The sequence below is a fragment of the Rhinolophus sinicus genome, linkage group LG03, assembly GCF_036562045.2.
Source record: "Rhinolophus sinicus isolate RSC01 linkage group LG03, ASM3656204v1, whole genome shotgun sequence".
Taxonomy (NCBI): Eukaryota; Metazoa; Chordata; class Mammalia; order Chiroptera; family Rhinolophidae; genus Rhinolophus; species Rhinolophus sinicus.
Window position 1 is genome coordinate 65,779,144 of NC_133753.1, and position 72,089 is coordinate 65,851,232.

The window sequence follows — 72,089 nt, forward strand, 5'->3', positions numbered from 1 at the left end:
GATGCATTACAATACAGGGAATGAGGAAATCATTCAAACTTATTTTTATCATTAAAATTTATTGGGGTGACAATGGTTAGTAAAATTACATAGGTTTCAAGTGTATAATTCTGTAATACATCATGTATATATCCCATTGTGTGTTCACCATCCAGGGTCAGTTCTCCTTCCATCACCATATATTTGATCCCTTTACCCTCTTCTACTATCCCCGCCCTTCTTACCTTCTGGTAACCACTGAACTATTGTCTGTGTCTATGAGTTTTTGTTTGTTTGTTTGTCATTTAAACTTTTTGAAGTGACTTTCCTAGTTCTTCCCCTGGAATAATTCTTTCAAATTGGTGCAAGTTTTTACTCCCATCTACCTGGGGAAGAAAGTCATATACAGGAAAATAATTAAGAGGAGCTATTTTTAATAGCTCTGTATAGTCTGCGCTTTTATGTGATATTTTTCACTTAAAATCTATTTTAAACCCGTTGGCCAACTTTCTGGTACATGCTGTTATATAAATACAGTAGAGTCTGATGGCTAAAACCCTGGCCTTAGGAGTCCATTAGTCCTGCGTTCAACTGGCTGTATCCCCTATTATTAAAGGGCTAAAATCACAATGTCCTCATATGTAAAATTGGCATAATAATAATGTCTGCCTCTAAGGTTGTTATAGGGATTATATCATAATGCACATAAAACAGTTAGCACCCCACCTAGCACATCATGCATGCTCAATCTATTTTATCTATAATATTGTTATTGTTGTTGTTACGTTTTTTATTATTATGACATGTGGCTTGACCAAGATAATGTGGTGGCAACCTGGTAGTTTGTATATATCTGGGATTCTTTGGAAGTTTCTCTATCCACCTTTTCCATACAGTGTATATTATGAGAGTAGTTATGATTCTGTATCATGATGCTCTTTGATCTGTTTGAAGAGGCTCTTCATGGAGGTCCTTGAGGTTGTTACAAGATATGTATTAAACACTTAGCAGTGTACACACCACAGAAAGCTTAGCATTTCCCACTCAAAATACCTAAGACATGTCTATTCAGCTTTTGAAACCAAGGAAATAGCATTATGTTGCCATCCAAAGACATACCAAGGAAATATCTTAAGCTGTAGGTATATTTTGTTTTCCCTCTATTGTAATCTTAATTTCTGGGGCTTCACAAGAAGTCATGGAATCTAATTAAGCCAACTGATGTTGCAAATGATAGCAGCTAATTTCTCTTTTTCTTCCTGCACAGTCAGCATATAGTTTCTTTCATCATTGCTTTACTACTTGAGACAGTTGGAAGAGTAATTAATGTGTTATTTTCTGTAATAGCATTTCTAGTCTGCAGAAATACCTCACCTACCTCCTTAAAGATATCCATGCCTTGTTTCCATCAAAGCACTGTCTATCAATTCCTTGTGTTTGTTGCATGATGGTGATTAGGAAATATGGGATTCATTAATAACTAAATTTCAAGGGCAAAAATAGAGTGGATTAAAGCAAGATACTAAATAATCAAAAGATATTCCAAGCTATAACCAATCTCTGCTGGCACATATAGCAATCCTGTTGAAGTAACTATCATATTAGTTAAGAACAATAAATTTCCCCTAGTTTAAGAGATAGGTGGTTGGAGAAAAAAAAAAGGGAAAAAGTTGAGAAAAGAGAACTCACATAATTTTGAGAGGAGTTGGCCAAATTCTAAATTATGGACTAAAATCCACAACAACTGAACTATTAATAGATAAATTCCCTAAAACTTCAACCTATGTAGGTGAGATGTCACCATATAATTTGTGATCTCAAGGTTTACTGGTTCAGGATATCACCTTTTAACCAAGTCCTTCTAGAAGTCCAGATAGGCATGCTTCTGTCTTACTAATGGAACAGAATTCTCAAGGACTACTATCTGTGGCATGTATATTGTCATGTAGGAGCAATTCTAAGAAGTGTATGCATTTCATAGATTCATGTTCTAAAGGCATGGCTGTAAAAGAAGCAAGAGATTTTCTGATTCTCAGAATACGTCAAGGTCTCTGCCATGTTTGTAAAGTGACACCTTGGAGATCATGTCTTTTCATTATATTTATTTATTTTTAAGCTACTTTAATGAGATATAAGTGACCTACAAAAAGGTGTTCATATTTAATGCATACAACTTAATGGGTTTGGAGATAAGTATACCACCCATGAAACCATCACCACAATCTATGCTGTAAACATATCCATTTCCTCCCATTCTCTTAATTTATCATCAATATTTTTTGTGATAAGAATTCTTAACGGAAGGCCTATCCTCTAAGCAAATTTTGAAGTATGTAACACAGTATTATTAAACCATAAGCACTAAGCTGTACAGTAGATCTCTATGACTTACTCATATAGATCCCATCTTTTAAACACTGACTGCACTAATATATTTAGTCAACTTGTTTTGTTATTGTACTGTGTAAAACTTAATAACCTAGAGAATACAGAAGGAATCCTTTCCTTTGAATTCCAAATCCACCATAAATCTCATTCCTATTAACTTCCTTCCTCATTCCCATCGCTAATTTAACCATACTTTTAGTACGACATAAAGGTATTATTGAGTGCTGTATTGCCTCTCAGAGAAGAACTCTCCTGATTTTCTTCGGTCCCCGCCAAAGTCATTTTTATCTCCCCTGATTTGTTCCATTATTGTCAAAATACCTGTGGTCCACTGCCTCTTTTCCAATGTTTACCACTTCTGTTTACTAATGACTACCCTTTCTATCTCCTTCACTTTTCTTCCAATGCTATTCCTCGCCCCCACCCCACTTCACCACACTGCCCCTCCTGCTTTTGTGCTAGTACTGTCCTGGCTATTATAGCTAACACCCATTATTAGCAATTTTAGTAATCTTTTCTTTTTTCTTTGTGGGTAGTATAATGAGCAATAACACCATCTTATTTTGTTTCTAATATTTGGCTCATGAACTATTTTTGTCATAAGAACTGCTCAGTGGCTTTAAATTAAAAAAAAATTTTTTTTCTTTTTTTTAAAAAAACTCAGGATTTGGATTTGTTGATGTTAGCAGAAATCAGAATAAGGCATTTTATGTAGCCAAGAGAAATACTATCAAATTATGTATTAAAATTTCCATATTAATTTTAATACTATGGAAAATGTTACTTGGCTTCCATATAACAAAGAGTTTCTTTCCTTTTGGGTTTTTTAATACATAGTCTTAGGCATTCTTGAGGGATCATTAAGTGTTTTTTTTCTTTCCTCGTAGTACCTCATCACACACACACTCAAATGTGGAGACATATTTAAAGAAGGATAGAGTGGAGAGAACAAATAATGATCGGGAAAATACCTCTTATGAAGCAAAGGAAAGACTAAGCAGGTACATTACTCAATTATAAATTATTTCACACACACAAAAATATATTTCTTAGGAAGATCACACAATAGTTCATTTCTAAAACTCCTTACACACTTGTGTGTAACTGCAGGCTGCTATGTTGTTCTAAACTCACTATTTGCCTCCATCGCCTTTCCCATGAATTATTTTCACATGTCCAGTTGGTTTTTAATGGAGTCTTACTGTTTAGATCTCTATTTTCTTTGTTTTCATGATTCTCTGGAGATTTTCATTATAATGTTCAGTCTATAATTGTCTTCCAACAAACTAATAAGCTATGAGATATGTACATATATCTCTATGGACTGGGTATAATGGATTCTTTTAAATGTTTTATATCTATTTTCTCTTCAAAGCAGCTATAGCATAATCTTTTAGAAGGCTCTTTTTATTTATTTTTAATTTTTTTATAAACAAGATGATGATCATATTTATTTTACATTCTCTTATAAATGTTATTTATACAGCATTCAAAACTTTAAAGGCTCTAGAGTATATATTCTTATTAATATTTTATGAAAATAAAGATATAGGGCCAATATATCATCAAAGGAAAATGCTGAAATTGTCTCCACAGGGGTGCGGGGCCTGACTTGTATATATGTCCCACAAGGTAAATTCAGTCTCTAGATGGCTTTTTTTAATACTCAGACATCTAACTACTTTGAAAGGCCATTAGGAGCAAAGACATAGAGAAAGTTTATACTGTAAAATGATATGTAGATGCTTAGTAAAAACAAAACAAAACAAAACACTAATTGGTAGAGTGAGTGCCAGGTCGATCTCTGTCTATTCAGCACTGTCTCTGCTTTCATAAAACCATTATCCTTTATAGTAGATAGTCAGTCAAGACTCTGTACAAATAGCTTAAAATAAACATCTAGGCTCCTTTAGAAACACAGTTGCCTGAAGAAGAATATCAAGTCTAAAAGAAGAGATTTGTGTTCCTCTAAATTTTAAAATCTAACCCTATTGGTTATGTAACACCATTCTAGATGTAGCTGCAAGTGTGTCTCTATTTAAATGTTTGGTCTAATAAATTAGACTTCATTGCTGAATAAATTAGACATCATAGTTTGGAAAAAAACAGTAAAATAAATACTTCCAATGAACTTTTCCATGTATATTATTCACTTTCAGAACCTTTGTTGTATAATCAATGCTTTCCAATCATGGCATCGGTATCACCTAGGGAGATCTTAAAACTACAGTTTCCCGTGGTGTACCCTACCCTAATAACTCTGAACCTTCAGATGGGACCTGAAAATGTCTAATAACTTGTAGCCAGAGAGAATTCTATGGGGCCATTCAAAAACCAGTCCTAAGGGTTTAGGAATTAATGAGTGGGCACTGAAGAACAAGAGCTGAAATGCTAGAAAGGAAAATTAGAATGGCTACTCCATCCACATACTATTACCTCACACTCCCAACACACACACACACACCATACAGAATACATAGGTATGTGTGATGGTGGTGTGTGCTGAGGGAACAGGAACTGAACTAAACTGGAAAACTCATGTCTGATCAACTCCAATTCCAGAAATCGCTATGTAGAAATATCCTGTCCTAAAAGTGTTTGTCCCACAAAGGCCCGGTTTACTTTTCCAGTTAAAGTCCTCAGAGGACACTGTGCTTGGGTGAGTTTGCTTTGCTTTCAGAGTCCCTGGACTTTGGGCTATATTAGGGACCTTCTTTCCCCAGGACATTTCCAGGGCCTGACTCATCCAATAGCCTTTTCTTTTTCTCTGTTGCTAACCGCCAATATCCTTCTTGAAGACCATTCCAGAATCCTGGACTGAAGCACCCACTCCACTTAGACAGACAATACCTATTTGTAGACCTCCCTGGAAAGCAACCTCTATTAACACACCGGCATGGATGCCAGGAACAGTGGGAGGGAGGGAGTTTAGTCTTTTCTAACCAGCTGAGTTTCCTGGTTCGTTTTCCCAAAGAAGATTTAGAAAACAAATAGACTGCTGTTTCAATTTGACATTTGATTTGGTATCAACGAGAGAGAAAGGTGAACAGGAGAGCGATACGCTACAGTTAGCTTGGAGATTCTCCCCTCTTTGGTTTTCAATGGCAAAGCACATTTTTCAATTAGCTTTTATGGGCCATCCTGCCCAGTAATGAAGGCTATCACTCTGTGTTGCCCCCATTCAGATCCTAGTCCAAACCTCACTGAATTTTTGTCTCAGGTTCTTTGTTCACTCTACTAAGGAGGAGGGTTAGAACAAGCATCACTAATGGAAGCGTTTTGTTCAAAATCACATCTGCATTTGCTTCTATGCAAGTATTTTAACGGCAGCTCAATGTAACCCACATGTCTGAAAAAGGGATACTATGAAGGACAGGCAGAGAGATGTGTGCCTGGGCTGCTCTAGGGCAAGCAAGCTACTGTCTGCCGGCCAATGGACAGGCAGGACACAGACAGCAGCTGGCCTAGGGATCAGCCTGATGAACACAAGCCACCAGGGCAGGCTCACAGCTGCCCTGCAATAACTTGTTACTTGGAAGGGGACAGAACCTTTCCTCACCGGGCCTACCTGAAGGTAGGCCATTAGCTGGGACTGTCAACGCTGGCCAGATCACTTTGGACGAATCTGATCTCACCTCTGATTTCTCATTTTAGACATATGGGAACATTTTAAATTAGTCATGCAGTTAGTTGTAGGCCCCTTAACTACAAAAGTAACTTTCACATTCAATATTTATATATTCTGTACATAGACTTGAGCCCTAATTTATAGAAGTAACAGCTATTATGTTATAGTTTACCAGGGGGCTAGAGCTAAGACACTGCCTGTGGGTTCTACTCATATCCTCTCGTAACTATAAAGGGAGGGATCCTCTGTTCTCCATAGCTCAGCTAACATAACAACAAAATGTAGGTCTGTGGTACCTGATGATTTCTCTATAATCAAAAATTTTAAATGAGTTTCAGGTGTATCAAATAACATAGTGATTAGACATTTACACATTTCACAAAGTGATAACCCCAACAAGTCTAGTACCCATCTGACATTGTACATAGTTATTGCAATATTACTGACTATATTCCCTATGCTATTTTTTAAATTACAGTTGACATTCAATATTATTTTATATTAGTTTCAGGTGTACAGTGTAGTGGTTAGACATTTATATAATTAATGAAGTGATCACCCTGATAAATCTGATACCCTCGTACTATACATAGTTTTTACATCTCATACTATACATAGTTTTTACAATATTATTCCCTATATTCCACAAACTGTACTTTACATCCCTGTGACTCTTTTGTAACTACTAATTTGTAATTCTTAATCCCTTCATCTTTCTCACTGAGCCTCCCAACCCTCTCCCCAACTAGTAGCCATCAGTTTGTTCTCTTTTTCTATGTAATTTCCCAAATTACAAATCATCTGTTTCCCAAATCAAATTTTTTAAAGCTGTTTCTAAATGCTTTTAAACTTTGTGCTTAAAAGGAAATATTTCGTTGTACGTATGAGCTATTTGGTGGCATGTAAATGGAAAGGAACCCATGCCCTTGACATTCTAAATTTACTTTTTAAAAAAATTAATGATGTCAAAGTAGTATGTATGTGTAAATACCAATTAACTCGATTTCAAAGTACGTGTTCTATGAACATGAACATACACAATGAGTGTTTATCTCTCCTGTTTACCCATGCAAAGAATTACCTTATTTCTCAGTCTCCTGTTTGAATAATTTTGCCCTCCTTTCCATTGGGGTTTGTCAACAATCAATAGGTCAGATTCTATTCATGTCTCTAGTGACCTCATGTGAAAGCCCACACATCACCCTTTCTCTTTCTTTATCCTCATCCTGGAAGTGGTCCACACTCATTAACTACTGGCACATCCTCCCACAGCATTCATAATGCACTGGGCCCAGCCATGGACAAGCATTTAATTATAGACCAACCATCTGTTTAATATAAACTACATCTGCCAGCAGCCTCTTGGCAGTCTGAGGAATAATTTTTGTAAAGGAAAATGAGAATTGCTCATCGAATGGCAGAAGGGAAAAGACCTTCTTGAATATTTCCCACTTTGACACCCTCAGGTCTTAAAAGGCCAAATCCATGCTTGAAAAATAACATGTTACTTGACTTCACAATTTAGAGAGTTTAATGTTCCTCAGAAATTTAAATCAATCTGGTATGGATTATTCAGGCCACCCCTTTTTTTCCATACTCACTTAGGTTTCAAAGAAAGTAGGCTAAACAAATGACCTAAGGGAAAAGAACTGTCCAAATATGGGCATGATTTCCCATGTAGTAATCTGGCTATAATTTTATAGTCTGGAATGAGCATCATATTGGTAAGGTAGAAAAAATACTACAGAGCATAACAGTAGGGGTTGACCATTCTTCTTTCTTAATGACCCTGGCAAGTTGATTCTTACCTACTCCCAGAATCTTTCGGGAATGCTGCCATGTCGTAGCTTTCCTGGAGGCAGCAGCCCAGGCCACTGTGTTTAGTGCTATTCAGCCTCAGGATACAACCAAAACTGATTGGGCCAGCGGTGAGTGCCAATAATCTGGTTGGTGTAGACGATGAGCAGCCCTAATCATCTGCTTCTCAAATTACAAATCACTCTCTTATATTCTAAGGTGTACATCTCCCTTGTGGTGTTTTACATACCCGAAACCAGGATGTCGCACCTTCTATGCATGTGTTTAGTGTCATTGTATTTTCTTCTCCCCCTACTAGGTCTTGTTAAAATGACTGATTCCACATTATAGAATTCTATATTATAGAATCAATGACATGTTTGAACCACAATGATATAGTAACTGCGAGTGGGAACTGAAGCCTAAAAGACATGAGGAGTTCTTTGGGATAGTCAGGACCACAGTGGAGAATAAGCCAAAGAGATCAGCCAGCAGAGGTATGAGAAAACAGAGGAAGTGGCCAGTGTAAAAAAAAAAAAAGAATTAAATGAATAGGCAGAGGGACACTGGCCACATGAGCCCTAGAGGGAACAGAGGGAATAACATCAGGTCTCCAAGTCCTTACAAGGACTTCCTGGTCTTGAGGCACCTCAAGTGGATTTTTGACACAAATAACCCAACAAGAACGGGGAGAAGGGAAACCTAACGCAGTCCCTTGCTTCTTAGCAAGATTCTGTGACTCAGATTCTCAAAAGATTTTGGGATCTTTGAGAAAGATGGATTCCAATGCCCAGTCTAGCCTCTCATTATAAGAATTAATAGAAAGCTTGTGGTTCTCTTACTATTTTGATTGATAAAAGGAGCATAAAGTTGAAGTTCATACCTAGATTCAGTACCAGTGAAAAAATAAAAACTGAGCATTAAAAAGTGGCCCCCTTTGCTATGGTTTGCCAATGTTAGGTTGGAAGATGGACTTTCAGGTATGTTAACATGTGATGACAGAATCTTTTGGCCCTAATGAGCTCTGTGATTGATAGCTCACTTGCTACATGGAACTCTGTGGCTAAGTCAATGAGGTAATTCAAGTCGAATCACACATTGATGTCCATAAGTTTCTTTACATAATGGCCTGAATTGTGTTCCTCTAATTACTTACTTGCAGTACCATGTTAGTTGCCTTAAAACACTTACCACAGTTTGTTCTTCTTTGTCTACTTTGATACTGTCCCTCTCATTAAAATATCTGTCTTCTTGTTCACCACTATATTTACAGCAGTAAGTGGCACACTATAGGTGTTTAATATATGTTTGTTAGTTGTGGAAATGATAAGAAATGTAGGTGTAACTGGTTTATTGAACACTGGTAGAGAGCAAATAGAAAGAACTTTTAGGGATTAATATATGTACACCTTTTCAAACATAGGAACCACTGTAATGTTATAATAATAATAACTACTATCATTTCTTAGTATTGCTGATTCCAAGTGCTTTCTCAACTTATTCTTCCCACCCCAGATGACACCTCAAACAGGTTACTTAGCTTTTCTGGTAACTCCTGTTTTGACAGATGTCTAAGGGTGTCTCTCTCATTAGTGTATTTGTAGATTTTATGAAAACGTTGTCTCATCACAGAGACCCTAGAGCCACAGTTCCCTTGATTCAAGCAGTGCCTCCTATAGTGGTTATTTATAAGCTGCTCTCCATTCCTGGTTCCTGACCATTTCCTCTTCTGTTGGGGCCACTTCACCTTCCATGCAACTTTTTGGTGTGTCTCTCAATGTGATCCAATTTTGCTTTCCTTCTCAGAGTCCACATCTGGCACATGCAGAATATCAAACCAAAAGGGAAGGCTATTTCCATGGCAGCCACTTCTATTACTACCATTGAAGGATAGCAACAACCACAACCTCTCACTTTTAGATCTTTTCAAGTTAGAATTGGTTGCAGTTCCTGTTCTCAAACTCCAAGGGATACATGTCAAGCTCTACACATAGTTTTCTTCAAGCTCCTCTTCAGTTGACTTGAGATGAGGAGAACTCTTCTTTCCATCCCCATAGGAGGGAATGAACATCACAGTACACCATACATCTTCCCGTGACATTCTTCTCTATTGACCTATTTAGCCTCCGTCACGTAGCTAAGAGGTAGGTGATGGGCTAATGCTGGCAGAACTGATTTTATAATCTCTTAAATTGTTATTCATAGATGGTCTAGCACCTGGCTGTTGGACATGGAGAGAGGAGGTAACTAGCACTTCTTTTATCACTATTGGCCTTTGTATCATCTAAAAAGCTGGAAAACAAGAGTCCCGTTTTAACATCTTGTTGCAGAAACATAGATAAAAGGGGCAATTCCTATAAATTCTTATTACATAGCAATCTACGGTCAGACTGATCCTAACTAATAATGGATTATTAAAGCCTTATTTGGTAAATGATAAACTGTTCTTTATTCCAAGTCCAAAACCTAAGAAGGATCATGATTTAAGAGGACTGGAAAACTAAGGTACTGCAGAATTTGAGGATTTCTTTGCAACTGAGATTAGTAAACCTAATTTAAAGAATAAGATCTGTTCTCCTAGTTTGTAAACATTTGGCTGATGCAGACTTGAAAAATCTAATTTAACTATCCTACACAAAGGCTGCTATAATTTATTGATGGTGGGCATTCATATTGTATTATTCTTCATTCTTAGGCCTTTTGCCAATATGTCTTCTAAAAGCTTGACGACAGCATAACTTTATTGAGAGAAATAACAAGAAAGAGAATTCTAACTTGGTAATACTTTTTCCTTAAAAATTAATAAATTGAAAATGTGGCTTTTTATACTCAAGTGTCTCTGGATTTGATCAACACCAATCAAAGTTGAGTATAAGTTGACCCTGGCTTAGTCTAAAGAATATAGATAGTTTTGTAGGGATGTCTGACAGATTTGGAATTGCTGTGTCTGAACTGGGTTTTGGTTTACTTTGCCTGAAGTAACTATGAGAACATTTGTGCCAGATACTTGGGAGGTCAGTGAGAGAGAACAGTGGGTGAGATATATTCGGGTACCTCAAAGAATCCTGAGAATGGTTTTTGAGGATTCTCTAGCAAAGGCTGGAAAAACTCTTTCATTATAAGAGCTGAAAGGAATACAAGGTTTTTTGGTGCTTTGAGCGTCAGCCCCGGGGCTAGCCAGCATTCTTCTGTAGGTGTGCTGATGGGAGACAGAGAGACCACTCAGCAGACGCAGCAGTTGTCCAGGTGAGTTGGGAGAGCATGAGCAGAGGCCACTGGGGACAGCAGATGCGATGGCCTGTGTGATCATGTGTCAGGCTTCCATGGGTAAGCCCAGAAATACCATGGGGACTTTGTAAGGGACAAAGTTCTTCAGTTATATGGGTAAAGGCAACCAGCCTGCAGAATGTGAATCCTTTGTGCCCACTGACTAGTGGATAAAGGGCCGTCAGCTTGTATGGGGCTTTGGACCCAAAGCACTGAAGACCAGACCCTAACAAGGTGTCCGTCAACTGCTTGGTGTGCTGGAAGTAATCCATTGTCTTCACTCTGATCTTAGCAAAGTCAAGTTGGAAGGAAAATTGGATCATCTTTTTACACCTATTTTCCCTTCTCGAAAATCCTAGCTAACATTATTATCTGATCATTAATATTTGCACTTTACTAGAAGATTCAAAAGATTAAAAATGCCCTTGAAGAACGAAAGCTACAGCAGTGAAATATCAGCATCTCAGCACCTCTCCTGAGAGGCCAATGTACAAGAAATTCCCTATTAGGGGAGCCAAGAGGAAAGAGGGAGGCTGGGCAGGACTCCAGGTCTGTCTTGGGAATCGGTAAAATGGGCTTTAGTAAATTCCCAGCATCGAGGTGCTAAAAGCCACAAAACTGAGTCATGCTTTTATACATCATCAAAGATAAACTGTTACCAAATAAATCAAAATTCTTAAGGCCCTGAGGTAAAAGAGCAGTTTCTAAGCTGATACTCTGTCTAGGCAAGCTTTTGAGCTTTCTCTTGGATGGGTTCCACCCTAAGCCTGCTTTAGGTGGCAGACTACACAGCTGTCGGCAGAGAGTGGCACAGGAAGTGATACCCTGGAATGGGGCTATCTGCTAGGGGAGCAGATTCCTTCTTCCTGTTTGATTAGTATAAGTGGAAAATACTAAGCAACAGAGAAGCGTCTACTGCCTCCTTTCCTCTGACAGCCTATTTCCCAACAGGGCTTCAAGCCAGCATATGCCATGGATATTGGTTAATCATCAGTCTGCATCAGAGAGTTCTGCCCCAAAGATCTGTTAAACTCTTCTGTTGTCAGGCTTTCCAAAGATACTTTTTCAAAAATATACAACAGCTTTATTGAGATATAATTTACATACCATACAATTCATCCAGTTACAATTCAATGTTTTTGAGTATAGTCACAGAGTTGTGCAATCATTACCACAATCAATGTTAGGATATTTTATTATCACCCCAGAAAGAAACCCTATACCTGTTAGCAGTCACTTCCCATTTCTCCTGGAACCCCTCCAGCCTCTGGCAATGACTTAGCTACTTTCTGTCCTCATGGAGTTGCCTATTCTGGACATGTCATAAAACTGGAATCATACAATATGTGGTATCATACAATGTGTGGTACAATTTATGACTTCTTTCGATAGCATAATGTTTTCAAGTTTCATCCACGTACGGATCAGTACTTCATTCTTTCTTCATGATCAAATAATATTCCGCTGTGTAAATAGATGGCATTTTTGTTTACCCATTCATCAGTTGGTAGTCATTTGGGTTGTTTCCACTTTGGGGATATTCTGAATAATGCTGCTATGGGTATTTGTTTATAAGTTTTTATGTGGACATATGTTTTCATTTCTCTTCACTATTTTCCTTGGAGTGGAATTGCTAGGTCATATAGTAACTTGTGTTTAATCTTTTGAAGAACTGCCAGACTGTTTTCCAAAGCAGCTGCACCATTTTACATTTCTACAGGAGTATATGAGTTGTAATTTCTTTACATCATTGCTAACACTTGTTATTATCTGTCTGTTTGATTATCGTCATCCTCGTGGGTGTGAAGTGGTATCTCATTGTGGTTTTTATTTGCATTTCTCCGATGACTAATGATGTTAAGCCTTTTTTTCATACACTCATTGGCCATTTGTATTTCTTTGGAAAATGCTTTCTTCAGATCCCTTCAAAGATACTCTTAAGTCCATGAAAATGCTTGTGAGGGCTTTGGGTGCTGTGCTGACTATGGCAGTGCACTATCATAAAATTCATGCCAGGAGCAGGACCTAGGAATGACCCGGGCCCACAGCACAGCTGAAATGAGACAAACAGAAGAATGTGGTCATGAACGGACCCTCAGATCCTGAGGAGGAGCTTCTGGAACACTGTGACAGTCAGTTTTATGTCTATAGCTGGGCTCTGGTTCCCAGTTCTGCAAACACTTAAGTGAGGTGTTACTATAGAAGTATTTTGGAGCTGAGACTAACATTTACAATTGGTTCAAGGAAATGCGAAGGCTATTACCCTAGAGAATCTAGGTGGGCATAATTCAGTCATTTGAAGATCTTTAAGACAGAACTCAGATTTCCCTAAAGAAAAAAATTCCTCCTGAAGAATACAGCTTTGACTCCCGGTGAGCTCCAGCCTGCCCTTCCTGACAGCCTGTCCTGGGAACTTCATACTTGCCTAGCCAGCCCCCAAAATCATGTGATGTGTAAGTCGTAGTCATGTAACAATAAGCCATTTCCTTGCTTTATATCTTTTTTATAATCTGTATACATAATATCATACAGAGGGTGCCAAAAAAATGTGTACACATTTTAAGAAAGGAAAAAAACGGTATTAAAATCGTAATACTCAGTATATACTGATAACAAAAGATGAATACAAATCATGTGTATATATATTTTTGGCACCTGCTATATATATGCTATATATATGTTATATATTATATGCTATATATATATTATATGTGTAATATTATAATATGTAATACATATATAATATTATATATATATATATATATAAAACATAATATGTAATCTATCTCTATCTCTGTCTCTATCTCTATCTCATCTCCTAGTGGTTCTGGTTTTCTGATTAAATGGTAACTAACACAACAGCAAGGAGTTACTGAAATATCCCAAAGGGTTTCTTGATCTCTCTGGTACAGGAAGCTACAGGAAGTATGAGTGATGGAAAACACTCTCTGTAAGTAGGTCTAACCCTAGGACAAATTGTGAATTGGGTCACACCTCCCTTTGATGTCCTTCCCTCCCAGATCGCAGTTCTTCCTCTGCCATATTTCTACCCTCCCACTCCATAACTTCTAACCCTTTACAGCAGCAGTGATTTTCAACTGAGGACATTTTTGCCCACAGAGGACATTTGGCAACATCTGAAGGCACTTGTGGTTGTCATGACTGGGTGGGGGTGCTATTAGCATCTAGTGGTGAATGGCTAGGAATGCTGGTAAGCATCTTGCAGTTCGCAGGGCAGCCTTCACAACAAAATATCAATGCCAAAGTTCAGAAACCTCACTCTACAGACTTATTTAAATGCCTCCTGGTCCATAATAGGAACGGCCAAAGTAAACATCATCGTTGATGCTTCCAAGGGGTTCCTGTACTTTTAAAATGATTGCCGAGATCAGTGAATCTTCAAGACACAAATTAAAGCTATAAAATGGAATTTCATGTTTTCTCAGGGGAAGTGATTTATTTGGAACAGAATTCACTTACTGTTTGAAGGACTGGACCAATTAGAAGATCTGTGTAGTTAGAAACGGATCCCCTGACTCCACGAATGCTGTTATACAAAGACCCTAATAGTATCTAAATGCCTTCCTGAGGAGTGAAACACATGTTATTACCCATTAAAAGTGATCTGTTATATCCTCATTTATTTATTGTACAATCTCAGGCTAGGAAGGAATTTTAGAGGTTGTCAAATACAACGGCCAATTTATTTGTATACCATATTATATCATATCAGGTCATATCAAACATAAGGCCTCTTTTTTTACGTATTTCTCAACCTCAGTTTCAGAGCTGGAACTCTCACTATCTTGTAAAACAAATTATCTTCCATCCCCCTAAAAACAACTCTGTTTGCTAGAAATTCTTCCTAATATTGAGATGAAATCTTCAATTATGTTAAACCCATGGCTCCTAAATTAAAGTCAAAACTTCTGAATGTGTAGCTGACTGTATACATAGTATTGTGCGGAGATTCAAAAAGATTATGTGACTCCACAAAGTTTACAAGTTAAAATTTTGCTCATAATCACTCTCTTATTAGAGAGATATTTTAAAATAATTCTTTTTAAAATTGAGGCTTACTGATGAAAGTGGGGTGTGGTGGTGGATGTGGTTGAAACTTTACAATCTCGCTGAAAAGCAGTAGAGGATGACACAAAGCTGAGAGACTTCTGGCTGGTTCCTAATTAGGCACTCATTAATTCTTTGGTATCTTCAAAGTCTTGTTTCAGATAGCTTTGCTTTGGCAAAGTATGGTGTATTCTTAAATTTTCAGCCCACATGGTTTTCAAAGGAAACTCTTTTGGGGGCAGAGGGATGTTTCTGATCCCCTCACACTTACCTCATCAAAGTGTGTTTTCACTCTGCCTTTTTGATGTCTGAGAGGCCTCATTAGAAACTCATTTTATTAGCCCTGTTGGAAAGAGTTTCCTTCCTGTAGAGACAGGAAGTTATTTGCAGTATGGTCTCTCTAGAATCTAGACAAATTTGGAGTTCTAGTCTCCAAGGCTCCAAATCCAGACAAAACTCTCCCTTAAGTTGCTTCCTAATGGCCTTGGGAAATTAGTTCATACTTTGGGCCGGGCCTCTGGGCATGCGCACTTTATAGGCTCTGCTTTTCATGACATCAGGAGGGTAGATCCACTTGTGACAGGTATAAGCTGTGCTTTTGGTGACCTTGAATACTCTGTTACCTTTTAAAGGGCTCTAAAAAGAGATTGCAGTCTAATAGGTCATTGGACCAACTCAGTAACTCCCTGGCTTCTTGGCTTCTTCTTCAGAAAGAAGAAATGTTGGGAAACCAAAGTCATTGACGTATTCTTGCCTTTCCACTTATAAAATTGGGGAAAAAAGAACACTAGCCAACTTCTCAGGATCTAGGATCAAAGTGCTCAGCAATGCTGTGGATTCTTCTTTATTCTGATTTTTTAGATCTGGTTGTTAGGTCATTCACATTCTCTTAGGCACCTAAAAGAGTCAGGGTCACCTTAAGTACCCCACTGCATCTCTGTCCACTTCCTGGGACTTTCTCCAAGAACTTTCCTTTATGTAGAAAATAAGGAAATTTCAGAGTTTCCTTATTTTATACATAACCCCACTCTCGAGCACACCATAGTTCTTTGCTGAACTGTGTAAAAGGAATCTTTCCTTTCAGAAGGTGTGGGATCGGTAAACTTTCCCCCTTCATACTTGATAGAGATAGAAAACAATTCTAGGTTTCGTGGTTGAGTGTTCAAAGAGTGTCAGCAAATAGGAAATGTCCTACAACTGTAGAAACATGGCTAGTGGTGGACAATAGAGAAGCCAGGAGACTAAAGTGCTAATTTCTAGAGCACCTTTCCTTTCAAAGTCTTAAAGTCAGCTTCCAAAGGTTGTCCCTTATTTCTTTGAATCCTCACCGGGTTGTACATCTTTGATTATTGTTATAGGAAATTGTATTATTACAGGAGGCAGGCATGAAATGTTGGTATTGATTAGATCATTGTTTTTAAATCTCAGTGAAACCTTCGTGTTACAAGGAGAGGAAAATAAACTCTCATTAGAACAGCATTCCAACACTTGAAAGGAACAGAACTCAAGTTTATCCTTTTACCTTGACTCATCCTGTGTGCTACATATTTGCTTCATTTCCTGGCAGAGCATAAAAATGTCCTGTACTGGAATCTTTCTGAGTGGATTAGAATTCTCTCCCCAAACAAATTTCCCAAGTCTTATTCTGTGCCTTTATAATGTTTGATCTTTTATGAGCAAAGCAAGTAACACTTTTGTTATCTTCCACCAACAGAAATGGTTTTATCGACAGAAAAAGCAGAGAACCATATGATTTCACTGATATGTGGTATATAAACCAAAAACAACAAAAGAACAAGACAAACAAATGAGAAACAAAAACTCATAGACACAGACAATAGTTTAGTGGTTACCAGAGAGTAAGGGGTGTGGCGGGGTGGGAGATGAGGGTAAGGGGGATCAAATATATGGTGAGGGAAGGAGAACTGCCTCTGGGTGGTGAACACACAATGGGATTTATAGATGATGTAATACACAATTGTACACCTGAGATCTATGTAATTTTACTAACAATTGACACCCCAATAAATTTAAAAAAAGAAATTGTTTTATCTATATAAGGTGATAGATATAATCAATTCCAATATTGAAAGTCTTCCTCCAATTTTTCTCTCCCAAATTTGTCTCCCACTATTAAAAGTATCCAAAAGTAAAACTGTGGTATTATTTTCCTTTCTGAGATTTTGAGTTTATAGAAGCTTTATGTGTCCGTTTGTGTCTGGGGCTCGCTTTCACATCTTCGCTTTGCTATCCTTTGGGCAGAATCTTTACATACATCTTTACAAAGGGTCTAAAAACAGCAGGTCTTCAAAATGTATGTGATGAATGAATACATGCCCTCTTATGATGTTATAAAGTAACAAGGCGCTGACGTTGTAGGAGATACTTATAGTCTCAGGGTAATTGCTTGTATGAATCAGCTTAGCAAATATTTATTAAATGTCTCATGTTTTCAGAGAAGAAAAATAAACAGAAACTAAAGCTTTATATATTAGTAATGTTTTTATTTTTAGAACTAATTTTCTATGTTCCCTGAAGTCTAAGCCCCTGTTTCTTTGCACCGTGTTATGCGTCTGACTTTCTTTTGATGAAACAATAACAACAACCAAGTATTTGTAGTCTGATCAGTCATGATTGAGGCCTACACTGAGCCTCCCCCATGCACTCCCAGTGTTTGAAAGTAATCAGAACTCAAGGTATTGGCAATGGGACCTGGGCTTTGCTAGCAAGTGATTTTTTTCCCCCAGATGATCCAGTGGAAAAGGAATTTTCTGCATGAGAACACAAGACTCTAGTACAGTGGAAATGTCATCCTGTTTTGAGTTCTGCTTTGAGTTTGCTGATGTTATGGGCATTTAAACAATTTGATCATTTTCTAAAACTGAAGGGAAATGTCAAAGTCTCCTCCTCATTTAATAGTATGAATACTACAAGTCCTAGTATTTCTTTAGCCTTCTCTTTTCTGGCTTAAAGTAGAGAGATGTTTCAGATCAGTTTCTTTATTTGTAAAACGGGAATCATGATGGATGAAGTAGAACAACATAGGTGGTTAGAGAACTGTGCAGCCTAGATTTTATTAAATCTGTGAGGTATGGCTAATCGTTAGTACGGAATGATGAAAAGAATGCTGACACAATATTAGATGAAAGGTTTCAAGGAGTTGGTATCTGAGCGTCCATGAAGAGTGGTGAGATGTGACATTAACAAATTAGGGAGAAACATTCCCAAACCATAAAATAATAATTACTCATAAAAGTAGAAGTATTAAACTTAACTTACAGAAGAGTCTTTCACCAAAATTGTTGGTAAGAAACATTTTATATCTGCGTGGCTGAAATTAACTCTCTTCCCACTACTTATTGCCCTTGGAACATCTCATTATTTCTCCCAGAATTCCATCTGACCAAAGTCTGTTGGATGTTTCCTTTGAGAGCAACTGGATTGATTTGCAGTTGTGCTTATAGAAAATCAAGGATGAAGATGACTGACTAAGTTGGCTAATGGACCAGACTAAATTCTTGTAGATTCTAATATTTACAGTAAGAATGAGAATTATTGCCTTAATCCTTATATAGATAATCTGCATGTGGTCTTAGAAAAACAGACAAGCCAGCTGTTTTCCTGGCAGAAAAAGGGTTGAAAGTAAAATGAAACAAAATTCCTTTGTGCTTTATTCCTCAGCCTGGGTTCTTGTTGAAAGTTATGTCCAGCTGATCTTCCTTGGCTTAAGTGTATTCCTTGGGAAATTAACTTATTTCAATTTTACCAGCTTCTCTTATTAATTTAACATGGAGTCCTTTGAGTCTGTCTTATATAAAATGCAAATTGTATAATAACTACTTTTTTCCTTACCCTATAGCTTTATTCAGGCAAAAGGACTCCATATTAGGTAAAAATAAGTATGATTAAATCACATAGTTCCTTGTAAGGAGTTCAACAAAATTTTATATATTTAACAATGCCCATCTTTCAGGGCATGCAGCTTTTTTTTTTTTTTTTTTTTTTTTTTTTTACAGGAGAAGCAAGAGCAAACAACTGGATGTTCGGTCAGTTTTTTCAAAAGAAATTTAAATTTCTCTCCCTGTGAAACTTAATGTAGAAAGTAAAGTATGAAACTGGGTGCTCAAACATGCAGTACTGCTATTTTGGGGTCTGAGTTAAACCACAGAGGAAATTCCTGTCTTTTTCCAAACTGATACTAATTGGCTTTCATTTCCCATGGTTCATGGAGGAAGCAATGTAACATGCTAAAGAGTAACTTAAATGTCCTGTACACCTTTCTGTTTCATTGGAGACCATGAGCCAGGATTCTGACTCATCTGAACATTGTCTAGGTCACTCAGAAGAGAGTTTTCTTATTTTATTTTTTTCAGACATCTTCTGTAACCAGAAGTACTCCAGGGACAACAGTTCCATTCATGGACTAAGCAACTGTGTTAAGCCATGCCGGTCTGACACTTCAGTGGAACCAATCAAAGCCACTAGTGTCAGGGTAAAGAAACTGCCTGCCAAATTACCATTTAAATCCATCACCTTATTTAATCCTAATGCCAAATTTGTCCTTGCTTTTGATTTTGTCTAGAATATCACAGACTAATCATATAAGTGCTACTGTTGCTTCAAGGCCTTTTTCAAGTCTCATCTCTTACCCCTATTTGTTCCAATCGCAGCCATTTTGATGATAGCTGCTTCATTTAGACTCATTGTATTTTTAAAAAGCCATTGCTGCACATAGGCTATTGTATATTTGTTAAAACTTTTAGTGTATATGTTTTATTTCTCATTATTTCTAAAATGTGTATCAGCTATAAATTGAGCACTGTCCCTATCTCAGGGACCTTATTGTCTAGTGAGACTTCTAGGTGTAAATGATCAGTAGTGAGTGAGATAAGTGCTTCTGCAAGGGGCTGCGGTAACCTAAGCAAAGGGTAGTTAAAACATTGGAGACACAGAGAAGCTTTTTGGAAAACACCAAGAGTCTCCCAATGAGCCAAATAAATATGGGAAGGAGAAAGAGCATGTAAAGATAGAACAGAATGGGTAGAGGTATGGGAATGTTTGAAAGTACAGCATATATACAGAAAAGGGCAGGTTGTTCAGTATTCCTAAAGTCCAGATGGGGAGCTTGGGGAAATAATGGGACATGAAGATGGCTAAGCCATTCTAAGGTGTTTGGACGTTTTGGCCATTGAGAAAGAACCCTTGAAGGATTTTAAACAGGTGAGTGTGGCTGTCATAGTTGGATGTTAGAGGTATTGTGATAACTGCATTATCATGGGATAGTTTAGAGAGCAATGAGATTGATAGTTAGAAAAAAGTACCCCAAGCAGATAAGAATAAAAATTGATAAGGACCTGACGTAGAAAAATAGTTGATTCAGGGGAAATTATGTAATAGAACAAGCAGGGCTTCCTGAAACATTTGCTGTTAGGCCTAAAGACACAGGGGAGTTCTTGGATGATTCAAGGTGTCTGACTTTTGTCAATGGACCAAATATGGTGCATGAAACTAAATAGGGACTAGAGAATGAGGAGTAGAAGGAAAGATGAAAGAAGAGACGAAAAGAGGAGACGAGTGTTTAAAAAATGAAATCAGTTTTGAACATGTGCTTTTTGACATCAGTTTTTGATATCTAATAATTCTCAAGAGAGAAATTTTTAATTTACATTAAATGTCAGTCTGTGATGTAGTGAAAAAAAGAGAAGTCTGACTGGAGCTTCATGTTGGTGAGCTATTGACAGAGAAATGAAGTTAAAACCATAAAATTGGATATTTCACAGGGAATATAAAACAAACAAAAAAACAGCTATGGACAGAATTCTGTGGAGGGTGATAATTTAAACTGTGGACAGAGGAGAAAGATAATGGAAGAGAATGAAGGGTGGTTGAAGAGGCAGGTGGAAACAGGTTAGAACAGCATTCAGAACTCCAGAGGAGGGAGTTAGATGACTGTATTGGTTTCCTAGGTCTGCCATAGAAAATGGCCACAGACTTACAACAACAAAAACTTATTCTTTCAGCATTCTGGAGACTGGAAGTCTTACAACACAGTATGTGCAGGGCCATGCTCCCTCTGTGGACTCCAGAGAAGAATCCTTCCTTTCTTCTTCCTAGCTTCTAATGGTTCTTGGAAATCCTGGGGGTTTCTTGTAGCTGCATCCCTCCAATCTCTGCCTCTGTCTTCACATGGCGTTCTCTTTGTGTGTGTCTGTCTCTCCGTCTTCTTATAAGAACACAAGTCATTAGATTTAGAGCACACCTTAAACCAGTATACTCTTATCTTCATCCTTAATTAATTACATCCTCAAAGACCCTGTTTCCAAACAAGTTTACATTCTGAGGTTCCAGGTGGACATGACTTTGAGGGAGAACATTATTCTCATGGCAATGGTCAAAAACTATATGTATGACCTTCTAACATTTATAAGATCCTTTGCCATCATCAGAAACCATAGCTTTTCTATGGAAAATTTTCAGATCTATCAAGAAGCAAATGAATTTATGAAGAGAGAAAGAGAGAGAGAGAGAGAGAGAGAGAGAGAGAGAGAGAGAGAGAAGAGAGAGGGGAGGGGAGGGGGAAGAGAAAGAAAGAAAGAGACTAGAAGGAGAGAGGAAACAGAACTGACACCTATCCTTTGGAAGTTTTCTTCCCTCTTTCTGTAGAGCATGAACTATGCATTCAAAAATTGTCCACACATGCTCTTAAAACCCCCTACAATATGGAGGGAGGCCTAAGAATGAAAATCAGACTTTATAGCTTATCAAGACAAAAAAGTCAAAATTGTGTCATTGTTTGGTTTAGGCCCTAATGTTCATATTCCCAAATGATTTCTCCTGGGGCTTGGTGTACAGCTTGTCCGTTTAAAGTTGTCACTTTGTGATTGACCTTCAGGTTATTATGGCTTTATATCTCTCATCAATTAAGTCAAAACACAGAAAGGAAAAGAAGCGATTTCTTAGTAGTATTACAGTAAGGTTGAATGTATGTCTATTTTTAAACAATCAAAGATAAGCTTGTCTCTGGACTAGCACTTTATAAAAAGACAAATTGAACAGTAATAGGTAATTATGAAGATCTAATACCAAATTTTAAAATGAAGGTTTTAAGGCTGACTATATTCTTCGGGAAAGTATTAGGGTTGTGGTTCTAACACACGTTGGAAGAAAAGATGAAGGTACTACACAGTTACTTTTTAGCAGAGAGGGAAAATTGACAGATTTTCTGCCACTTGGGAAAACACCAAGACTGAGAGACTCTTTCTTTACTATGTATTTGCTACTATCCAATACAAATCCAACAGCAAATCAAATCAGTAGAAATAGTCCTAAACAATTATTGGAATCAAGTCATCCTTTCTCTACGCCTACTTTTTAGTGGGTAGGTCAAGAGCAATGGTAGCTGAAGTATGTGAACAAACATGAATTTCCTTGATATTGCTCATGGCTGAACCTTGAAGGTAGCTATGACGTGACACTATTTTAAAATTCTTTTTCATGATGCTTTAAACCAAAAGGTGTTCATCTGGCAAAGAATCATCATTATTGTCACTTCTCATTACCGTCCTACCCTTTCTTGGAAAAAGAAATATTTTTGCACTGATGTTGTTTACTATAAATAGAATAGAAAAGGTCTTCATGCACCAAACATAAAGGGATTTTCTATTAAACTTCCAGAGGGATTCATTACATGTCACTTTCAAAGGAAACATTATGACATGGTTTTAGCAGACATACACATTATTATAAGAATAGAATTATGAGACATTTTACACCACACTATCTAAGATAGGATTTTGAATTTTGTCAAGTGTGCTCTCCCTCCCCACTCCCAGATAGTACTAACAGTACTTTCCCTAGTGAGCATACACATAGCTTCAGAATCCCCAGTACAGCAGCCACAGAATAGCTAACAGTGCTGGTATGTTAGATAAAATATATTTGCCATTTCTACTGTAGAGCTCATGATCTGGGTTGACTCACCCTATTCATGGGAAAAATAAAGTATTTTCATAATATGGTGTGGTCAGAAGAGTGCTGGGAAAGACACCATGACCCAAACTTCCATCTCTGTTACCTGTCTTAAGAGTGAAAATTTTGTTCCCAGAAATGTAGTGCTTTAGGAGCAACACAATCAGATGTTATTATCTATTATCACCTTAGCAAGATTTAGCTTGTCACAGCACCACTGGTTGAGAACACACATGGATAGAAGGGATCAGTTACACAGGGTAACAAAGCTTAGATAAATCTAAAAATAAAAGATAGAAGTGCAAAGGTGGACCCTGTCTGAACTGGACAGAAATGGTCAGGGTACTGTGCAGTGTGGTTCCATGTGCAGGACGAGGACAGAGACAACAGAGACCCAAGAGAGGAAGGTGGAGTTTGCTGCTCAAACAAATGTTCAGTCAAACCCACTGTGTGCTTTCTGTTGATGACAGATAAGGCTATATGAAAATGGGATGGTTGCCTAACTGTGTGGGTGACATGTTACCATAACCTGAAGCAGTCACTGAATCTCCAAGATATCTGTGCAGGGCAAAACAGCAGTCTGAAAGCAACTAATAATATTTAAAGCATTATATATGGTACCAACTGCCATTGGACACTTAAACTTCAGGATACACACATACATAGAAATGGGTATCAGGAAGGAATTATTGTTACTCTGGATAAAAATGGCCCCAGTCCTTGAAAGTATACGATTTAGCTACTAATTCTGACGGGGGGACTGATATTTCCTAAGATCCATCTCATTTTATAGAATTGTGTTTTTTATAGTATCATTTGTATTTAATGCATAAAGGGGTCAGTTTTAAAAAAATTAATCATAGAATATCATGAACACAATAGCTCTCACTTATGATTCAGAAATCCCCAAAGATTTGAAAAGGTATTCTAAGAAATTTGCATTTTTAACAGTGGCATTTTTTTCAATGTTTAAATCAATAAATAATTATTTTAACTTTTTATCTTTCAGTGTCATAGCTTAGGAGGCCCTGAATGTATATTGAGTATGGTGGATGGTGAAAGGTGATCAGGAAGGAAGATTTATGACTTGGTCATAGCTTTGTTTATCACTTTTCTCAGTAGGCTAGCCCTGGATGGTTTTGAGTATTATAATTGTTAGTCATAAAGCATTAGTTAAAGATGGAAAAGCAAATGAAAGTTTGATGCTTAAATACAATTACTGAATAATGTAAATTAAAAGAATAATAAATAGGAAAAACTGCTCAAGATGCTATTCACCAGGTGTGTAGTTTCATTTACCGAATCAAAAATCCCTATACATGTCTGAAATTTCAATATCAAGTGCTAAATAGAAAAAAAAATTATTGGGGCAATTATAAAAAAAAATGTTCTTACTTATTGACAATAAAGACTATTCATTCCTAAAATCCATTAGTTACTAAGAATTACCTACAAATGCCATCCTGAAATTTCAACTGTCTTAACATTTGAAAGAATTAAATGTGTGTTGGTACACACACATATGCACATACACACACACACACACACACACACACACACACACAATTGATTTTCAAAATGTAAGATGTAAATCATTCAAATAAGAAACATGAAAGCATTTTCCCTAGTTTTGATAATTTAACACATAAAATTTCAATTTATATTTAAGTATATATTCAGCCCCAATTCAAATACACTTATTTTTTAAAACATATACTATAAAGTCATATTTTATCTTACAAAATTGATTTAAAGATTATTCATCAATTGTTAAGTGAAAGTTAATGTTTATATATCATGTCTATATTAAGCAGTTATTAAAATGAGCTTTGTAATATAAGTAATGGTCTACTGATTAAAATATGCTTACTTAAATTTACATCATCATGTACCATACAAAAATGACAAAGTGATGTTTTTAAATTTCTTAGATTTCATTAGTATAAGTTACTTGTAGAAAAATTTTGAAGTCAGAAGATGTTTGGATGCACTGTATACCTGAAGCTGAAGCTGAACAATAATGAATGTCAACTACAATTATATATATATATATATATATATATATATATATATATATATATATATATATATATAATTATATATATACAACTATATATATAGTTACAAGAAGCGGAGTACAGTATTAGGAATAGAGACAGTGGAAAAGTAATGGCTGTATGCGATGTCAGAGCGATAGTGGATGGGGGGAGAGGGGTTGTCACTGTTTGAGGGATATAAATGATAATGATAAATGTCTAACTATTGCATTGTTTTGTGCATCTAAAACTAATAAAAAATTAAATTAATTAAAAAACAACAACAACACAAAAAAATGCTAAAAAAAAAAAAAGGAAAATGCTTGGAAACACCATCATAGATTAAGTATAAAAAGAAAAAATTAAAACATTTCATGGAATAATAATAGTTGCCCCATGAAAATGTTGTTTATCAATACTTATTCCTTCAAGGAACATTTGCTGAGCTTCTTTCTGTTAGAGAATGCCAAAATGTCTGAACAACAATAAATAAAACATGGCCATTCATTCAACTTTTAGGAGTTTTCTAATTCAGTTCTCTATTAGTTACTTTGTCAGGCTCTGGAATTATAATATTGAATCAGGTGGACAAGATTCTCAACTTCATCATGCTTATAGTTCAGTGAAAGAGAAAGGCAATAAATAATAAATCACCAAAAAAATTTAAATTGTGAAGAGAACTATGAAGGAAACTGAATCACAATTATACATAGTTCGTATATTTTCAGCCTTGGGATTAACCTTAGACATACCATGGAAGATTTAATGAATAACATGCCGATATGACTGATTTGAGCAATATACGGGTAAAGCTACAAATAAATGAGGTTGTGAAGGAGGAAGAGATGTGAAAAGAAATGAGGAGGGCTAATATCCTCATCCTACAAATTTATAGTTTATTAAAATATATTATCTATAGTTGCCCTATCCAATACAGTTGCTACTAGCCACATGTGGCTGTTTAATTTTAAATTGGTTTTAAATTAAATTTAAAATTCTGTTGTTCCTCAGTTGCACTAGCCATATTTCCACTGCTGTAGGCAATAACGTCCTGGATTTAGTTGCCTTGATTGGATGTGTCTTTTGGAGTGTAAGAGGGAAGGTTTGAGTGAACTTCGTGTGTGAGAGAAATGTCATAATTGTAACCAAGAAGGTCGTCTGTGGTAGATTTCATTATTCCCAATTGTCCCCCCTCCCTGTGTCCACACCCATTGTCATGGGACATTGTTGTTCTAGAGGCAGACTACATTTTCCCATCTCACTGATTCTGAGCTTGCCATGTGTCTTGCTTTGGCCATAGTTGTCATGTGATCAGGGACTTCAAATGTTCCAGTGGAGTTGGGCTTGCTCCCTTTCACTTTTACCATTGCTCTGGATAGCCTCTGGTTCCAGAATAATGTAACATGCGTGTGAGGCAAACTTGACCTGAAGTCACAGTCTGGAGCAAAACCCAATTGAGCCCAGCTGAGATTAGCCAAGCTATAATCAAGCCAAAGATGGATGATATATAAATATCTGCTTTTTGTTAGAATCCACTGATTTGGGAATTTTTAAAAAGTATTACTGTGGCCATACTTTACTAAAATATTCTCTTGCTGTACAGAGAAATAAACTTGAGGCAGTTTACAGATCTAAATATGAAATGAAATAATTTAGATATCTAAGCAAAAATAATGGAAAATATTTTAAGATTTTCTTAAAGAACAAACAAAAAGCACAAAGCATAAACGTTTTTGATTAGTTATCCTACAATTATTTTTAAAGCTGTTTAACAAAAGACATCAAATATTAAGATAATTTACAAAGCACAGACTGAGAGAGGATATTTGAAATGCTTATTGCTTATGCTTATCAGTTATTATCCAGAATATACATAGGAATGATACAATAAGAAAAAGTTGTGTCACAAACAATAGAAAAATGGGCAAAAGGTATGAATACACTATTCACAGAAGAAATCCAAATGGTCAATAATCACATGGAAATATGTTAAATCTCACCAGTAATCAAGGAAACGTAAAATAAAATGACAGTGATATATTTCATATTTATGAGATTGGCAAAATTAAATAAAAATTAGAAAATATTAAATCTTGATGAAGGTGGGCTTTCATATAATTATGGTGGGGGTGTAAATTGACACCACCATTTTGGAGAATGTTTGGTATTGTCTATCAAGAACGCAATCCAACATAATTCCCTGTCCTCATGCTAAACAACACTGGTACCAAACAGATTTTTCTGTCCCTATGATAGACAGGTCTTACACTAGGCATACTTTCCTGTCTCTTTGTTAAGCAATACTTAGCTGCTTGCTCCAGGAAATATTTCCTCCTGGAAGATAAGAATCTGAGGCTACAGAAATAGCTTACTTATGAAGACTAATTGCTTGCTCACCAACTCAAAGCTATTATGTCACAAACTCTGCCCAACCCAAACTAGTTCCCTGCCATGCAAGATACATCTGAAAACCACATAAAGACCATCTTCTGATTTCCCCACTTTGAGGCACTATTAAGACCGCGTTGACAGTGTTCTTTCTCATTGCAGTAGGCCTAAGAAACTTAGCTTTGCTTGATCAACGGTGTTGTTGTTTTTTTTCCTCTTCTGGGGGTATTTTGAGGGACCTTATACTAGTAAAGTTGAAGATTTATATACTCTATGACTCAGGAATTCCATCTTCAAGTATAAAACCTAAAGTGGTATGATTCAAACTATGAGATTAGACTAGTTAAGTGGGAAATCAATTTGGTGAATCACAACCCACATTTTTTTCAGAGTAGGATAGATCAAACAGGAATGGACAAGAATGGACTGGGAAGAAATGGAATAAAATAGAATAAATAAAAAATAATAAAAATAGCCAAATAATAAAAAGTTGTTTTGTAAAACTTCAGTCTGCATCTAAGTATGTGTATGTGCATGGGTACACATATGTATTTAGTCACTGCCTTATATAAACCCTTGCATATGTATACAAGAAAACCTATATATGCTTATTACAGAATATATATAATAAAAAAGGAGAAAACCTCAATGATCATCAAAAAATAGATAGTACATATTTATGTAGTGAATACTATACAGCAATTAAAATGAATGAACCAGAGTTATATATATCACTGCAAATAAATCTCAAAAACATATTGAGTACAAAAGGAAACTATACTATGATACACACACAGACTTATAAATAAGAAAAACTATACTAAATCTTGCTTGGGAATACCATAATCCAGAAAACATGATGCAAAAATATAACAACTGCAATAATCAACATGAAATTCAGGGCAGTGTTTTCTCTGCAAAGGGTGGGAATAAGAGAATGAGGAAGCAAGGAAGTAAGGGAAGGCTATGAGAGGGAGTGAGAAAGCGAAGAAGAGAAAGATATTAAGGATGGATAAACAGAGGGCCTTGAGTGTCTTTGTCATTTGATTTCTTAAAAGAAAAAACAAAACTGAGACAAGAAAATGTTAAAACTTATTAAAGTTTGGCATGAGTGATAGCAACAAAAATAATGGCTCCCTTAGTGTTTTCTATGGTCCAGGTACTATTCCAAACACTTTACATATTTCATTTGCAAAGCTATTTGTTAGATCTCTTCCCTCTACTTTTCAGTATGTTTGAACGACTTCACAATTTGAAATCTAAAAGCATGGGCCAAATGTTAGCACATTAACTCTAAGTGGTGGGTATATGGATGTTCATTATACTATTCTCTATAATTTTCTGCATGGCTGAAATCTTTCATTGAAAAAGCATGTTTTTAAAAATCAGTTGTTATGACAGGACTGATTATTAATTCTTAACCCGAGGGAATGCACAGAGTCCCAAGGATTGTTCTTTTTTCTCACCAGAGTTCCATCAAAATGTTCACTGTCACTTTGTAAAGAATCAGACTGATTATCTATAGAGAGTAGAGTGTAGCTCTCCTCAGAGGAAATGCAGGAATTGCATCAAAGCCATACTTGCCCAGCCTTATGCCATTTAGTTCTCCATTTCTTCCCTCCTCTCCTCCAAATAACTGAACGACACATCCAGAAATGGTGACAGAGAAAGACCTAAAGTTCCCACGCCTTCTTTGAAGAAAGGGCTGCATCTAAAGAAATCATAAACCAATAATATCACACTGGGTGGGCTGTGGGAAAGAGAGGAATGCTTCAGGGTGAAGCTTCATTTGAACAACCCTTTTTGTGGCCTTTCTGTCTGGAATGTCTTCACCAACCTGAGGCTGGTTTTATTATGAGATGAAAACAGGTAATGTCAAAATTGTTCATAAACTTCAGTTGAGTTATAACTGCAACCAACTCTTTGAGTGGGATGCATAGATTCTCTTTGAGTGGTTATTTGTGTTGACACTGGTGGCAGCTTGGCTCCAATCAGGCTCGTCCTCCAGGTAGACCGTTGTTTCACAGAATGGACCAGTTGTTTGATGAAACTGGCTGAACTCGTCTCTTGTTTTGATGTCTTTGGGTCTTCTTTGATATCTTTGTGTCTTCCCTCCTGGGAGAACTTGACTAAGAGTTCAGTTTTTTATATAAAACTGGAGATATGGATCTAACTCTTTAAGACTTTAAGCAATATCACATTCCTCTAGTTCTTTCTCTTAAGTATTTTTTTAAAAGAATGAATACAATAAATAGATTTTTAAAAATGATTTTGAATCCTATACTTGAAGCCATAATGTAGGGCTCAGCTCAATTCAATGTAAATATGAAGTATTTAATAATAATAATAATAATACACTGATAATAATAATACAAATAGCCTTTATTGACTGGTTACTATGTGCCAAGTATTCTGCCAAACATTTTACAAACACAAACTTATCCTTATAGCAATGCTATGAAATAATTAAGTGATTATTACTCCCATTTTATAACTGAGGAACTGAGGCTTGGAGAAAATAAATAATTTGCCCAGGATAGCAGAATTAGTGGTGGAGCATAGTGGAGTTTAGAGATTATGTAAGTTCAAACTTTTCTCTTACACCTGAGAGAATTGGAGGTCTTAGTCAGGTGCACTGTTAACATGAGGAATTCCACTTCAGTCCAGAGAGATGCATTCTTCTCTCCATGGAGAAAAGGGGACACTTGCCTGGGCCTCCATCCCAGCTAAATCAACACTGGGTTCACACTTTTGCCTATAGATAAGGACCAGAGAGGCCAAGTAACTTGCTCACAATTGGACATTTAGTGACTAGCAGGGTTGAGGTGTAAGAGCTCTCTCTTGACTCTGACTGTGAATTTGAGTTTCTCCATCAATTTTTTTCTTTGATTTTAATTTGCTTTATTTTCCATGTTTTTTTATTTTCATTAGAAATAGGTTTACTCTCTCATTCAGCCGCTAGGGTAAGTTTTTTTTTCTTCCAGAAAAATTCCAATTCTAATCAGATTTCATTGATCATTTTACCCTAATGACCTTACCAAAACAAACCTCTAATTTGATTGGGAGTTGGGGATTTCTCACCCATTTGGGAACCATCTTGTTTTTCTGTGTGATCTTTAACAACATTCATTAGTTGCCTTTCTACAAGTTGTGTAACAAATGGCATACAGAAACCTGGGTGATGCAAACCCTTTGACCTTTCCTATGGGTGTATGACAACATATCTAGTGACTTCTTTTATTTATTCTTTCCTGTAGAACAGAACTTGGCTTGAAAATGTAGCTGGAAAAAGTCCAGAGACTGTTCCTTCAGGAATTTATAAGGTACTAATTAATATTAAACAGCAGGAAACAGATACCACATATACTCATGACCTTCTCTACCCTGTGCCCACCCCTCTGCAATTTATTTGAAAGTTGCCAAAGAAAACAGTCAGCTAACTTTTTCCCCCAACAAGATTTGAGCACAATAATGGTCACATTTCATCCAAAGGTATTTCTTTTGAAGAGATTTAAAAAAAAAAAAAATCCATGTAGTTGTGGGTAATGTTCAAACAAATTAGATAGAAAATAGAAGAGCCAGGACGTTTGAACTTGAGAATGGGTTTGATCAGGGTCAAATCAGATGTCAACATAATACAATCCGACCTTACTTAAATCTTTTTAACCCAAAGTAAATATAGACTTAGAAGCTCGGGTATTGTCCATATTGTGGTGATGCAAGAGTCTCTTTCATAACTTAAATATATACGGAAGTTCATTTTAAGGAGAATATTTTGGCTCTTCTGGAAAGTTCAAAGATTCCTAACACCATCATTAATTGTGTCGTCTGCTCTTTAAGACCAGCAGTGTTTTTCAATGTCACTTTTAAATCAGTTAGACTCCCTATCTCTCTTTCATTTCATTATTACTTCAGCACAGGTAACCACTTAATTTTAGGAAGAAGACAACTTCTCTGTTATGCTCATAAATCTAGTTGGGTAGGACATGACCCTGAAAAGGAATAACTTCTTACTTTCTTTATAAATTAATATTGTACATTATAAAGTTGCTGTGATATAGCCTGATTTAAAATTAAAAATGGAGAAGAGCCATCCTGAAATGTATTTTTGTATATAGTCATCTCTGTCTGGAAAAATCAAAAAAGAAAATTTAAAAAAAGGAATTGTTTCGTTCTTTAGAATTCATGTCATTATTTTTAAAAAGTAAATGTAAGCAGCAATAAATCAAAAGTTACTCATAATTTCAATACCCATAGATAGTATTTTTATCTTATGCCTTCATATGTGATTTCAGTACTTTTTGCTATGCAGTGTATCTATATCATCATTAATATTGCTATTAATATTGCTATTAATGTGGTCATAGATCTTATATTTATTGAATAAATAGTGTTTGTATTATTATTATTATATACAGCTCATTTATATTTTTATGTAGTCAACTAGTCAATTTTTTAATATTGTTTGTCTTGTATCTCAAGTTTACAAAGGTCTTTCTGACCTTTTTTCTTACGTGATTCTTAATGTCTGTAATTAATTTGAATGTAAAATCTACCATAATTTATTTAACCATCACCTCTTATTGGAAATTTAGTTCATTTTCAATTTTAGTATTATAAATAAAACTATAGTACATATCCTATCAGCTAGGTTTTGACATATCTTTAATTAATTTCTGAGGATAAATTTTTGGAAGTGGAATTATTTTGTAAAAAAAAAGTATAGAATACTTTGATATACACTGATAAGCTTAACAAAATATATAACCCTTGCTTTGTCCCTCAAATATATTATTAAGTTTCATTTTTCATACCAAAATAGCACCTATTTTAATTTACCTCTCTGATTATAGGTGAGGTTAAACTTTTTTTTTTTAAATTTTCATGTATTCTTTTTTTTTTTTTTTTTTTTTTTTAAGGAGGGCACAGCTCACAGTGGCCCATGTGGGGACTGAACTGGCAACCTTGGTGGTGTTAGCACCACGCTCTAACCAACTGAGCTAACCGGCCACCCTGAGATTAAACTCTTTTTGTATACTCCTTAGCTTCCTGATTTACTCTATAAATTAGCCACCCCCATTGTGCCTTACAAATTTCGCTGATTTCCTGTTGGTGTGTTTGTGTTTTATTATTTATTTGTAGATTTTTTTTTTTTAGCATAGGAGTTATTGTCTGTGATAAAATGATGAATTTTCGGCTAGGCTTCTCATTGGTGAGTTGAAAGTTATGTGAGTTGGCTAAAACATTTGAGAAAGCCTCTGAAGCCTTGCCTGAGAGAGCATAAGAATGTAGGGAGGCTACAGACTCCTCTGGAAGTGTCTGAGACATGCCCCTAAATAGCCCTGGTGGCAGCCACTCACTGCATTAGGATTTCCGGTTGCCTGATACTGCCTGAGTAACTTGGTGTGTCTGCCTCAAGTGAACCTGTTGTAGGTAAGAGTCAGAGTTGCCTTTTATTTAGGACAGGCAAGCCTCCGGAACAGTCTTACGATCATTTCTCCTTATGAGTTAATAAATATCTAGGTAATGAATATCCACATGCTTGGCAGACTTTGCTCTGAGACTCACTTTCCTTCTAAGAGGCAATCCTCATGAATCCCACATTTTTCGGCAGTTAACATGAAGAGCATCAGTTGTGTATGCCCAGACTGGTGAAGACAGGCCACGAGATAGACCTATGTCAGACTCACTGACGAACATTTTGAAAATGTCTCTATACCTTCATGGGATTGTTCTCCTAGATTGAGGCTACCTATAAGGAATGAGATACAATTTACCTACAGTTGGGAGAGGAAACCATATTTCTTTTTGTCAACTTTCTCATGGGAAGAATAAATTATTTAAGGAATTTAAGGTCACTTACCTCTCCAACTTTTTGCTCTCACCCTCTCATCTATGGCTCTTCAAAGAACACTTATAGACAGCTGGGAAAAGATGTCTGTGTTGAGAAATTACAAGTAATTCCAAATCCCGCTAACTCAGCACTGCACGTTATTGAGGCTGCTTCTGTTCTCTTTATTGGCTGATTCCCCACACAGACTTCAATTTATTTTCAGTGACCCTTTCCCCATCCCCATCGTTCCAGTTTCTTAATGATTTGCAAGATTCAAAGCATAAGAGACTGCATGTGACCATGGCACCTGCTCCCCTCTCCAGGTTATTTACCTGCCAGAGGATCGCCTCTTTAGGATTAGTGACCTACTAATCTTATTCTGGATTTGTTTTAGAAAACCAAGCATAATATAGCTGGATACTCCTCATCCAGAAAGTACCGCCGACTTCAAATGAAATGTCTGAAAGTGCGTTAACAGAGCAGTTATTATAATGGAACAGAATGGAAAGAGTAAAGCCTCCTTTTCCCCCAGTTCATAAAAATCAAAAGCAGAAACAAATTAAATGTCCTGTGACTCACTGAGTTCTAATTGCCTGCTTCTGTTTCAGCCACAACCTTTGCCTGGGAGAGACAGGTCTCCACATTTTTGCGTGGTCATCCAGAGATGCATACACATCAGGAAGTGTGTCTAAAGATGATATTCTCTTGGTTTTCTGAGGTTTGGTGGTCCATTGTGAGTTTTCTGTCCCTGTGGGGACCTAAAGGGTGAGATTAGCCTCGCTCTCTTTCTTCTCACTATCAGGGTCTCAGGTGAGAGTAAACCAACCCACCCATGAGGAATAAGACACAGGCTGCCTGGTTCAGCACTAATAGTCACACACTGGCTGGCCTCACCTGTGAATGACGGAAGTAAGCATCTGTGTCATGTGACTGTGGGAGACTCAGACCCCTCACATCTTCCTTGACTAATAAGGGACAACCGAAACTCAACCATCAGAGCTTTCCTTCTGCTGTTTCAGGTTATAATTACTATGCAGATATCTCTAGGACAGGGAGAAGAATAGGGGAATGGAGGGAACTAACATTTGAATGCCTACTTTGTGCCAGGACCTATTCTAAGCCCATTAGAATATATATTTGCCACATATTTAATTCTCACCCCTAGGTTCAGTAGGCACTGTCGCCCCTCTAGAATGGAGGTATTTGGTCTCCAGAACAATCAGTTAGTAAACAGTGGATCAAAATGTGAACCCAAACCTCTCTGACTTTGGACTCCTTGATATTTGGGAGAAATAAGCATAAACCTACTATCAGTCATTCATAGTTTCATATTGATTTGGAGAGGAATTAGCAGCACATATGACTTGGAAAGCATAAGAAGTAGGTTGATGGCTGATTAAAGGAGTATCTATAGTAGCTGAAAACAACTCTCAGGTTTCCTTGCAATGTTGCTAATGAGCCTGGATGGGATTTTCTCCCCACACCAGGGCACATACTTCCTTCTACCTCTATTTGACCCATGTAAGGCTTACTGGGGGTTGGGGTGGGGGAACCTCATTATGTGAAAAGAGCAATATCAAGCAAGAGTCTCTCTCTCCTAGTCTGCCCCAAGTACCGGCAGTGATATAGAGGCGTTCAGTAAATGAGGCATGAATTTGTGATAGAATAAACAGCTCACAGCCTGCCACTGTGTAACTAGAATTTGGCAGCTTCACCAACCAAACACGTTTAGATTAGGAGACCAGAAATGTGTCCAGAGAGACTTGGAAAATGCCTCATACGTTTACATTCGTGTCACCCATTAGGTATGTTTTCAACTTTGGAAAAACAGATGTGGTTGGCCTCTTTAGTGGAGAGAACCCTGGATTTGGAAGAAGAAGACCAGTGTGAGAGTCCCAGGCTTGCCACCGATTAGCACTGCAGGGCAGAAGCCAAGCGAGTCTGTGAGCTCCTGTGGTGTCCCAGCCTTGGCTGAATCTCACGGGGTACTCGGGGGGATAACACCTCACTCAGTTTGTCTTGACTCCAGGCAACAGAGCTCCTCTGGGCTTTCATAGCCCCCAGTCAGTCCTGGGCTAGGGGCTCTCAAACAGCTGTTAAAGAAGAAAAAAGAACATATTCAAAAATGAGCTCCATCACTTACTAGATCTGTTACCATGGAAAAGTGTTACCTAATCTACTAGTTTGCCCACCTCTGATCAGTAGGATAATTAGACTCATAGGAGAGAATGAATGCAACTGTTTATCCACAGTTCTTAGAATGCAGTAGCTTCAGAATTGGTATTCCGAGTCTCAGGTTTTTTTCCTCTGTGATATTAGCCATAACAATTAAAATATATAGCTAAAAAATATTACACATGGCAGGGTAGTTATTATTGCTTTCGGTTCTGATGACTTGTGAAAATCACAGCCTTGCCTACATTTTTTAATGTTTAAACAGTGCTCCTGAGAGATGCTTGGAGACATTTCTGTGGGACTGGAGGTGAAAGCAAACAGGTCCTGGGGATGGGATCCCCTTACCCTAAATATAGCAGAGCTTTAGACAAAAGCCTGTATAATTCTGACCAGCCTGCAGTGTGTATTTTCTATGAATAAAAATAATGGTGCATGATTTTTCCCTAAGCCTCCATCACATAGTCAAGTTTTGGAATTATGAACCACAGAAGAGCAAAACACAACATAATGAGCAAAGTTTACAGTGATCTGTTCTCCTCATTTAATCCCAGTATCTACTTTGCAATTTAAGGAGAATAACTGTTTCTGGCAGCATATTTAAATGGAAGTCCGTTTTTTGTTTAAAAACGACAATAGCAGTGATGAGGCTTGTGTTAAACAGTCAAGATTTAGAATAGGGCTGGCTCTGTAGCTCTGTGCCTGGCAACTAAGGAAACAGGAGCAGAGAATAGAAACAGCCCATGGTTAAAAGGCTGTCCCATAGTTACTGGGTCTGCATCAAAAGATCCTGAAAACCATCTGAAAACACAAATGCAAATGAGAACTTTTATTACCTGAATAAAAGTTGCCAAACTTTTAAACATCTTTAAAGTCCTAGTGGGAGAAACTCAACTCTGAAGGAAACAATTGTTTCCTTACTCATGATGGATGTGGCTTTGGGGATTTGGTGCTACAGATGATCTAAATTTGACTTTAGAACCAGTTACAATGGGAAGCATAGTGAGCAGTTTAAATAGCTTTCCTCTCTCCCCAAACCAGAGGTGAGAGACACAACGTGATGATGCAAAGAAGATGGCTGTCCTAAAGTCTTGATAAACACCAGAGCTGTACCTTCACTCCATGGAGTGTGAAGATCAAGGCCATTGCTCATTTCACAGGGTTAAGTCTGGCAGGACAGACTAAATGTTTTCATAAACATTCTTTCATTCTACTAGCACTTGAAGTAGATACTAGTAGAACAGTGGTGATAATGCATATCTAGCTGCAAGTTCACCAATGTGGCTGAAACAAAGGTGGGAAAATAAATATTTAAAAATATAAAGAGAATGGTTTGGAGATTACAAATGATGCTAGACTAAGGATTTGTGCTTTATCTTAATAAGGAGCCTCTAAAAACTTTTGGGATGTAAGTTAGAATGAAGATAGGAGATTAATCTGACTTGGGCACATTAAATTATTTAGAAAGGAGAGGAGGCTGAGGTTAGGAAGACTGGTTAGGAACAGTTTTGATAAAGAAGGCTGAGCATGCCTCATTGGGTGGAAGGGAAAGTGGGCAGACGTAGCATATTGAACAGAACTGGGGAGGGGTTTGCCGGGGTACGGTGTCTAGGTGGACACAATAGGAACTAGGAGATGAGACCAGCTTCCTGCCTCTGTGGTGAAACCTGCACCAAAGTCATGGATTCTATGGCCACCTGAGGGAAGTGCCTCATACTGGCCAAGATGAACAAGTCCCCTCAGGAACAGGACAGAATTCATGTCGTAATTACTAGACACAAGCCTGAAGAGGCCACTGGTTTTCCTCAAGGAGAAAAATACTCCCAGCCAGGACCACCCCATCCTGATAATCCCCAGAGTAGCCGAAGATTTAAAAATCTGCCTATTTCCCCATATTACCATAACCCCATCTTAGACAGATCTAGTTTCCCACTTGGTACCCGCTTTGCTTCCAGACTTCTGGCGGGGGCGAGATCTTTACATTTGACCACTTCCAGAACCCCTCACTCTCTGAGATGCAGCAATACTAGCTGGACTGTCAGAGAAATCATACCACGGAAAATAGGCAAATGAGTTATTATTCATTTTAGATTTCTATCATCAGTTACAGTTTATAAAGAATTTTTAATGTCAAGAGTAATGTGTGGAAAAGAGTAAATCAATTTCAGGTAAACATTTGAATATTTTTCATATTTAAAAATAAAGTATAAATTTGTAGTCAAAACATCATTAATGAAATGAAAGTAGTAATGACGGAAGAAAGGAAGTGCTTAGCATAATTCCTGATTCAGGGTAAAAGAAATGGGACCCATTGTTAAACAGGATTTAGGGTGACTGTATTAAATCTGAGAGAAAAGCTCCAACCTCTGTTAGACAAATAGAACTGGATCCCATGAGAGAATTTGGGGTTGGAGTAATGATTTGAAAGTCATTTGCATAGAAGGGATAGTAGAAATTATGAATGAAGCTTTCCATATTTGCATGGAACTTGTATGTGTGTGAAATAAAAAGAGGGCTCAAACCCAACTCTTGAGGACATGGAGGAAGTGAAGCAAATAGATGTAGGCCTGGAGCTGTCAGAAAGGAGAAAGTCCAGGACAGTATGGGTCTTGGAAGTCAAGGAAGAAAGGGAAGCCAAAGTCCTCATTGATTGAGAAACATAAGAGCCTGGAGAGGCCACAGGCGAGCAGTTCTAAGATGACTCTGCATGCTATTAATCATGTCTTTTAATGATGAGCGCTGGGAGCTGTAGCCTGGTGTGCTCTCAGAGTTAGTGAATCCACAGCTCCCAGCCCACAAGACTTCTGTGATTGATTAATCTTGTGTTCCCTAAGCCCTAGATCCGAAACCATAAAATGTGTAGTATTTATGTAGTATTAGTCCATGTTCTGAGGATGCTTTTTCTGGAACTGTTTTGAGGCCACAGAATTGAAAAAGGTTTTGAGATGAAATGCTAACCCTGTACCCAGGTTGGCCTGTCATTCTTTCCATTTAAAGCCACTGGTAATATGGTTGCAAGATGTATTTTGCCCATTTTTTAAAAGCCGTTTTCTACTTTCCAACCACCAAAATATGTTGGGAGTGTCATAATTGTTTTTCTCTTTGGAATGTTAGAAAATATTGTTTTTATAATAGAAATAGCATTTCTTTAATTTTTTTTTTCTTTTTTTAATCACCAATGGCTGCCATACCAAACCACTGACTTGGCTCATTATATTTCCAATTCTAGCTTGTGCTAGAATTTCTGGCAAATGAGTGTTATAGGACTGCCCAAAATATTTTTCAGGAGATTTATCTCAGAGCCTAGTCAAAAGAAAGACTGAAAAACAAAAATGGACTTAAATGCATTAATTCAGGTAAGGAATTTAGAATAGAGTCTGAAACATAGTAAGCATATATAAGCACTGGTTATTATTACTAGGGCATTCTACGATGATGTTGAATCTGAGGCTGGAATGGACCAAGAAAGGCCACCAATGCTTATGATAGGATAAGTCCTCCCTAAGGATACCAAACAAATGATTATTGGAGTTTAGAAAACTTCCAAGAAGCTGTTAAAAGATTATTGCACCATGCGTGACAGTTTAAGTGTATAAAGAGGTTAACCAGTTGGCAATTGGAAAAGCTTACCTACAAGGTGTACCATGTAGTGGGAAGTAGAGGAGTTTAGGGATATTAAAACCTAGCTGTAGAGTCCACATATTTTGAAAGTGGTCCAACCATAATTGAAATATAAAGGTGCCTGAAATTAGCATAGAAAGAAAATATTGAGACTCTGCAGTGAGCATAATACTTAGGTATTTAGAAGTTGTCAAAAATGAGGAGAGAGACAAATAAGTGAGCTCCCATTCAGGGTTCTATCTATTTCTTTTCATTTAATTGCTTTCAAGGTCTCCAAGTTCTTTTGCAGTAGGGCAGTGTAATTAAAACATCTATGAATAAATGATCTGGTTTCTGAGGTCAATCAGTAAATATTTGAACTCCTATTTGTATAAGCATTTGTCCTGAGACATATGAAAATCAATCAATAGAAGTTGTTTGTATCAATCATAAACTTCTCTATCATTCAGATCATTGCCAAAGGTACAAAGAATGTGTCACAGAATAGCAGATAAAGGGAGGACAGGCATGTTCTCACAAAATTTACGTGCTAATAATGTCCAATCTAACCAATGAAAGAAAATATCTAAGCATGTCAGAAGAGAGTTGGAAGTACCAGACAAATGTTGAACAAAGATGAAGGGAATAGGAGACCAATAGATGGGACATTTTGGAGTTAGTGAAACTTCCCTCAGACTTATTATAGAGGAAGACATGACTTGGACTCTAAAAAAAAGGGGGATGAAAAAATAAACACCGATTCCAGCAAACCTTGCCCACTCTCTACCTGAAATTCCAGCAGCCTCAAAGAGCCCATTCCCAGGGTAGAATCCCACAAAATAAACAGCCAATTCTAGTGGGGAATGGTCATAGCCCATCCCTTGGAAATACAGTGGTACCTCGGTTTTCGAACGTCTCCGTTGACGAACATTTTGGTTTACAAACGCCGTAAATTTTATGGATCTATGGTATTATTAGATAGTAAAATTCATGCTAAACTTGCAGTTTTAGGGGTTGATTTTAAAAGTCTGAACAGATTAATCCATTTTGCATTACTTCCTATAGGGAAACTGTGCCTCAAACGTTTCAGAACTCGAACGGTCTTCTGGAACGGGTTATGTTCGAAAACCGAGGTACCACTGTTACCCTTAACCCCAGCATCCCTATCAGTCATCCTAAAGGATAGCAAAGATTTAAAAAAAGGAGGGGAAGGTTATGGGCATTTTTTTCAGACATGCAAATGTAGAGGTAAGAATATCTAAAGAGCCTTTAGGACAGGGCAAGGAAAACAGTGTTTAAAGACTATTCATGTCAGGAATTTAGAAAATGAGGTTGCAAAAGAAGGTCAGGATCTAATATAGAGAACATTAAAGCTTAGAAATGAAAGCTCAGAGTTTCTCTTCTTGGCCTGGGAAGGAAGAGAAAGATTTGTGAGCTAGAAGGGGGATAAAATATTAAAAGATATATTTCAGAAAGACTGCTCTTCTGGTTGGCAGTGAGTAGGGTGGAGCACAGTGGGTAGGAAAACTTGAGACCAGGAAAGAGAAAACATGTTACAGGTTGATGTTACTGCCGTGGGTCATGCACATGGACCTGGATCCATGGTACCATAAGGCTGGAAACAGGAGGGGCGTTCTTAAACTAAAATTGCATGCTGTTCTTTTTTTTCTTTCTTTTTTCACTTTTTATTATGGAAAGGATTTCATCATATGTAACAATAGAGAAAACAGTACAATGACTTCTTAGGTATCTAACATCCAACTCAACAATTGTACATGTTTTGCTATTCTTGTTTCATTTATGTCCCTCTACAACTGTTTTTACATGTGTTTAACTTTTTCTTTTGAAATAATTTCAGACTTACAGAAAAATTACAAAAATAGTACCAAAAATTCCTATATACCCTTCAACCAAATTTCCCAAATGTTATTAACATTTTAATACATTTGCTTTAATTTTCTCTGTCTCCCTCCCTCCCTCTTGGTCTCTCTCTCTCTCCCTCTCTTCCTCCCTCTCACCCTCCCTCTCCTTCCCTCACGCCTCCCTTCCTCTCTCCTTCCTTCTCCCTCCCACTCCTTCCCCCTTTCATATTGATACCCAATTGTCACAGATTTGGCAGAGAGCCTCTGCAAGCTGTATTCTAAGTCTTTCTGACATTTCCCCATCATTCTTTGAGCACTTCTTCCTTTTTGATATAATGCAATGTTCCAAGCTCACACGTACTTTTCATGCCACAAGCCTGGAATGAAATATTTCTTCAAGGACCTTGTTCCTTTTAGTGAAAAATGATATTTAGGGACCAAAATATGAGCATTAAATATAGTTATTGTTTTTGCTGATAGGCCCTCTAAGCAAACATATCTAGAAAAAAGTACACTTCTATAAATATACGTATATCTATTTCTATATATAAAATTATGAGTTCATACTGATACTGTATCTCCAATTCCCACTTAATACCATAGAGTTCATTCCAGCCTTACCCTTTTTGCACTTTCCTTTTCCAACAATAAGAAACTTGACTCTTATTATCCACAATATAAATAAAAATGCACTTTTCATGAATTATCTCTAAGACTTCATAGAATAATCCTGCACTTACCCATAGTTTTTCTCTCTTTGGTTAAACTTAGTTTCAGTGGGGAAGAGGAGGGAAAAAGTGTCCACAATAAGCAAAAGTTTGACATATAGTTTCCTCCACATTTCTAAACCAAGGCAGGTACAGGGTGAAATGATGTTTCCAGGGCAGTTAAGGACTAGAAACCTCACATTTGTCCTTGGATGGGAGTTTATTTTCTCAGACTAAGTCTGGGCTTGACATTCCAGCCGCTTGCCCTTCCACAGCAAATGGATATGGAGAAGTCTGCCACCAGCCGCTGATGGAGAAAACAGCTGCCTCTAGAATGGGGCTAAGCCAGAGGTGGTTGGATGTCCCTTTCCACTCCCCCATTTTCTCCCCCTCCTGCAAATACAACATGCACACCTCCACACACAAATACAACATGCACACATCTACATACAAATAAAGGGAAAGGGACTCCCTTTTAATATTAGGAAATCCTATTGAGAGTGAGACAAATCTCCCTTAAGTAAATTCTTTAGACAGAGTTTTCCTTTAGTTGATGATTTGCATGAACATCAATTCAAGCGTGATTATCTTAATTATTTGTGAGTTGTTACCTGTGTGGATTTGTTCAGTTTCCTTAGAAGTTCAGTGAGTGAGCACATGAGTTGATGAGCTGACCACCACTTTATTTCAGTATATTTGCTTGTAGTGCCTTATTTCCGCTCATTAAACAATACTTACTGAGCACTTTCTGGGTGTCAGACAATGTGCTAGGCACTTGATATATACACGTAGACATGAATCAGAGACTTAAAGAGTCCACAGTCTAGTCACCAGGTACAGAAGTAGGATCTCTTTTCTCTATGGGATAAACCTTTTCTAATGACTTTAAAACAACTACCTGAAATTGTATGATTTAGGTGATGCTTAGCAGCTTTCCCTAATTCTTACCCAGCTACCTACTTAAGATACCTCATGTTTTACCGTTAGTGTTTCTTTCGATATATTTCTAAAGGCTTTGTGTTCATATAGAATTTCCTGTTACAATATAAGTACTTTTGTCTGGCAGGATATTTGTCTTAAGTCATTACGCAGATGGTATCTTGATGGTATTATTTACAGTTATCTTAGAGCAAGGTCTTATGAGTGGGAATGCTTAAAGAAGAAGGGAGGTCGATTGGAAGGTGATGGCAGAAGATCCCAGCTAACACCATTATCGATTTCGTAGTTCTCTGTTTACAAGACCCAGATCAACTGAGAAAAATAGTTGATACCTCTTAAAAAATTTTCTATAACCCAAAATATGTGCTTTGTTTTATCATTCCATGAAAAAAAAAAAAAAAAAGGAATATGAAGAGTCTGGTCAGCTGCAGTGAAGTGAAAACAGATTCCCAAACTTAGATCCAACTAATCTCTCACACATAATTTGAAAAAAATTACTTTTCTTGCACTTTTATACTTTTAAACTCTTCTACAATAAACTTATATCACTCTGATTTTATAATAGAGGGGAAGGGACCACCAGAAAGGGGGAGCCCTACTGTCACATTGTGTGTTAATTATGTGTGTCAATTCTTGATTAAAGTGGCAGAAGTGTAGCTAGCTTAAAGAAAATTTATTAACTCATGGAGCTGAAAAGTATTCAGGGGTAGCTCTGGTGGGAGACAACTCATCATTCTCTCATGTTTCTGCATATCCTATAAGCAATGATTATCTTTTTGCTAGACTTTTTCAAGGATGTTTGTTAGTGACTAGCTTGTGTCTCATTCTGGAACAAAGGGCAAGCAGGCTTATTGCCCATTATAAAAGATCTGAGTTCCCTAAGCACAGGGTTTCTCTTCTGTAATGGGACTTACTATGTGCTCAGGTGTCATTTGATCTTCTTTACATCAGCAGATGGGAATTGGGACTCAAGGGATGGGCACAGAGAAATCTGATACTGTGGCTACTATTATGGGTGTGAGTAATAACGTTCTTTGTCTATGTACCAAGAGTTACTTGTCTCCTACTTAGCATCCATCAAACTGTGGCAAGCCAAATTGTCAGCTTGTAAGTAGGATAAAATCTCAGACCCTTCACATTTCTTGTCAACTCAAGGGATCAAAGTAAAGATAAATTACTGCAACCAGGGTCTCAAATTCATGCCCTCCAGGACTATTTTTTTCTCCATAGCTGCTATGGACTGATTGTTTATATTCCCCCAAAATTCATATGTTGAGACCTGATTCCAAATGTAAAGGGATTTGGAGATGGAGTATTTGAGAGGTGGTTAGATCATGAAGACAGAGTCCTCATGAATGGGATTACTGCCCTTATAAAACAGGCCCAAGAGAGCTCCCTTGCCTTTCTGTCATCTGAGGACACCGTGGAAAGATAGCTGTCCATAAACCAGGAAACAAGCCTTCACCAGACACCAAATTTCTTGGCACATTGATCTTGCACTTCTTAGCTCCCAGAACTGTGAGAAATAAAATTCTGTTGTTTGTAAGCCACTCAGCAGCCTGAATGAACTAAGATAATCCCTCATCCATTTCTGCTTATTCCTGTTCAGCTTCAATCTATAAACAGAGAAGAAAGATGACTTTTGTCGGTACCAAATCTGTTCTCACAGTTCCACAGACCTAGGGCTGTTGACTTGCATTTCCCAGGGAAATTCCTGATTGGTCTTATTAATATCACGGTCTTTATTTCACAGGTGATATACTCAGTAAAAACATATTTCTAGAAATCATGTTCTTGAATATGAAAATTCTTATAAGTATATTCTTGAAATCTAAACAAACGAAGAAAATATTAATATCAATGACTCATATTCAAACCTTTATACTTATTAATATGTCTTTGTATGCCCCTCTATATCCCATCTCTCTCTATCCTTTAATATTCAACTGGAGCAGAGATCTGGGAGTAAAGACCAGAGCAGTGTTCCTTAAATTTCAGTTAGTAAGTTTTGCTTAGCTACAACTAAATAGTTAAACGTAAATTGGCTGAAATTGTCGTTGGAAAGCTGATCATGTGGTAAGTAGGTTTCAGGCAAAATCACCCAGAGCCCTCTTTCCCACACCTGTCTTGACCTCCATTCATATCCACATGTCTTCCGTCTTCCCTCATTCATATCCGCAAGTCTTCCCTCACTCAGTTGTTTCTATGTTTGTCTATCTCCTTGATAAGCTCTTGTGAGAGTAGAGACCATTCTTATGCTTCCACATAGTAAGTACTTGCTAAATACAAAACCTTTTGTTCTTACTGAACAAAAGAGAAGCTCGACCCCCCCCACCCTCAGGCTCTTTTCCTAGGCATTAAAAAGGAACACAGCAAGAGAAAAATATTCCCTAAATTCTGATACATATTATTCCAAACAATTATTTTCCTGTAATTAGGAAAAGAATTGCATAAGTTCCAAAGATTTGAGATTTTATTTTCCTGTTCATTAATTCTCAGTTTCAAGAAATTTATAAAAACATAGTTGATTTAAACCAATTAGGAAAAAGTTTTCTATTAAATTTCCTATGCATCGTTGAGGTTTCATTAAAATAAGCTATATAACCTCTGAAATGTGGAAGTACTCTCTGCTCATGTGCCTCTTCTTGCCAATTTTAAAATTTTATTTATTTTTTTTGCCAATTTTTTTTTTCACATCCTTAGTTCAAATACTGAAATTCTTAATGAGTCTTTGTTTAATGTTGATGGGAATGTTAAAAGGGTGGTTATAGCTTGGTGGCTGTATCTGACTCATATTTATTGTTGCCCTTTTGTCTGTGCTAAGAGGGAAGAGAGGCCAAGGTCCTGAGCTGAAGCCTCAGGGCAAAGCCGAAGGAGCCAGTTTGGCTTCTGCAGAGCCAGTGAATCATGGTGCCGTCATAGATCTCCTGGGGCTCAAGCCCATGGGCAGGCCAGCTGAGGAAAAGAGCTTCAGCTTCTGTAGCAGCAGATGGGGCCAGCTGACAGCATTTGGTCTATTTTTATTTAGTGGATAACTGCAAGATACACATATATACCTTTAAACCTGTTTTCAAATGATGGTGAAGCTGTCATGATTTTATCAACCATGATGATACTAGAGTGTCCTCATGCAATAATATCTGTCACCTTAAGTAGCTGTGAACCTCAAACTTACCTGTAAATTACATAGCTCTAACATTGTGAGCTTTTTCTAGGAGGTTTTATATCTGCCACATTGGTATGATCATGGATTGCATGAAATCAGCCTTAGGAGATATTTGCAATTAAATCTTACGCTTGACCGAAACCACATTTCCGCCTCACAATATAAAGTCTTGTATGTAGAGTAGTTTAAGGTAATTAAGAGAAAATCTCCTTCTGACTCATACAGACAATAAACAATTGCCAAGAAGTCAATGTGTCTCATCTTCACAGATTTACATTTAGGAGCCTAACTATTTGTGTGAGATGTTTAAATTCTAAAAGCCTGTACAAAATGGCTATGTTATGTTTTCACCAGTATAACTAATTATGTAGAATATTTTGCTGATAGTACAAACCACATGTTTTATTTTGTTTTATTTACTGTTTTGTAATAGCTCTAACGTTGGCATGATTCTTGATCAAAGCAAGTACAATCTTTTCACTGAACAGTGGAACAGAAATTTATTAGCAGATATATCTCAACTACTAGTTTACCAAAATGAGAGATAGTCAGACTTTAGAAAGTAGTAGAAAAAAGCTTCACGGAATATTTAAAATGGAAAACATCAACAACAACAAATATCCAGCTGGTTGGAAGAAAAATATTCAGCAAGGAGAAGAAACACAAAGAAAAAATAAAGAGAAGGAACACTTCAGTACTCACGATCAATTATGAGAGAGTTTTACATGCATGTTCAACTAATTACATCAATTTTTGAAAAATTTACAAACTAAGAAATCTTACCAACTAAGGGTAATTAATAAAGGATGAGCCTCACCTAATAATATATCAAAAGATTCAAGGAATGGGAACAAAAGAGAGAACTTACATGTGATATTACTCCTACTTTTAACGATTGTATGTAGAGTCCATGCATTAACTTCCCAATGTCCAAATTAATCTGGACATCTGATAAATATTCTCAGTGCATGTTTCTTAATAATACAGAGGCGAGAAGAAAACTTTTGGCCAGGGAATTTAAGACTCAGTATACTTTGCTACTAGTAAGTGTACCATCAAAAGAACCTAATTGGGGAATGGATTTTAGCTTTCCTTGATGAACTTGAGCTAAACTTTAATAACATCTAAATATTTTCATAGGCTAAATATCTGTGACTTAAAAAAATAGAGGTTGTTTCCTTCCTAATATGGATTACACGGATAAACAAAAGAGAAATTAATGAAGAATTCTTACCTGACTGTAATTCTTATCCTTAAAGTACATAATCCCCATTCAGCAAAATTGATATGCATGTTAAATTTTATTTTGCTCCCTCTTAAAGGTCCAATTTTCATTCTCTTCTCCTTTCTTCCAAAATCTACTTTTCTAGGTATATATCCTAATTCCTATTCCCAAAAGGCATTTAATTAGCTTGTTATCATACCTTTAAATTGTTAGTACTCTTAAGGTAAGGGGGGAGGTAAAGTTGCAGGACAGTCTTCTGGAAGACTGAAACGTCCACAGTACCCTCTGAAAGTAAAACCCTTTACTCCTGATTCAATTTAGAATTCTGTGACACTAAGCATATGTAACAGACAGTGGCTGAAGCAAGTGGTGAGGTGACCCATCTGTTTCAAAGCAAAGATGCTGAGCCTCCATGGTGGCAGAGAGAGAAAAGTGCTAAATCCAGCAGACAGCTGGGTAACTATTTCCTTACCTGACTGTAATTCTTATCCCTGTGAAAGCAGGCAGATTTTCCTGCTGGCTTCTGCCTATAGACCTGCCCTTCTGACTTCTTCCTGGGTCTGCTTTATGGAAATAGAATGGCCCATCAGATAGCATTGACCTGTGAAGCCAACTCAGCGTTCTCCAGCAGACGTTTTAGAGCTAGGGACCTTGTTGTCTTATTACAAGTAGAGACTTACAACTCTGAGATGTATACAGGCCCTGGGTATGTTTTTCTGGGACAGCCTTCTTGAAGCACACGTGTGTGTACCTCTCACACCTGCACATTATTGCATTGCCCAGTTCTAATAATAGGAAGCCAAATGCCACATGAACACTGGGCAGAGAAACAAGGCAGGGAGAACTGATGAGTCTTGGCGAGGTGTCTCTAACGCCAGGGCACACATGGTGCCCTGGGCCGTCCAAGGGAGGTGTGACACTGTTTACCAGGGAGAGTGGCTGCTCCAGCCTGACTCCTTACACCCTGTCTGGCCTGGGAAATTTGATCGAAATCACAGGAGGCAAAAACATATTACTCTGACCACAATTCACATTCCGTAGGAGGAGACAGGATTAGAACATTTCTATTCTTGCCCAATGCTGCTAAATTTAAAGTCCGTATAACTGTTAACTGGCTCTTCCTTCAAAAGACCAAAGGCAAGCATCATTTGCTGGTAGCAAAATGCTCTGAAATTTTGTCAAGAGCTGTATGGTTGGTCAAAGGAAGATGGGAGGTAACAAAAAACAGTTCTAAATTCATAGCCAGGACTATTACTGTGTTTCCCAGAGAATAGGGCTTATTTTCCGGTTAGGTCTTATTTTCGGGAAAACACGGTAGCAATGCCACTCGTTTATTAGGTTTATATAATGTGTAGAACATAAAGGTGACCACCCCCAGCCCTGAAGAGGCTTATAGAGGATACATACTACTCTCAGATCTAGAGTCTCTCATTTCTTGTCTACTTAAGGGGCTTTCTTATAATTTGAAGGGTAGCTCAAAAGTACTTGTCTAATCTTCCTTCCTTCTTCAGGAAGCCCATCTGAATTTACCAGGTGGACCCAGGAGGCATTTCACAGCAAACTTTACAATTACTTTTTTTCCAGCCTTCTTCTCCAAACTGCAATCCCTACCCTACTCCCCTTTACCATTTTTTTAACTAACCTTATTCTATGTCAAATAATTTTTTAAGTTATGTTTAAGTTCATGAGGATATCATCACCTTGACTAGTTTTCCCAACCCTCTCATGCCATTTGAGACTTTAAGTGACTTGTATCTGCTATCAAATGTCTGGGGACTTATTTCCGTTTACCTGGCCAGGTCCCTGTGACAGACATCTCACGGGGATTCTCCTCTTCTGCTACCGTGTTTCCTGGAAAATAAGACCTAGCCACACAATCAGCTCTGATGCATCTTTTGGAGCAAAAATTAATATAAGACCCAGTATTACATTATATTATATTATTATATTATATTATATTATATTATGTTATGTTATGTTATGTTATGTTATGTTATGCTATGCTATGCTATGCTATGCTATGCTATGCTATACTATACTATATTATATAAGATCCAGTTTTATAAGACCTGGTTTTATTTTACATATTATATTAATTTTTGCTCCAAAAGACACATTAGAGCTGATCGTCCTGCTAGGTCTTATTTTCGGGGAAACACGGTATTCAGCATGAGACCGTCAAGGTTCCTAGAGAGAAACTTGGGCTGGAATTGTGGCTACTAAGGATCGCTTTGGATTTAATTTTTATTTCTGCTGGTCCACCAGCCTGAGGGAACTAAATTCTGAGGGTTCTTTTCATACCCCTGCTTGCAATCCCATTATACACTATTATTTTACGTAGGCTTTGATGTCAGACTCTGGGTCTAAGAAATGGCCCAGACCTTACTGCTCTATCCATACCTGACTAATCAGTGCCATGAAAGAAGGAACCCAGGAGTCCTATTCCTCCCCCTCTTTCCTCTACTCTTACCATAGCTGATTGATTGAAAACTAGTAAAATGGGAGGAGAGACTGAAGAATTAGACTTTAGAGTGGAATTTTGAGGGGGGACAGCTGAGGAAAATGCTGAGAAATGACCTCTTAGAATAGACTCCTAGGATGGATTGAATATTATTTACATGGGGAAAAAAAAAAACTAAAGGAAAGAATTTGGTTACTTGGAATTGTCAGCAAAAAATTCAGTGATTCTACACTTGGTGATGTGCACCAGGAAGGAACAGGTCCCTGGCCTGGCCTCCTGTGTCCCCAGACACTGGTTCTGGACTGGGCCTGAAACAGGAGACTGAGCTCCCAGCGTATTGAAATTGCATCAACTAAAATGTTATTTTCTTTCCATGGAAAAATTATAGCGAAGAGATTCAGATATGATTTAGTGCATTTCAAAGGAAAATAAACATTTGTTGCAATAAATAACCATAAAATAGGTCTAATAGTACTCTGCTTTAAAAGTACTCTCATGAATTGGGAAAATAGTGAAACACCTTTTTTACCATGCCTGAATTTTCATAGAGTGTTAGTTTAATAATTAGCAATTTTGACGACTAATTCAAGGTCCGGGTTATCACTGCATGACCCATAGCTCAGCCCTTAACCTCTCTGTTACGCCATGTCTTTTGCTGCACAATGGGGTACTTCTCTCCTTTCTCAGTGAGCATAATCTGAAATAAGTAAAATAATAAAGAGATTTTATCTCTTAGAAGGCATGATGCTAACATACAAGTTTTATTTTCATACACGATTCCTTCTGAATAATCCTATCCTCCTAGAAGTTGAGATAAACACATACAGGTTCCATAAGATAGAAAAGGTAGCCACTGATATGTTTCTTGTCACCTCTTTGGCAATGTCTCCCTACACCCTACTCTGATCTCGCCCCTGCACTGCCTGCCCCGTGGGTCTCATGCACTTCACTGTTACCAACTTGTGCCTGCTCATATGCTGCCTGTCATCACTTCTGGCTGCACTGTCAAAACCCTGTCTGGAGAGATTTGGAAAAACACCCTGTCCCAGATTCCACCCCTGCAGTCTGGGCTCAGTTGACCCCAGGTGGGACTGTGGCAGCCCTGGTTCTAAAAGACCCACTAGGCGGATCATGTACTGCCAGGGCTAGGAAACAAACATTGAGTGATTGACTTAGACAGGGGCTTTCACTTACAGGTGGAGAGCATTAAAAATAAAATTAGGAATGCCCCAAATATCTACCTTGTTTAAGGAATCACCCTTATGAGAGAGAGCCACAGCTGCGTCCCTGATGGCCCAAGGTGCAACTTACCATGTTGTCAAGATGTGCTAGTTGCAAGTGAAATTCTGCATTAATTCATGCTTTTGGGTAAGTTGATTGTATAATTTGTCCCTCGAGTAAGAACACTTTTGAGAATGAACTATGCTGGTCTAACCAGGCCAACCGAGTCACTCTAATTATCAGAGATATTTATAACTGGAAAGTACAGAGCTTTGAGCTACAACTTCTTGCCCTTCTCATTTGTAAAATTGGCATAATGATACTTAGCTTTCCAGTTGCATGAAGTTAAATGTGGACATCTATATGAAAGACTTTTGTAAACTCTGAAGTCCTGGATATAAACTTTATGTATTATTATCTGAGCAAAAATACTTGCCATCAGAGAGACTGAGATACCAGAAAGTGCTAGGAAAATTGATAGTTGTTATTCAGTACCTCTTTTCTCTTTAAATCCCACTGTGAATTCTAAAGTCAGATAAACCAAAGAGAAATTCATAGATCCCTGTCAAAGGCATCCCCAAGGCTTGTCATGTAAGGTGTTACCCATCTAACCTGTCAGGTGCCTTTTGCTAAACATCTTGGCTCAGATCATTTTAGAGCATCAAGAATTTACAGTTGCAGGATTTGAGTTGCAAAGGGCTTTCATAACTGTAACCAACACCATAGATCTATGTTTTACTTTACAAATTAAAAAAGATAAAATGTAGTTTAATGAAGGTGTGGCTTTTAGAGATGCCCACCACTGCCTGCTTTATTTCCTTAGTAGTTTCTTCAGTTTTCTCATTCTCAGATTCCTTATAGAAAAATGGAGATAACAATATTCTTGTCCTAAGGTTGTTTGAGGATTGAAGTGGAAATATGCGGCACATGAAATGTACACAGTAAATGGCAGCTATTGCTATTATCAACATCACTGTTGGCTCCCGATTCTGAAGCAGAGGAGATGCAGGGAAAGAAGAGAAAAGAAAGGATAACCATTCTGATTTCACCAATGTTAATGGATACTGAGACTCAGGTTTATTAGTGCAAATGGCATGGTCCCCTGTTGCAGTTTAGAATACAGGTCTGATGACTTCCTTATTAGGACTCAGGGTTAGGCAAACTCTCACTTCTCCTCATCAATGTTAAACACAGGGAGCATGGTTTGCAAAAGGCTGGCTGAAGGATCTTTAACCTGGAGTCCCACGTTGATCGTATAGCAGATATCACACACAGCCTCAGTCTTTTGCATGATGGTAACCACTACCACACTCTCTTTTGTCACCCTGTCCTTTGGGGTTCTTTTCCTAACTTCCCTGGACATGCATATTTCACCTCCATGTCGTACAATCCTTAGCATTTAGCTAGAAAATGGAATATCTCCCAACACATTTAGGTCATTTATTTGCAGTGCTAAAATGCTTTGTTGCCTAAGCCCAGATTAAGTTGAGCTTTTTCTTCTTTTCCAATACAAGAAAAGTAATTGAGAGAAGTGGCTGAGTGTTATTGCAGGCATGATGGGGTCATTGAACTGACATGCACAAATGCAGTGATAGACACAGCAGAACAAGAAGAATGCCAGGAAAAGACATCAGAGGTTTCCATAACCGAGGCTAGAAGGGAGAAAGGAAAAAGTGCACCTTCCCTACCATATCCCAGGGACATGAGGCAGGTAGGACGAAGAACCCTGAATCTATGCAATCTAGGTTTCTTTGCTTGTGGCCATTGATGTACTCCATGCAAAGAGGAGATATCCCTGCTCCTCCATGTTGGGAATCCCTGAGTGGGTGGTTATTTTTGCCAATGCCCCATCTACCTGGTTCATAGGTTTCTGTATCAAATTCACAAGGGGTTAGTGGGTTTGCCAACCATGAGAAGTTTGTCCCAAGAGAGTCAGAGAAACAAATCTCTATGATCTTGTAAAGCGTCTTTTATTCTTAACTCAGTTTGAAATTGAAATCTCAAAATAAACATGAAACTAAGTCTCCTGTGTGGCACAGTTCCCTATAATTTTCAGCTCACTGGGCCCTATAAATTTCAGCTTTTGAATTCATAGACAACGTTCAGACGGGTAAATGAGTTCAGGTGCCCTGAGACATGACTACAAGTTTAGTTACTGAATCTGAACATACAGTTAAGGGCCATGTTGGGAGAAAGTTGAGTACCATGTTTTCACATACCGTCAACCCATGTCTTCTTTAAGAAGCAGTTCAGTGTAGCACGATTGGTTGCCCTCTTGCCCTAGATAGCCACATGCTCTCAGGAATTTTGTTACATGCTAAGATTCTGGTTTAAGCCTAAAAGTATGTGGGGCACATGTCTGAACCAAGTTCACAATGAAGGAAAGGTCTACCACCTCTTTCACACATCTCTCTTCCATTTTTCCTTTGCTTATTATTTTCATGTCTTTGATTGTTTGAAAGCTGTATGGATTGTAGAATTTGAACCCTACACTTTCTGCTGGAATACTCCTTTGAGAGAGAAGTAAAGTGGGCAAAATCAATTAACCAGCCAGGTTGGTGGGCTCCGGCAAAAAAGAGTTGCCAACGAAATACTAAGATCCATAGAAAGAGAAAGACCACAGAGTTGAAACTTTGACTCCTCCAGGTCATTTGTAATCAAAACATAAAGATAGCAGAGCCTAGGATTGATTTGACATGCTTCTTTTCTTCCCCTTTCCTTACTCCCTTTCCTGGCCCTACACAATGCACACACGCACACACACATTCCAGAACTCGATGAAAGTCTAATGGCAATTCCATACCAACTTTTAATCTATCCAAATTACAAGGTTCCAACCACCATATGCCAAGGTACCAGTGAGCTTCCTGGTGCCACCCAGCAATTCATCGTGGTTACGATGGAAAGATGATAGCTGTGCCTCTGTTGCAGTTTGCTTTATACACTTCCCTTGCTGAGGGCTTTTTAACTTTGCAATAATGAGCCCCTTGGTGCTGAAATGGAGGCCAAGGAATGGAAAAGGGATTCAGACTAAATGTGAAAAGGAGAAAAAAAATAAAACACCCATTTTCAAATCATAAGGCAGGAAAAAACAGGGACAGGAACCACTCGTTAGAGATACTGTTTTTATAGGACTTGTGGCAACCAGAAATTTACTTTATACATAAAAGACTACATTCATTGATTGGAAAGTAAATAAAAATTTCAGCATGCATTTCTGTTTTTCTTGTTTTAATTACAAATCCAATATTGTCTTACTTGATACATTTTTCTGTGATTTGGTCATTTTCTACCTTAACTATTGAAATGCTCTCCTACAAACTCAAAATATGAATTGGCTGAATTATACAACTGGGACAGAGAAAAACTCTTTCACCTACCCATACATATTTCAGTCTCTTTTTCACATGGCCCTTAAAGAGCTACCTAAGATCCTCTCATCATCAAATATAACCCCCTTTGTCATTTAGAGGGTAGCAAACACCCCACCACACTTTCAAATGTCATCTCATTTTTTCCATGGTGTTCTTCTCACTTAACTTCTTTTGTTATTATCTTTCATTCTTTTATTTCACAAATGTTTTGCACTGGGAATATAATAGTGACAAAAAAGAACAAATACCCCAGCCCTTAATTGAATGGAAAAGAGACAGACAATAAAGAAAATAAATATTTACCATATATTGTATGTTTTATGGTGATGGGTTAGGGGAGAAAGTAAAACAAGGAAGGGTCATATTGATGTTCTGTGTTTACCTGTTTTGATGGTAGTCAAGGACTACCTCCCTGAGAAAGTGGTCCCATCACCTCAGTGATGAGAAGATAGGTGCTGTCGCCATGCTTATGCTCTTTTGAGGTCTCAACTGAACCTCAAACAACTTCCCACCAGCTGTTTGACACCAGACCAAGGAACAGTGTTCTTATTTAATATGCTCACCGTGGTAGGGGCTGTGAGGAAAGCAAAGAATTACAGAAATAAAGATAATTTTTTCATTTATTTTGCCACTTCAAATAGAATTCACTTTCTGAGCATAGAAATAAACTATATAAGTCATCATATGCTTTAAGAAATTAACACAACTCATGCTATAAAATAGCTGTTTGCCATAGGCTGGGTGGTCAGAACAGGCTTTATCTAGTAGCTTGCTTATGATCTAAGCTTTGAAAGAAGTCACATGGGTGACAAGTAAAGGACACTTGAGGGGAAGCGAGCTGCAAGGTTTTGTAGTCTCCAATTCCTCAACAGAGTTTTTAAATAATCTATGGGTTAATGCCTTGAGCGCTTCAAGATAATTTCCAACATTTTTTCCAAGGCTCTCCCCTCCCAGCATATGTTGTCTTCTTTCCTCATGCCTAATCTTCTTTTTGGTGATTTGGGTAATCATGAGTTCAGTGTTCAGGATCATTTTCTTTTCAATTGTATTTTTCCTGAGCCCTTCATGAACACCAGGCTCTTCACAGGCCACTGAAATGAAGAAGGCTCTGACCCTCCACTCAGGGAGCTACTAAACTGCTAAGTGACTTAACAGCTGTACAGTTACAGTAGATAATGCTCACTCTTCCTCAAAATCTACTCTTCTTTAATTTTTTCACTATGCATATGTCACCCGGAAAAGAAAAGCTGCATTTCCAGGGTTTTTTTTTTTTTTTTTTATTGGTAAGGATAGCCTCAGTTCTGACTAATAAGTAGTAAAAAGAGGGAACATAACTCTTTCTTAAAATTTCATCTTTAGTTGATTTCTGCTTCTAACTGGTACAGAATCAGTCTACTTGCCATAAACAACTAGAAAAAGAGACAAAATACTTTAAACAACTCTTTCAGACATTGAGACAATAGGCAGAGCAGGACTGTGATTGCTGAGTAAAGGGAAACAGAGGTGGAGCCTACTATTGGCCTTGCTTTCTGCCTGCAGAAAATGGGGGGTGAAATCCCAAGGAGAGCACACAAGATCTTACTGAGATGAAAGACAAATATTGTATTTGGGGAAAGTTGAGGCAGCTAGAATTTGTAGCACAAAGTATTGGAGAGGAGTAATCTGTGCAGAGAAATATGCATAAAGGTCCCTTCAATTATGCATGTAGATAGTGAAACCACAAAAAGCAACGGCTGAGGGAAAATATATACTGAGAAGCCATATGCTGAACAACTAGAGATTGAACAAGGTGAGAGATTCAGACTCCTTCCATCTAGAGCAGAAAACTCATTAAACCCTCAGGGAATTCAATAAAGAATCTAGAAAGGTCATGGCTTGGTTCTATGACTGAATTAGTCCTAGAGTAAAGGCTACTCTCTAGACCAACCCTAACAAAGCTTAAAAGTAAGCTTTAAAATGCAAGCTTTGCAAGTAACTTAATTGCCTAACAAGATTCCTTCAACATTCTTTAAAGAAAGAAAACATAGTAAGCACTCAATATTGTAATATTCATATCATGATAGTCTATAAAAATTTGCTAGACAAGCAAAGAAACAGCAAATTGTTACCACAAAATAGGAGAAAATAGAAACAAAACCAGAAATGATATTGATGATAAAATTAAGAGAATGATTTTAAATCAATGACTATAAATGTGATCAATAGTTCTTAAAGAAAAACATGATAATAATAAATAAGTCAATAATAAAAAAGACCTTCACCCCCCTTACCCTCTGGTAAGGGGGGTGGGGGTGGGAGATGAGGGTAAGGGGGATCAAATATATGGTGATTGAAGGAGAACTGACTCTGGGTAGTGAACACACAATGGGATTTATAGATGATGTAATACAGAATTGAACACCTGAAATCTATGTAATTTTACTAACAATTGTCACCCCAATAAATTTAAATAAAAAGAAAAAAAAAGAAATAAAATAAAATAAAAAAGACCTTTAGAAATGAAAAATACAATATCTGAAATAAAAATTAATAGAATTAATAGCAGATTAATACTGCAGAAGAAAAGATGAACATGAAGACATAGCAATATAAATGTTCTAAATTGAAGCATAGAGAGAAAGAAAATGGAAACATTGAAGATTCAGTGATTTGTGGAACAGCATCTGTGAGATTGTTTTCCCAAAAGGTGTGGAAAGGAAGGTGCATAGAATTATAGAATTTTTTGAGTAAATAATGGCAAGATATTTACAAATTTAGTTTTAATTTCTGATTGTTTGCTAATAGTATGCAGAAATATAGTTTGTTTCTGTACATTGATCTCCATCTTAACTTCCTAAACTCACTTGTTAGTCCTAAAAGCTTTTAAAAATAAATTCCAAATGACTTTCTATAAAAATGATCACATCATCTGCAAATAAAGACAATTTAACTTCTTACTATCCAATCTATTTGCCTTTTATTACTTTTTTTTTCTTGCTTTATTGTGCTGGCTAGGGTCACCAATACAATGTTGAATAAAAATGGTGATAGTAAAAATCCTCACCTTTTTCCTGATTGTAGGGGAAAAGTATTCAGTCTCACCATTAAGTATGATGCTAGCTATAGGCTTTTCACAGATGCCTTTTATCAGGTTGAAGAAAGTCTCTTCCTAATTTAATAAGCATTGTATTGAAAAAGGTATTGAATTTCATCAAATGATTTTTAATATATAGAGAGAAGATCTCACAGGTTTTCTGTTTTGTTTTTTTCTTATTTAGCCTGTTATATGAGCCAGGGTTGGGGTGACTGACTGCAAAAGAGCAAAAGGGAAATTTCTGGTTTGATAGATAATGTCTAGATCTTGATTATGTTACTCATCGGTATTTGTCAAAATTCCTTTAACTGTAAACTTAGAATGCGTATATTTTTTACTATGTATATTATACCTATACAAAGTTTATTTTAAAAAATACATCTGGAATGCATTTTTTCCCCTTATTTTGTTGTATCTTCCTCCACCCTGTTGTCTAGAATTTACATATAATGATTGAAACTCACACTGCCATTTTATACCATTAAAATGAGAGTAATGTGTGGGAGGAGCCTGAGTTCCTGAGATCTCTGAGGAGTTAAGCTGTATCCCTAGCTCTGCACTGCCCACTGAATTTTTATGAAAGAAAATTAAACTTCAAAATTTTAAGCCAAAATTTTATAGTTTGGCAACACTAATTTTAGACGACGTAAGTCAATATAATATGGTATCATAAGAATTTGATGCAGAGAGATTACTAAGGACATTCAATAAAGTTCACAGTGAATTGCAAGTTGGGTTTTAGTAAAGTCTTTGTTGGCAAGAGAGGGAAAAAGTGACATTTAAACAGCCTTAGAAGGGATTATAACCTCAACATATAAATACGGTAGAAGAACATTTCAGGAAAAAGATTATCATGAAAGGAGGTATGTAGATGATGAGAGGTGGAAGCATTCAGGTGACATAAGAAGCATATAGGAGAATAACAGGACACGGGGCTAATAGTTATGCTGGAGTTCTCTGAATGCCAACATAGAGAGTGTGGATTCCTTAAGCTATAGGAAGCCAAGAAAGTTTTCTGAGCAGTGCAGTCATAGAATGGAAATCATACTTTTTAAAATTAAATTGTTAACCCGGACAGAAGCAAAGATAAACTCAAGGCAAATGAAAGTTATGTAGAATTTAATAAGGTCGCATGATACAAAATTAATATTCAGAAATTGGTTGCATTTTTATACACCAATAATTAACTATCAGAAAGAGAAATTAAGAAAACAATCTCATTTACAATTGAATAAAAAAAAGTACCTAGGAATAAATTTAACAAAGGAAGTAGAAGACCTGCACTCAGAAAATTGTAAGACATTGTAGAGAGAAATTAAAGAAGAAACAAGTAAATGGAAACATGCACAATGCTCAGGGATAGGAATAATTAATATAATTAAAATGTTCATGCTATCCAAAGCAATGTATAGATTCAGTGCAATCCCTTTCAAAATACCAATGTCATTTTTCACAAAACTAGAACAAATAATCCTAAAATTTATATGAAACCATAAAAGACTCCAAGCAGCCACAGCAATACCGAGAAAGAAGAACAAAGCTGGACGTATACTGCTAGCTGATATAAAACTATACCACAAGTCCATAGTAATCAAAATAACATGGTATTGGCATAAAAACAGACACATAGATCAATGGAACAGAATAGAGAGCCTAGAAATAAATCCATGATATGCTAATCCATTCAACCTATGAGAAAGAAAGCAAGAATATACACTGGGGTAAAAACAGTCTATTTTTAATAAATGGTGCTGGGAAAACTGGACAGATACATGCAAAAACATGAAACTGGACCACCTTGTTATGCCATATACAAGAATAAACTTAAAATAGATTAAGGAGTTAAATGTAAGACTCAAAAACTCCTACAAGAAAATATAGAAAGTAAACTGTCAGACATTACCCTTAGAAATATTTTTACTGATATATTTCCCCAGGCAATGGAAACAAAAGAAAAAATAAACAAATAGGACTACATCAATCTAAAAAGGTTTTGCACCACAAAGGAAACCAATAACAAAACAAAAAGACTTCCTATTGAATGGGAGAAAATATTTGTCAATGATACATCTGATAGGGCTTAAAATCCAAAGTTTATTAAAAAAAAACATGTAACTCAACACTCATAAAACAAACAACCCAATTAAAAAGTGGACAGAAGACCTGAACAGACATTTTTCCAAAGAGGCCATACAGATGGCCAACAGACATATGACAAGATGCTCAACGTCACTAATTATCAGAGAAATGCAAATAAATAAGATATCATCTCACATCTGTCAGGATGGCTATCATCAATAAATCAACAAACAAGAGTTGGTGAGGATGTAGAGAAAAGGGAACCCTTGTGTTCTGTTGGTGGAATTGCAAATTGGTGCAGCCACTATGGAAAACAGTATGAAGGTTCCTCAAAAAATTAAAAATGTAACTACTTTATGATCCAGCAATTCCACTCCTGGGTATTTACCCAAAGAAATCCAAAACACTAATTTGAAAAGATATATGCACGCTATTCACAATAGCCATGATATGGAAGCAACCGAAATGCCCTTCAATAAATGCCTGGATAAAAAAATTGTGGTACAATTACATAATGGAGTATTACTCTGCCATAAAAAAGAATGAAATGTTACCATTTGTGACAACTTGGACGCACCTAGAGGGTATTATACTAAGTGAAATAGGTCAGACTGAGAAAGACAAATACCATAGATCTCACTTATAAGTAGATCTAAAGAACAGATTAAATAAGTAAACAAAACAGATACAGAGAAGAAACTGATGGTTGCTAGAGGGGAACGGACTTGGAGAGCTGGGTGTGAAAGATGAAGTGATTAGTAAGAACAAATTGGTAGTTACAAAGTAGTCCTGAGGATGTGAAATACGTTATGGGGAATATAGTCAATAATATTGTAAAAACTATGTATAGGGTCAGATGGGTACTAGACTTATCGGGGGAATCACTTTATAAATTATATAAATTTTTAACCACTACATTGTACACCTGAAACTAATATAAAGTAATATTGAATGTAAACTATAACTTAAAAAACAGTCACGGGGATGTAAAGCACAGTTGAGGGAATATAGTCAGGAATATTGTAATAAATATGTATGGTGTCAGATGTGTAATAGACTTGTTAAGGTTATCACGTTGTGAGGTGTGTAAATGTCTAATCACTATGCTGTTTTGTTCAGCTGAAAGTAATAAAAAACATGAAAGTTCTGTCTGCATAAGAAGCAAGACATTAAATTTAGAATCTGAAATAAGATGTATTAAGAGGGCATAGGGTGGGAATAGACGAGAGTAACAACTTTGAATACTAGGCTTGGTGTAAACTGAAGTTTTTAGAAACATAAATACTGAAGTTTTTAGAAACATAAATGATTATTTCTGATTTGAAGTAAAATCAACTTGCCTGTAAAATTACATGTCAGTTTTGTCTTAAAATGAGGAACACAATGAGAACAAGAATACAAGATGGAAATCTATTAACATTGTCCAGACAACAGGAAATAAAGGACCAGATCAGGAAAAGAGGTTAGGATATTGGCTTTAACAACTAAATCAAAAAGTTCTGGAGAATGATGACAGGCGGGGGCCTTGAGCAAGGGAGTGCCAAGACTGGTTTTGAGATGATCGCCCAACTAGATAGGATGTAGCAAAGGTAGTGGCATCTGGGGTACAATCCTCCACCCAATCCTGGGCTGTGGCTGCTTCTGTGGGGAAACTCAATTATTCTGTCTATACTAAAGTATGGAAAGAGGGAGAGAGAAAAAAGAAATGCATGCAAAATAATGAAACAAGAGTAGAAAAAGAAAAATCCTATGGCACTGGGTTTGATTAAAGGTGTCAAGGCATATAGATACAGATAAAGATGTAAATATTGCCCAGCTTGGTCAACTGCAAGGACCTAGAGGCAATGATATTCAATAGAAATGAGCATACTAGCGTCTAGATCCTGGCATCTAAATACCTTTTTTTTTTTTTTTTTTTACACTAAAAGAAAACTAGTGATTCTTAGAGAAATGCTGATTCTAGCCTTGGCGCAGGAAAAGTTTTAGGTGTTCTTGACAATTCTTGCCGTGCCAAAAATTAAGGGAGTGCTCAAAATTTGTTGGAGCCATGTCAAAATGACACAGGAGCCAGCCTAAAGAGGCCTTCCACTGGCCAAATTTAGGTAATTTTGAGCATCAAAGTGAAAACTGTTAGTAACACAATGTATCAAATAAGAAAATGAATTAGAATCGATACTTATACTATAAGGAAGAACAAACGAATGAATGAAAGTGATGAATAGGAAGGGGAAATCCGCTTTTATAGAAGAACGTCAACTAATAATGTAGAACATATGATAGAGTGTGAATCTCTTTATTTTGCAATCATTATAGTCATAACTGATTCAGCCAAGAATCATCAATGAATGCTAAAATCTTTGGTTAAAAGATTGTCAGGAAGCAGGATACTCACACATTCTCAGAGTATCACTTTCTAATTAGATAGAGAGAAAAATAACTTTATAAAGAAGAAACCTGGAGTCCACCAAATTAACCAAATGATTCAACTTAATATTACTAGTAAAGGGACAGCTAATATTAAGTGATTTATTTTAGAAAGCACAGAGTACATCATCACCTAGGTAGCATTTCTACCAAACGTATTTATCCTAATCTAGTCATGAGGAAACCACCATGTAAATTTAAATTGAGGGTCATTCTGAAAAACAACTGGACTGGACTGTTCAAAGCAAGAGAGATTAATGAATCTAGTAAAAGGTATATGGGTATTTATTGAACTATTCTTGCAACTTTTCTATAAGTGGGGGAACATAACACAAAATCAATTCTCAAAAAATGGAGAGTCCTGAGTTGAATGCATACAGTATGTTCATGTAAATCAAATCATAATGTTTCCTGCATGCTCACGCCCATCCTACCCCATTTTTAGGAGCATTTGTTTTCTGGTTTTCACTGGTGTTCCTGGTAGAAAATGGGTTTGCTAGATGTTGAGTAAATGAAAGCCTTTAATATAATTAATAAGGAATAAAATCATGAAGAAAAATAAGTGTATATGTGATAAATATATGATTATTTGCATAGCAAAACAAGATTATGAAATGTCATTGATAACTGGAAGATATTACACGATCTAAATTGTTCAGGATAGCTGCCATGTTGTGGCTGTCCAGAATCCTATGAGCATCCTTGTTATGCTTGGTGAAACTCCCACCATATGTATCCCTCTTCCTCAAGCAAATGAAAGAACTCTCTCCCCTAGATTCACTTTTAGATGGGGCACAGGTATATAACATGGGTTCTACCAATCAGATACATCCATGGAGCACTTTGATCCATGAAAGGAGAAAGTATGCAAAATCCATCTTTCGATAACGGTGGCAGAAGAGGTCCCTGTCTTTTGGTGTAAAGAATAAAAAAATTTTCTGTCATCTAGTCACCACTATCATTGTTGCAGTCTGGAAGGTCTGGGCTGGGTGGCAGCAGCAAATTGTGTCTTTCCTAGGGCAGCCATCAGAGTGTGGTTTGGACACTCTTCCTAGCTGCAAAGCCTCTTGTCTGACTTTCTCGCCCTGTAAGGAAATTGTTGAGCTTCCTAATTTCCTTTAACATTCCTTTTCTGCTTAAACTAACAAGAGTCAATTCTGGTTTTGCTACTTAGAACCCTGTTAGGTGTGACACTCTAATTGACTTCCAGATTTACCATCTCCCTTAGAAACTTAGGGTATACCAGATCAGAACCCCTTCCACCATTTCCACATCAGCATGTTTCATCTCACCCCCAAATACTTATATTATGAACAGTGATGACAGGATATAGTTAAATATAAAAATATGAGGAATATCATATAGTTCACAGGGTCTGACTTCATTTTTAGAGATTGGTGGTTCTTGGATGCTGAAAATATTTCCAAATATGTTTTGATGGTCATTTAGTTTGTCAAAACCCCAGTCACATGCAGTGATTTTGAGAGATTTAATCCACATGTTTCTAATTTACATTGATTCAACTAATTCAAGTGGGTCTCCTAGATGACAAAATAATGACCAAGAAGGCAAAAGACTGACTTTTTGTTTTTTGTTTTTTGTTTTTTTGCTGGTTGCACATACTTCACTGGAGTACCTCCAATCTCAGAGTTGAAATAAGTTCAGAACTTGGCTTGATTGTTTTCCTTTACCTCAATATCAATTTCATCTGAAACTGAGTTGTGGCAGTATACTCTGTGTTACTTGTTTCCTTCATAATCTCATCATTCTTCAGTCAGTCTAGAACTGAAATACAGTCTGAGTTTAGGATGCCTTGGTAGCATTGAATATGAGGTCAGACTCATCTTTCCTGGTTTAAAGTGTACATGACAGGGAAATGTCAATGGTTTAGGTCCACACTAATACTAAAAGTATTCAGAATAGTTTTTTCCACCCTACGTGCCCCATTTGCTTTGGATTTAACCTGAGGGACACAGTTATTGAGGAGACCATAGCAGAAAGAGTACTGAGATCTTTGCAGTTCTTGTCTAAACCATGCAACTCCCCAAGATCAACTATCACGAACTCATCTGTCCCAGTTAAACTCCATTGAACTAACTTAGTTAATCCAACAGACCAATTCACTAACAGTATTTTATTTCTACAGCATAAATTTCACAGTCTCCATATTTGTCTATGGCTATCCCAGGAGACTGTGCCCTTGCCCTACCCCGAATGGTTACTGTTCTTCATAGAGATATTAGAATGGCTCTTTGGGGTGAGATCATAATTTAGGGCCCAAGTTAACCTCATGGAAAATTTCTTTTGATAGAAACTTTATTCATTTTCAATGAAAATATATTGAGCCCGAGTGTCCCCATGGGACTGTGCTGGTCACTGCAGTGGCTCTCAAACACAACGCTCCTCTCCTTCACTGTGCTTGAACCACCTTGACTTTCTCTCAGTTCCTCGTCTCTGCAAGGTCTTTCCTAAAACATATATGCTGTTCAGTCTGTCTCACCACTCGCCCTTGTCTATCCCCACAAAGAGACACATGCTCGTCCCAGCATGTGAAACAGGGTGAAGAAGATTCTGGAGTGGGGCAGAGACATCTTATTCTGATGGAATAAGACTCCGTCTTATTCCTGAGGCCTCAGACCAAATGTAACATCCTTCAGTGAGGCCTTTTTCAACATTCAGTATAAGTTCTGTCTCCCAGCACCCTCTCCCTTCATAGCACATCATAATATGTGATAAAATATGATTGTTTTCTTATATTTTTTTCTCTCTCTTGCAAGACTATAAGCTGCATAGGGGCCAAGACCAAGTCTGTTTTGTCAACCACTGTGTAGCCAGTGCTTTTAACACAGAGTCCAATATATAGTCATTGCTCCACACAACCCACTGATAGATAGTTGCCTGTTCACATTTTAACTGATGGACAACATTTTTAATTACATATGTTAATAGATTTATAGACAGTATTATGTTTATGCTCAAGAGATGAATCCAATAAAAAACATTCACAGTTGTGCTTCTCTATGAGTAGTTATTCCTAAACCGAAATTTCCTGGCAATATTTTCACACACTGTTGTGAAGTTGGGCCAAATAATAAAGGTCATAAAGCTTTCTCCCACTAAATTCATTTGTGCTTATATTATGTTCACTCTAGAGCAAGAGGATTGGAAGTGACTGTTCCTCATTGGGAAATAAAAAATGCAATGAGTAACCCATTATATTTATATCATTTTATATTAATCATCTCTCTGGTATTTCATCTCTCAATTCCTTGCTGTTAACTATACTTACCAGAAGTGAGTGAGCTTTCAGCGTTCCGTACATGAGCTCAGAAGGAAAAAAATAAGTCAGGCTTAGTTCCACATGCTTCCAACATTCTGTCCTGGCTTGGTTTGCATTCATCCAGTCTACTACCTAGTAAACGGATAAGAATGACTGTCTCAGGGAATATGGAAGACAGACCTTTAAATTCCATGCTACTAAGAAGTGTTGACACCAGTTTCAGTGAAACATGGGGAAATGACAGCCACTACAGAGAAAATCTGGTGTTTCATAGAATTAGGGTCTCCACATCTTCCTTGTTGATCTTCTGCAGTTATCTCCTAGTAACTTCTAATTAGTAATGTCTTATTTTTCAATGCCTTTTAATTAGTATGTCTCTGCCTCCACCTGTATAATCTAATATGTAACCTAATCTAATAATAATTAATCACTTTGCTGCCTTGTGTGAGATTGGAATTGAGACAGTTGGCCAGGCACCTGGGGAGGTAAGAAAGAGCGAGCTCGTTGGAGGTCCTTCAGGGATTCTTAGTACTGTGGACATTGGAAACACAATGAGGACAGAGCACACAGGATGTCCCATAAGCTAGTCACTGAAACAGGGTGAAGAAGAGGCTGGAGTGGGGCAGAGACATCTGTTTCTGTCCCCCATCAACAAAGCTTCAAAACTAGCTTTCCAACTAAGTAGTCTTTTGTTCCTCACCTCTCTCCTAACCCCAAAGTTTTCTAGCCCCATGCAATATAATCCATTTACTTAGAGAATGCAATGCTCTACTATATGTTGGTCATTGTACTTCCCAGTACAAAGATGAACAGAACAACGATGGCTCCTCCCCTCAAGGAGCTCATTGCCCTGGAGTAGAGGTGAGAGTGAGGGTCGCTGAGGGGACCTGGACTTATTCTGTAATATATTAAGTGCCATGGCAAAAGGATATACAATGTGCTATGAGAATATAGAGAACAGAATAGATTTCCTGTAGATTTTTTTTGAATACTGTGAAACCACAGTAGCCTTAGTTGCATCTAACACTTATCTGTTTATTTTCATACCATGTTGAGGTTCCCAGATGCACCCTCAGGTTCTATAATTCACTAGGAAGACTCCAGAACTCAGCATAGAGTCATATCAGGGCTATAATTTATTACAGTGAAAGGATACAAAGCAAAATCAGCAAGCGGAAAAGGCACATGGGGTGAAGTCCATAGGAAACCAGGAAAAGCTTCCAAGGGTCCTCTCCTGTGGAGTCACATAGAATGTGCTCAATTCCTCCAGCAATTGTTTGTGACAATATGTGTGACATGTCTACCAGGGAAACTCATTAGAGACTCCAGGGTTTCTACTGGGGACTAGTCACATAGGCATCCACTGCCTAGCAAGTATAAAAATTTCAGATTTCCAGAATGAAAATGTGTTCACTATAAGCCACATTGTTTGTATAAATGGTTTGGGCACAGTGAGCCACTCTTAAATCAGTTCTGGCAATGGGGAGAATCCTAAAATCCAAGTTTCCAGATGCCAGGCAATAGCCAACCTTCCAAGCAGGTTTTTTTATGGACAGCCATCTACATTAACTCATTTCTGTGCATCTACCCGTTTATTTGTTTACACATGTATTTATATATCTACAAAGAACAGTGTGTTTTGGATTTGTATTCTAGTTTCAATCCATGTGAAACAATACTAGGTTTTCCTTTTTAAATGATATAACATTAATCTAATATATATTTTCAGTGGTGTGCTAGAACCAGTTGTAATTGCTTACAAGAGTCTACTGTTAAATCGCCAGAAATTTTGTGAGCTCCACATTGGTAGCTTGAAATCACCTATGGTGGGAATATTTACACCATGGAAATTGTCAATGCTACAAATCAGGACTTGCCCCACTTCTCTGGAGAGCTGGTTATTAAACTTTACCAGCACATCATTGTCTATTTTTATATTCCAAGGGAAAGTGTGAGAGAGTTAAAAAAAAATTCTTTTTCACAGCTACCAAGTATAACCCCTACTTATTTTTATTTATTCATTCATTTAATAAATATGTAATGTAGAAAAAGATAGACAAGTTTGCTGACTTTAGGGAGTCTACTATCTAGTGGGGGAGACAGATAATATACACAAACTTAGCAGACCAAATTATACTCACATTAATGTATATTTTCCCTCACTCCTATAGAAGACTCAAAAGAAAGAGTAGTATTTTTTCTTTGACTCCAAGAAGCTTTATCTATGTCTAGACTCCCCAATTTTTAATAAATGTAGTGATGCAAGGTTTTCTGAAGACAACCTTCCTCCTTGCAGAAAAATAAATGACCGGTCTTTTGGCGGGGAATACGGGACAAATGAGAGAGGCTGCTGCTGGCAGTGGGGACACAAAACTGACCACTGAAAGCACTGAAAGAGCCACCACAATTTTGGGTTACAGATATTAGATTTTCTTTCTTTTTAAATATTTCATTTGACTAATTTATTTTTATATCTTTATTGTAATATAATTAACATATAACATTGTGCAAGGTTAAGGTGTATCATGTAATGATTATATTGCAAAATGATTACCACAATAAAATTAGTTAACATCCATCACCTCACATAGTTACACTTTTTTTTCTTGTGATGAGAACTTTCAAGGTCTACCCTCTTAGCAACTTTCAAATATACAATACACTTTGCTAACTATAGTTTCCATGCTGTACACTACATCCTCATGACTGATTTATAACTAGAAGTTTGTACCCTTTGACCACCTTTACCCATTTCCCCCATACCTTACCCCTGCCTCTGGCAACCCCCAATCTGTTCTCTGTTTCTGAGTTTGTTTGTTTTTCGATTCCATATATAAGTGAGATCATATGGTATTTGTCTTTCTCTGTTTGACTTATTTCACTTAGCATAATGCTTTCGGGGATCGTCCATGTTGCAAATGGCAGAATTTTCTTATGACAAAATAACATTCCATTGTGTGAATGTGTGTGCGTGTATGTGTATGTGTGTGTGTGTGTATATATATATGTGTGTATATATATTTATATACGTATATATATACACATATATACGTATATATACTTATATACGTATATATGTATATATATACGTATATAAATATATATACACACACACACACAGAGGCTGCTGAAAAAATGTATAACACATTTTAAGAAAGAAAAAAACTGTATTAAAATTATGTTGATGGTAACCACTTTGAGCATCTCTTGTAATTGCAGGAATGAAACGTGACTTTTAGTCATCTTTTGTTATTGATATATATTGAGTATTAAAACTTTAATACAGTTTTCCTTTCTTAAAATGTGTATACATTTTTTGCTGTATAATGTATATCATATTTTCTTTACTCACCTGTCAGTGGGCACTTAGGTTGTTTCCATGTATTGGCTGTTGCAAATACTGTAATAAACATAAGGATGCAGCTATCTCTTTGAGACAGTGATTTTATTCCCTTCAGACATCTACCCAGAAATAGAAATGCTGGATCACATAGTAGTTCCATTTTTAATTTTTTGAGGAACCTTCATAGTGTTTTCCATAGTGGCTATACCAGCTTACATTCCCACCATGTGCACAAGGGTTGCGTTTTTCTCTGCATCCTCACCAGTACTTGTTATCTCTTGCCTTTTTTATAATAGCCATTAAAACAGTTGTGGGTGCTGTCTCATTTGTGGTTTTGATTTGCATTTCCTTCATGCTTAGTGATGCTGAGTACTTTTTCATGTACCTGTTGGCCATCTGTGTATATTTTTGGAAAAATGTCTCTTCAGGTCTTTTCCCAATTTTAATTGGATTATTTTGCGGTTTTTTTGCTATTGAGTTGTATGAGTTACTTATACACTTTGGATATTAACCTCTTATCAGATATGTGGTTTGCAAATATTATCTCCCATTCCATAAGTTGCTTTTTTAATTTTGTTGATCATTTCTTGTGCTGTGCAGAGGCCTTTTAGTTTGATGTCGTCCTGTGTATTTATTTTTGCTTTTGTTGCTTGTACTTACAGTGTCATATCCATTAAATAATTGCCAAGATCAATGTCAAGGAGTGTTTTTCCTTATATTTTCTTCTAGGAATTTTATGGCTTCAGGTCTTCTATTTGTCTTAATCCATTTAAGTAAATTTTTGTGAGAGGTATAAGATAGAGTTCAGCTTGATTCTTTTGCATGTGAATATCCAGTTTTCCAGCACAGATATTAAGCTTTCTTAAAAATAAGCATTCATTATTATGGTTAGTATATTGCAAGTGTGATAAAAAAATTTTTTTGAGTCATTGTGAAATTGATCTCTCTCTGAAGGGTGTTTATGAGTCTTGCCCTTGGGAATCTCATTGTCCCTCTGGGTTTCATTTTTGCCTTGCTTACTGCTACCCTATGAGTCTGCTGCATGCCCTCACCAGAAAAGGATGCTTTTGCGTCAATATACTCATGCAGACGCTACTTTGAAGAAAGTTCAGCTTTAGTTACAATAACTGAATGTGTTTCACTGAAAAATTTTCTGCCTGTGCTTTCATACAGTTTTTTTCAGAGACTCTCACTTCTGCCTGGGATTCTGGAGGGAAAGACCATGAAATCAGAAACATGCTTTAATAATGTGTCCTTTTGGAGAATTGCTCCTCGAAAGCTGAATCTTCTAAAAGTTTAACATTGCTTGTTCGAATTCATTCGATGCGAATAAATTGTTTAACCGAGAATAGGAATGAGAGTATGAATAGAGAATGTTTGCCTGAAAAATGGCCAAAAATAATTTGGAGACGTGTGTTACTGTCATACCTGTTCTTACCTCCCTTGTAGCGTCTTCTCATCTTTTGGTCAAACACAGTACATGGAGCATCATTCTTTCAAGTTCCCTTTGCCAGAATATTTACCTGGAATCGTTTTCCCTCCCATCCCACAATCCTACCAACACAAATCTCATAACCATGAGCAAATACCCCCCCCTCTTAAACTGAAGTTCTGCTATTTTAGCTCCCACTTGCCAAAGCCAGCATGATTTGGACATTCCTCTTCACCTAATATCAGTCCCCATCAGATAACCATTAAATGAACAGAGGCTGCAGGTTATAAGGAATGCTAACAATGCAGATAAAGTCCTGATAACTTGCAGCTGTGAATTAATTCAGCCAGATCACAGCCCAGGAGGGTTACTGTCAAAGGGAGAAGAGGGTGCTGGGGAGACTTGGCTTAGTGCCTGTAACTTACAGTACTTTCCCCTAGGCCAAGCAGCCTGGCATTTCGTATCTCAAGTCATCACAGGAATGAGACAAATTCCATTGTCCTATCTGGCCACTGCTCACCATGGCAAATTAACTCCCTGTGACTGTTGGAAAGGGAAGCAGGCACGTATTTTCACCCAAAAGAATGAATTAAAAAGACTGACTATGAGGGAGCCACTGACCCAACTAAGCATTGAGAAAAGTGTCGGTTGACCTCTTAAGCCATTCCATTTATGGGTGTCAGCCTCAGAATTCCATAGCCTACTAAGTCTGGTAATGCATGAGGCAGAGCATTTTTGCCTAAATATTTCAAAGCAGTTACCATGTTTCCCTGAAAATAAGACCTAACCGGAAAATAAACCCTAGCATGATTTTTCAGGATGACATCCCCTGAACATAAGCCCTAATGCGTCTTTTGGAGCTAAATTTAATATAAGACCCGGTCTTATTTTCAGGGAAACATGGTACAACCTATTTATTGCCTGTTTCTAGGGTGGCAAGAGACTACATAACCAGAGCCTCAGGGAATTTGAGCTCTAATCTGAGTGCTTGCCCTCTGATCTCTCTGAATAGCCTGCTTTTTTATTGGAATTTACCTTCACCATCAGCAAGAACCCACTATTTTGAGCGTCTGAGGCTGGAAGTTAATCTCTGCTCAATTTGAGTGCTTTGTATTCTCCATTAGCGATTTTAGGTAAAACACTTAGTGTATTCCTGAGTCTGACCAGTAGATGGAAACATTTTTGACTGTGTAACACCTCTAGCTTCCCACTCCTAGCAATGAAAAATCTTTGATTTCCAGGAAAAGCTGAAAAGCTGAGTCGCCAGACTCACTGTCTGACATAGTATCTTATTTGTGTATGGAAAGTCTTTTCAAATAACAAGGAATTTGAATATTTTGAGATAATTAGGAAAAAAGAAGTTAAGAAATAATCAGAGTTTACTTTCAGGAACCTCAGCTACCTAGTTCTCTTAATTCCCTCGCACTCTTTTAATTAAGCAATGTAAAATGAGGGTCATAATTTATAACAATTTATAGTTTAGAATCAGTACAATTCTCCATAAATCCCCAAGTGATTTGTAAACACTCCATCTTTAACCAAGGCCAGTGAAAGAGAGAGGACATAACATAAGCACTCTGCCCAGCTAGTTGAAAAACTGGGTTCTAAAGCAAGCTATCTTTCCACTGAGACCTTATGATAATATCTCCTTTACCTATGTTTCTTAAGGTTGGCAGATTTTAATTTAGAAACCATAGGATATTTTTTGACAGAAATGTCAAGATTATACGTTATTACTAATCATTGGCAGTGACTCAAATATGGGGTAATTATGTGTCTTGACATAGTTGATAATTGGACTGATATTGAAACTGAAATATAATCTCTCTCTTACTCTTTGCCTCCTGAATCTGAAACTCAAGGCATGTTCAAAAAAAGCCTTGAATGACTTTTCTGGCACTGAAAAAAATAAAGTCTACAGCCCATACTTTGACTCATACCAGAAGAAAGACTGGCAGCCCTTGATGGTTTTATATGTCTTACACTAGGACATTCTCCAGCAAAAGCTCCAGGGTTCTTTGATAGATAAAGGTATTCCAGGGACATCATGGGGCTTCTACATAAGAAACAACTTAGAAACTTTGCTGATATACCCACCTAAAGGTATTCTTTTCAGACTAGAGAAACATACATATATATATACACATTATAATATTCATATACAATTTACATAAATTATATATGCAAATACAAACATACCCAGAATGAAAGACCACACAACCACATAGTTACACAAGAGAGCATGTATAAGGCGAATATGGATTTATTCATTTAATCCTGTGATGGTAGAGCTGTCCCCAGGTAACTGCCCTGACCTTGAAATAGAAAGTTATATGACAAATAAGAGAAAGTACAGTTCTATTTCTATCCTACCACTGA